Source organism: Magnolia sinica, chromosome 13 (genome assembly GCF_029962835.1).
Source record: "Magnolia sinica isolate HGM2019 chromosome 13, MsV1, whole genome shotgun sequence".
In the NCBI taxonomy this organism is placed as follows: Eukaryota; Viridiplantae; Streptophyta; class Magnoliopsida; order Magnoliales; family Magnoliaceae; genus Magnolia; species Magnolia sinica.
In genome coordinates this window covers 45,631,876-45,703,964 of record NC_080585.1, presented here as the reverse complement: position 1 = coordinate 45,703,964, position 72,089 = coordinate 45,631,876, and the positions used below count along the sequence as shown (strand labels likewise).

At 39.3% G+C, this 72,089-nt stretch overlaps 1 protein-coding gene across 1 annotated transcript; it reads right to left on the bottom strand.

Annotated features, from left to right (window-relative positions):
* Positions 1-25,312: 25,312 nt before the first annotated feature.
* On the bottom strand, positions 25,313-60,086 carry LOC131224262 (uncharacterized). The gene is made up of 6 exons (XM_058219796.1): positions 59,975-60,086; positions 29,008-29,324; positions 28,178-28,290; positions 27,265-27,325; positions 26,087-26,197; positions 25,313-25,820 (listed from the first exon to the last, which is right to left on the bottom strand). The coding sequence occupies exons 1-4, from the start codon at positions 60,084-60,086 to the stop codon at positions 27,322-27,324; spliced, it is 546 nt and encodes a 181-aa protein (XP_058075779.1). The 3' UTR covers positions 25,313-25,820; positions 26,087-26,197; positions 27,265-27,321.
* Positions 60,087-72,089: the final 12,003 nt, after the last annotated feature.

Sequence of the window (72,089 nt, the reverse complement as noted above, 5' to 3'; positions counted from 1 at the left end):
AGAATTTTTCAATGGTAGAGGTTCAATCACACTATTTCTTGTGGTGTGGTCCACTCGAGCTTTGGATATGATTCCTTTTTGTTCTTTAGATCCTAAATCATCTGTTAACATGGATGAACAGAGTGGATAAAATAAATAATTAATGGTAGACCCCACAAAGTTAACTCAGGGTAATTAGTAAATCACCTAAATAGAGTGGAGAGGGGTTTCCTTTCATAATCATATATTGGGTTAACCTAAATGTGATTCAGATATCCAACCCACTCATTATGTGTGTCCCACTTGGATGAGGGGTCAGACCAAGTTTCAGCTGCATCCAAAACTCACATGGGCCCCACCAAGTTCTTTTATATTTTTTAGGATGTCTTCACGTGGTTTTAGATGGCATAGCCCACCTGAGTTTCGTATACGGATGATTTTTTACATATCTCATAACCTGAAGGGGACACATTAAATTCATGGTGTTGATGTTCGACACACATTATGATGGGGCCCACAAAACTTACATCAACACTTAGGTTCTCATGCGGTCAATAAAGTTGGTCACAATTTTGACCAAAATATTTGCCCCATTTTACCTGTCTGGTCTATTCACTCTATTTTTCTGATCAATACTCAATTTCACTAGTTATTCGTCCCGATCAAGTTACATATGAAAAAGATATTGAGCATACAACATTGATTAACAATTTTAATGAAATTTGATTTAAACATTTGAAGTTATTTACTCTTCAATCTAGACTGATTAGATTTTCCAAAAATGGTTGAAGGTACAATTAGTGGATGTGCCTAATAATTTAGTAATTTTTTTTTCACACATAAATTTTAATTTCCATTTAAAAATAACATTCTTTTATAAAATGTATATTTTTGAAAACATTTTAACAAAATAACATTTTTATTATAAATTATTTCAAAAAAAAAATAATACAAATTCTGAATTTTTATTTTCAAATTTTCAAAATATTTTCTCAATAATTTCAAAATGCCAATTTTCTTTTCTTCAAAAGCATCATTTTATTTTCAAAATTTTTCTCAAACATTGTTAAAATTTTTAACTTCTCAATATTCTTTTTCATATGATATTACAAATCATTTAAATATTACTTTTTAATTATAAAAAATAAAAAAATTTCCACTCATATGATATAAAAACTATATATATGAGTAATCCTCACACACAGCTAGTTGGACAAATCAAATTGGTCCAACTAGCTGTGTATTTAATAGCAAAAAATTACTTTCTATCCCAAGTAATATACCACATGTGAGATCTATAATATCAAGTTTTACATAAGTATGATAGAAATTATATGTCAAAGATCCGGCCTGTCCATTAAATAAGGCCTATTCATTATATTTTATCTATTAAAATTTAATAAACGATCATCATCAATGAAGCCACAAATACAAGTTAAATGTGTACGGCTAAAATGAATTTCTAATAGCTCCATTTTTTTGTAAATAGATATCATACCATTAATCATTAAAAATAATAATTTATGTCCTTCACATGTTTAAAAGAACTCCTACCTAATTAATGGACTAGATTTCATATACATTTACTACATGCATAAATATATTACATGTGTGCAGCTTCCTAATTCATCCCATTTTCTCTTGAAATCCATTGCCTATTTTAGATATCAACTAATGTTAATAAATCCACTCCAACCATTAAGATGACACACTAAAAATCTATGCCTAATGTCCAAAAATTAGGGGCATACGTGATTCAGGTGGGCCAAACCAATGAAAATAGTTTGGAGAGTGAGTCTTACTTGTACATTGTTTTCAATCTTGTGGTCCATTTGAACCATAGATGATGCTAATTTTTTAACCCATGGTTCTAACACCGGGGGACTCACCGAATGGTTGGGGTGGATTTCACTTTAACACTAAAGTGGGGCCACCACTGGTGGCTACTTTTCCTCTTAGAAATAACTTTTCTTAGTATTAAATAGCATTAATTGGTCCTTGAATTCATCAACTAGTTGGACAAAAATGCAATGTCCAACTAGTGTGTGTAAGCATTTCTATATATATAATAAAAACAAAGGATTATTACCAATGGCTTCTGTCTGTCAGTAAAAACATTAGTGACGGTTATCTGCCGTCGGGAAAAATTTAAATATTTTTTACCGACGTGGTAACCTTTTCCCGACGGTTTTAGTTCGTTGGAAAAAACTGACACAGTTTGGCGAAACCTTTTCCCGACGGTTTTAGTTCGTCGGCAAAACTGTCATACTTTCGGCCAAGGATTTGGTCCCTAGCGGGAACTTTTTCCCGACGGTTTAAGTTCGTCGGCGCATATATGCCATGGTAGGAACCTTTTTCCGACGGTTTTAGTTCGTCGGCAAAACTGTCATACTTTCGGCCAAGGCGGGAATCAAATTGGTCCTGGCGGGAACCTTTTTCCGACGGTTTGAGTTCGTCGGCAAAACTGTCATATGGTAGGAACCTTTTTCCGACGGTTTTAGTTCGTCGGCAAAACGGTCATGCTTTGAGCTACGAATTTATGCCGACGGTTGATGTACGTCGGAAAACATATTTTTACCGATGCCTATGTTCGTCGGTATTTACATCCTACCAGATTTTTTCTGACGTTTCAAGTCCGTCGGGAAAACACTGTTACCGACGACTAGTGCTTTGCGTCGGTTTTAAAATTGTATAGGATGTTTGCCGACGATTGATGTCCGTCGGTAAAAGCACATTTGCCAACAAAACTATTTCGTCAGTACTAACAATGTACCAAATTTGTGCCGACGTGTCATGTCCGTCGGGAAAAACACTTTTACCAACGAAGATATATTTAGTCGGTAATTAGACCATACCAGATTTTTGCCGACGGTTTATGTCCGTCGGGGAATAACACTTTTACCTACGAAAATAGATTTTGCGTTGGTAAAAGAAAATTTTTCGTATTTCTTTTTTCAAAAAATAAAAATAACCATTACCAATGAAAATTTACGTAGCTAAAAGTTTACTTTTACCTACGAAATTACAAATTTCATTGGTAAAAGTAGACTTTTCCCTACAAAATCCTAATTTCGTAGGGAAAAGTCTACTTTTACCAACGAAAATCATTTTCGTCGGTAAAAATCCTAATTCTTGTAGTGTGTGATGCAAATATCTTGAGTTTCTCTTATTCTCTTACTTCCTCATGTTTCCTCTCATGACTTCCTTTCTTTAGTTCTCCTTTGTCATATTGTGACAAAAAGGGGGAGAATGGTTTGTTCTTAATGTGATTGTGAGGGGAGTAGCAGTAGTTATGTTACCCAGGGGGAGTTAGGGGGAATATCTATTTGATCTTGAATATATGTTTGATCTTGTTAAATGATAATGATTGAATGTTGAAACTGGTTGAATGTTGAAAATTAAATATTTACAGGTGTTAACCAGTTGTTTTACTTTTGTTTATTATGGTTATGTGTTTTGTCACTAATTTGACAAAGGGGGAGATTGTAAGTGCTATAGTTTCTATCCCTGTTTGTTCTCAAATTTGTGGTGCCAAAATCACTATTATACTCTGTTATATATAACTTGCATAAGTGAAGCTCTCTCAAGGATCAACATTCATGAATAAGCTAAGCTTACAACAAGCACTGCTCACAAGACAAGACTCAAGATCTTGAATACAAGTACTGCTCACAAAACAAGACTCAAGCTGAAAAGAAAGTACAAGGCAAGACTCAAGCTGAACTCAAGACTCAAGCTGAAACTCAAGCCACTTTCAAGATTGAGTTACATGAAGAGTTCAACTACATCAAGACTTCAAGACTGATACTTCAAGGTCACTTGTTCCTAATGCTTCAATGTCCATACTTCATGATTGAGGTTTGTTTGACCATAGGTTAACCTTAGAAGTAGGTCATTTCGGATACATAAGTCGAATGTTATTTTTCATGTGATTGGTCTGTTCTTCGACTAGTCCTAGGCCTTCTTCGACTAGTCCTAAACTTGCTTCGACCAGTCGTAAGAAATTCCTCGACCAGTCGTAAGTTTGTTACAAATTCCGGATAAAATCTGTTAGCCTTCGACTAGTCTTGGAATCTGTTCGACCAGTCGTAGGAACAGTGTCGACTGATCTTCGACCAGTCATGCATTCTTCGACTCGAAGTCTAGCGAAGATATTCAGGTCCTACGACCAGTCGAAGGAAACCTACGACCAGTCGTAGGTGACCTTCGACCAGTCGTAGGAGAGCTACGACCAGTCGTAGAACGGTCAAAGCATATTCCGCCGAATTTTTCAAATATCTGTTAGAGCTTCGACTAGTCGAAGAGCACTCTAGACCAGTCGAAGACTCGATCTTCTCACCTATAAATAGTGCCCGAATCTCAGAAGAAATCATCGATTTAATTAAAGTATTCAAGCCAATCTTCGTCGAACTTCTGAGAGATAATTCTGTGCTCCATCTAAGCTAAGTGTGCTTATTTAATATTCTCTTTCCTTAGCTTTATTTTAATTGATTTTGTTTCTTATATTCCAATCTGATTTGATAAGAGGAATTATTATTCCCTTTCTTTGGAATCAAAATCAATTAAGGCAAGCCCTATTTGGTTTAATTTAAAATCTATTAGAATTAGAACCATTGTAATCGAGTACTGGACATTGAACTTGGACATTCAATCATCTACTTTAATTTGGTTCTACCGGGCTGCTACAACGAAGGAGATTTTTAGGTATTTTACATATTGTAAATTCCTTTCTATTATTTTAGTTTCTTTCAAGATTTGCCAGAAAAATCTTGTTATTTTGGTTATTTGAGGAAAGCCAGGAAAACTCAGAAGTGGGGTTTTTTTAATTGTGTAAGCCCACATACAAAGGCACAATTGTAAGGGTTTTGGGTGAACCTAGGAAAACCTATTTTTAGTGAACGCTAATATCCCCTGTGTGAGGATATTAGGAGTGGAGTAGCTTTTTGTGTGGCTGTTGTATAACAGTTGGTGAACACACAGGCGAACCACTATAATCCCTTGAGTTGTGGTTGATTGTTTTATTCTTTTAATTTTTTATTCTTTTTGTGGGATGTATGTATGGTGGTGAATGTTGTAATTATTTCAAGCTTTGTGAGAATGTTGTAATAGCTTAGAATTTACTTTCTGCTATTCCTTTATAAGCTTGATTTTCAATTTCAATTGAAAGTTGTTCCAGCAAGGTTGCCCTGCCATTTTTATGGTGTATGGCTGTCCCTAGAACAATACATTTTTAATTACAAGTCATTTCAATTCAGTTTATATTTATTTTTGTATTCCTCTTCGATTTGAGACTTGATACAAAGACCTTTCTAGAAATAAGGTTGTCCTACCATAAACTCTGGTTTTTGGTGTAAGGTTGTCCTTAGAACAACGTTTGTATCAACCTCTCAAGATCTGAATTTTGAGGTTGTTTTACTTTCCTGCATTGTTATTTAATTTGGCTATCATTTTCTTTATTATTCCGCTGTTATAAGTTTTTATTTGGCATTGTCCTATTCACCCCCCCTCTAGGACATATAGCTAGGCCTTTTCAAGCATGCTCTACAGTCAAACGATTAGGGTTGGACACTACCCCTATGGTTGGGGTGAGAGTCATCGCTGCAATAGAAACCTTCTCAGACGCCACTAAGCATTGTAAGAGTTGCCCGATAGACTAAGGGAGCAGAGTGGTGTGCATTGACCTGATTATAACCAAGACATCATTACGATGTCATCCTCAGCATCGATTGGCTCACTGAAATGAAGTTAGAAATTGACTGTGAAACCAGATTTGTGATAGCCCATGGACTCGAGGGCACGACCTTCACCTTCCCAATTCAGGTTAGTTGTCCCTACCGCATTCGTTGTTACGCTTCCCTATTGGAAAATTGTGATGGTCCGTCACTTGGGGACATGCCAGTAGTCCAAGTTTTCATGGACGTGTTCAGAACGATCCTTGGACTACCTCCTCAATGCGAGATCGACTTTATCATCAACCTTGTGCCAGACGCGACACCTATCTCCCTACCGATGTACTGCATGCTTCCATGTGAAATGGAGGAACTAAGGAAGTAGATTGATGACTTATTGGACTCGGGTTTCATACTGCCGAGCGTATCTCCTTGGGGAGCACCTGTGTTGTTTGTGAAAAGAAGAATGGATTGCTGCAGTTGTGTATAGATTATCGTAGGTTAAATCACGTCATAATGAAGAATAAGTATCCTCTGCCCAGGATAGATGACTTGTTCGACCAACTAAAGGGGGTTCAGTATTTTTCTAAGATAGACTTACAGTCTGGGTATCATCAGTTGCATGTCAGGATTGAAGATGTGTAGAAAACAGATTTCAGGACCAACTTCAGGCACTATGAATTCCTCGTGATGCCGTTTGGACTTACAAATGCATTGGCCGTATCCATGGATCTCATAAACCAGGTGTTTCGATCGTATCTTTACCGATTCATCATCGTATTCATAGACGAAATTTTAATATACTCAAAGAGTCAGAAAGATCACAAAGAACATCTACGAGCAATCCTTGATACTCTTAGGCAGAATCAATTGTTTGCACAGTACCGAAAATGTAACTTCTGGAAGGAAGAAGTTAAGTTCCTAGGACACATAATTTTCAAAGAAGGAATAGTCGTGGACCTGGCCAAGGTGACTATGGTACAGGACTGGGAGTAGCCCCGCTTAGTTATGGAAGTGAGAAGTTTCCTCGAACTTGCCAGCTATTATCGCTGTTTCATTAAAGATTTCTCCAAGATAGCCCAACCATTGTCTCAACTTACTCGGAAAGATCTTAAATTTTCTTGGAATGAGAAAGCAGAGACAGTCTTTGAAGAATTAAAGGACAAGCTGATGTCTGCACCTGTATTAGTGCTGCCAAAACAAGGGATTAAATATACTATTGACATCGATGCCTCTCACGTTGGTTTGGGTTGTGTGCTTATGCAAAAGGATAGGGTGATCGCCTACGCCTCATGACAGTTGAGGAAACACGAAGAAAAGTACCCCACTTATGACCTGGAGTTGGTAGTAGTCATTTTTGCATTAAAGATTTGGAGACATTACCTCTACGGAGATGAGTTCGAGCTCTTTTACGACCACAAGAGCCTCAAGTACATCTTTACATAGAGGGACCTGAATATGAGGCAGGCCATTAGATGGAGACCTTGAAGGACTTCAAGTTCGAAGTCTCCTACCATCCTGGCAAGGACAACCTTGTGGCTGATGCGTTGAGCCACAAGAAAACTATAGAATTTGCAGCCCCACTGATGGTAGAAGAGTGGAATATGGTGGAGTTCATGCGAGATTTCGAACAAAGGCTGACAGTGGAGGACCCATTCGAGAGCATCGCACACTTCCATGTGCAACCACTTATCGATGACCGAATCATTATGGCTCAGAAAGAAGATGAGCTATTGGTGAAAATGAGAGAGCATGCAAGTGACAGTGAAGAATCAGAATGGAGGATTGGCTTAGATGGAGGTTTGGGTTATCGTGGCCGCCTATGCATCCTAAACCTTCACGACTTGAGGAGAGAAGTTTTAGACCACTCACAATTCAAGGTTGGGGATGCATCCGGGAAGTATAAAAATGTATTGGGACATGAAGCATTCGTACTAGTGGGACAACATGAAGGCCCAAATAGTAGACTTCGTCTCCCGATGCCTCATATGCTAGCAAGTTAAGGCCGAGCACTGCCGACCCCCTGGTTTACTTCAGCCCATGCCCATAGTCGAGTGGAAGTGGGATTTCATATCTATGGATTTCATTTCTGGATTACCAAAGATGGGAAAGGGGCATGACTCCACTTAGATGATTGTGGATCGGCTAACAAAGTCGGCCAATTTCCTCCCGATTAGAGTTTCTAATTCGGCAGATGACCTAGTCAAGCTATACATTAAGGTGATAGTACGACTGCATGGAGTTCCTCTAGAGATTGTCTCGAACCAAGACACATGATTCACGTCTATATTCTGGACTTAAATACAAGAGGTGATGGGGGTGGAACTGAAGTTTAGTACTGCGTTCCACCCTCAGACCGATGGGCAGATGGAATGGGTCAATCAAATACTTAAGGACATATTACGAGCGTGCGTACTTGATTTCAAGGATAGCTGGGATGACTGTCTCCCTTATACCAAATTTACCTATAACAACAGTTTTCAAGCAAGCATTGGCATAGCTCCTTACGAAGCCTTGTATGGACACCCATATCGGGCTCCGCATTGTTGAGCGAAAGTTGGTAAGAAGAGCTTAGTTAGCCTAAATTTGGTTCAGGCGACCTTAGAGAAAGTCGATTTTATCAGGCGTCGACTCCTTACGGCCCAGATTAGGTAGAAGAATTACGCTAATACGAGACGGAGATAGTTGGAATTTGAAGTTGGGGATCATGTATTCCTTAAAGTTTCTCCACTGAAGGGAGTACTTTGTTTTGGCAAAAAAGGAAAACTCACGCCAAGGTTCATTGGCCCATTCCATATTTTAGACCAAGTGGGCGTGGTGACATACCACCTCACCTTGCCCACATGACTCACAGGCGCGCACAATGTATTTCATGTATCGATGATGAAGAAATATGTTCCTGACCCTACCCATATTATCAACTGGGAGCAAGTGCAGCTAAGAGAAGACGCTACCTATGTATTTCAGCCAACATGTGTTCTAGATAAAAAGGAACAAGTGTTGCTAGCAAGGTTATCCTACTCATGAAAGTGTTATAGACACACCACACTGAGGAGGAGGCTACTTGGGAAACGAAAGCTGAAGTCCCTAAGAACTACCCACAAATCCTCAAGGAATACGAAAAGGTACAAATTTCGGGGATGGAATTTTTCTTTAAGGAGGGTAGATTGTAACGTCTCGAAAAAATCTGTACAAAGACCGGAGTACCACCTCAGGCAGAACAACTTAAAGACCGCATCTTGTCGTATAATTTAAGCGAGATTTCGTTAAGTACTAAATAATCAGTGGATTAAGCTTGAGCCACCATTTTCATATTTGAGAAGGCCTAAAACTAAGAGTACCACTGACTCAATGCCACCTAAAGACTTAGGAGAAATCCCAAGAGCCTGTCGCTCTCGGGAGTACATTGAAACCCCGTATCAGACCTAGACCGCACGTCGAGGGTTTGATGACAAACTATAGGACTGCGTCCGTCCTGCTGGGCTTAACAACCATCACGGGAATTAAGCTCAGATGGTGTTCAGAAATGTAGAACTTGAGCCATGAGCAAAGTGCATGAGAAATGCAAATAACTTCAGAAAATGAACCAAAATGTAAGTGAATTGGGCCGTTCGCTCTTGCGCAAAGTTGATAATTTCAAACCGTCAATTTCTGACCAACTTCACCCATGAGGAAAGGAAATTTCCTAGCACATATCCATATAAATGTGGCCCCGATTGAGTAAGTATAACCATTGATCTGACGTAGGCTCCCCATGGTCGATCGGCTTATCCGGTCGCATCGAAATCGTGTCCTCACATGAATCCATTGTCAGGAAACGTACCCTATGACGTAGATGAGTTGTGGGCCTTCCTATGAGCCCTATTCGTCAGAAACAGCCGCCCAAAGGGTATAAACCATGTATAAGGTGGCCCTGGGCCCATTTGCATCACTTCTAGGCTTATAAATAGCCCTTATTTCTCATCCTCACTCCCATATACGAATTTCACAAAAACCCTAAGGGAGAGAGAGGAGAAAAGAAGAGAAAAGACGAAAGAGAGGAGAGATTTTGGGAGATTGGTGCAGGAATCCTCTCCCACGAATCCACGCACCAAATCTCCGCCCCGCTGTGCTACCCAACCTTTTTCGGCTACGATTTCGGGTAAGATATCCTAACCCTAATATCGTTGTAGAGATCCAGGATAGTTATTCACCAACCTAGCTAACATGTTTCGTCATTTAGGTGCCCGACGTTCCATTTTCGGAAACATAGAGTTTAGACCGAGTCTGAACCGAGTATTTCGATGAAAGGTTTGGATTTAGGTTGTGGTTTATCAATGCTTTCATGTTAGCTAATGATATATATCTGACTTGATTCTTACGTATTGTCTTAGATACGTCGATTTTTTGTATGATATACACATATGAACTGTGATGAGTAAAAGATGCATCACATGTGTTTGTTGAAATGTTTGAATGAGCATTTGAAAATGATTTGTGCTTGCCATGATTTTTAATCTAGGATTTAGCATTGTTATATGCATATAGATTTCTCAGTATGAATATTTGATAAAAACACATGTTGTAACTAACGTAGTCTAAGTGTTTGATAAATTGTTTCAATGAGAAATTGTTGATGATTTGTATTTATTATAAGTATTAAGATAGGATTCCCTGTTACCTTATGCATATGTATAGTTTCCTTTATGTAATCATATTTTCCTCTATCTAATTAATTGATAAAAGGCAAGTGTTTGGTAACATGATCGATATGTTCGATGAAATGCCCAAATGAGGAATCCATTTGGATTGTTTGTTAAATGCTGAGATGAATGTCACATGTGTTTGTTAGCTGCATATGAGTAGGATTAAGGCTATAATGTGGCCCAGGAAATCGGTAACAGTCCTTATTCGGGTGACCAAAGTAGTCTCGCCACATTGGGTATACTCGATGAATCCGGGCCGCACGACGATTGTCGACAGTGGTTAGGCCACAAGGGGTGCTTATGCACTCCATGTCGATTAAGTCAACCTGTGCCCATACTAATCAAGCTTTCCTAACGAACCGATTGACCTATTGTATGTTTACCATGTATGAACACTACTGCTTGAATCTAAGGTACCCCTCACCAATGTAAAAGCCCACTTTAACCATGATACCACGATCAGCTAGACTCATAAGCCGGGCATGGTGGTATAGGATGCTGTGTTCGAGCTGTCGGCCTACACTGGGGTGACGAGCCTCTCTATAGTGACCAGTGAGCAACTAAGACTCGTGGGTCGGGCATGGTGGTATGAGACACCGTGTTCATGCTATCGGCCTACGCTGAGGTGACAAGCCTCCACGTAGTGACCGCGAGTATAAATTCTAGTAACTTGCCTATCGCATGTGTTTCATTAGGAGTGATGACCCTACAACTTGCCTATCGTATGTGCTTAACTAGGAGTGACGAACCTAGATAGATCCTTCGATTCGAGTCAATGATATAAAGGGAGGTACCCTAGCTTCCCAAACTTGTTATATGAATAAGCTTAATTAATTACTTGGCTAACATGACCATGCATCGCACTACATTAGTTAGGATGTCCTTTAAATGCGATGAAGTCACACCGTTTTAAGGTAGTGTTGTCATATCTGAAATAGGTTATCGGAGTCGCTTGTGAGGGATCTTCGATGCGAGGGCATACATCATTACTTACACTATATTCCTGCATTAAAAAGAGTAGTTAGGAAGTGATTATTATGATTGCTTTATCAATACTGCTTGATTGATTTTATAACATGTTAACTTTTTCCTTATCAAACCACTGAATTAATCACTCACTCCCACTCTGGGACGGTGTTTTAAAACACCAACCAGACTCTGATTTAGATGCAGGTGCAGATGAAGTCTTTGCAATGGAGCAGGACTTCTTTGATGAGGAGGAGGAATTCTCCTATTTTCAGCTCTCGGGCGGGTCGATGAAGACCTCGTGCCGATGCGCGGGGCCACTGGGATATATAGCTTAGTTGGACACTTTACATTTTCATATTTTGTTCATTTTGAAATAATTCATGTATATTAAACTCGGTTACGTACTCATACTCTGGAGGTTTGTGAAACACCCACATGCTTAAATAGATATGTTTCAGACTTCCACTTACTTAGCTTAATTATATCCGGAGTATGATATGTTGTTTAGTATAATCCCACGCATGCTTAACTCATTAACATGGACGAAATCTGAATGTCATCATCCATGCTGCATAAGTGATGTTTTGAATCTCGGGAGTAGAGCTTTGCTCGACCCTCGAAATTCAGGCCGTTACAACTCTGCACAATACAATTTCAAATACGACTTCGATGCCACCGAAATTGAGCAGAGTTGTTGCGCAGGGCTGACACAGATTGCGTAATTTGAGGTAGTTTGCAGAAATTCCAAGTCGGTGCATAAGAGGAGTATTCACAACTATAAGTAGGAGTCACTAGAACATTCCTGGGCATCTTCTAAGGTTTAAGGAGTAGAGCAAAAGCGTGGAGAGGGGCCGCCAAGAGTCTTTCTTCTTCTTCCTTAGTTGTTTTTATGCTTTTCTTAAGAGATTCCAGTTCAATCTGTCAATGGTTAGCTAAACCTTTTAGCTAGGGCTTAGAGATGAAGCTTTTAGTGTGATTGGGATGTTTACTTTGTTTTAATTCATGTTTATGTTTGAACTTTATTGAATTCTAGTTGATTCTAAGGAATATTTTCAGTTTTTAATGTTTCGTTGTGACTCAAATTATAATAGATCTGCAATAGATTTAAATATCTTCTTTCCTATTTGAGATTATGGATTTGGTAAATCTTGTTGTTTGCCATCTCCCCCTGGGCATGGTTGGGTGATGAAATCCCTTCCAATTCACCACAATTCTCCTCGAGTGTTACCATAAATTTTGTCTATTATGTACATGTGTACGGTACCAATCTAGCTAACCTAACCCTACATCCATCCTCTAATGTGAATCTGACCGATTAAGAATAATCGTCATCCATAAATCAAGTCATCCGACCGTTAATCATGTGGTCTGATATATGTACCTTCCCTTGACTAAACCGATGAATAACTCTTTATCCATAATGATTTAGATGTAAGTTCTTTTGTAATAATTGCTTAGAAATGGGCATAGAACTATGTAAAACCATTAGATTTCACAAAACTCTTAGATCAACAGTAATTACAAAAATGTCACTAACATAGACCACTGAATTCTAGATTGCATGTTTCCTACTATCCATTTAATGTGAAATTTTATACTATGGTTAATTATTATAAATTAACCATACATGTCGAATTTCAGGCCTTAGATCACAGTAAACTAGCTACTTGACCTCTACATCCGTCCATACACTTATCAAATCAAAATTCTGATCCAATCATCTTGTTCACCCCATATGAATATGCATAACCCACTATTAGAATTACAATATGAGGAACTTATATATCTGTACAAGTCACTCGAACGTAATAGTATACACGTCCTACCCCTAATCACTCCAGAAACTCACTTTATGTCCATCCGTTTACAAATTTGATTGTATATATACTTGTATGCACTGTTAGAGTACCAACCATCAAGTTTTCACATTTTTAACAAGTCATCTAACCATCTATCATGTTTGGATCCACCAAACAGGCCATACAAACATTGTGGTAAACTGATCATCATGAAGATCTTGGAGTATAAGTGCAAACCACCTAATAACTAGTCGATTAGGCAGGTACAAATGTTAAATTGAAAATTTGAAACGTATTAACTATTAAAAGAGCATCTTAGTCATCCTCGAGAGATAAAGGCTCAAATTGGGTAACAAAAAGAGCGTGGAAAATATAGGTCACCCGCCAAATCTTATCACATTTGGATGGTGGAGTCATGAGTTATGGATGGTGGAAGGTTAGACAAAATAATGGGTAAAGTTGTAAATAATAGTATACCTTGTGCATGGCACTGTACAGATGAGAATTCCAATTAAATTTTCAATGGTGAATGTTTTCGAGACTCAATTGGACCCTGTGGGCCACCTGATTAATGGAATTAATTTAATTTTAACCTTGTGTCCTAAAATGATGTAACAAACCGGACAGGCAGAGTGGATTCTTTGAGAAATCATCGCAAGGGGATCCACGCAATTCGAACAATCTAACATAAGTAAGAGCAAGAGTTTTAAGTGGTAAGCACCACCTACACCCCAACTGATCATGTGGCCCATCCAAAACTCAGCTCCACATCATATTTTGGCCCAGAACCTAACCTGACCTTACAAGACAGATAAACGGGGTTGATCTCCTGAGAGATCACCAAAAGTGAACCCCACATACTCCAGCGACCGAACCAAGTTGGCATATCCCCGCTCGCAGCATCAGAGTCCGAGCGAACCGCTTGAGTTCCGCCACCAAACTCCTGAACCAAAGAAAAAATCAGAGCTGTGCAATCTCCATTGGAGGGAGATCCGACTCCAACCAAGACACCCAAAAAAAAATTGAGAAGGCTTCCACAACGCCAAGATTTCCTATAAGCTGGGAATCCTTCCGTAAACCGTGTTAGAAACGATGGTGGTGCATTGTTGCGGGACCCACCAACTGGGTCGAGTCAAACAGGGCCCATGGAATCTGATGAACGGGCCAGATTCCAAATACCAACATTGTGGACCCCACTTTTGTGTGGTGTGTGTACACGGTTGGTGCACACCCGCCATGCACTGGATTGGAAACCTAGTCAAATCGGGTTTGACCCGATATCTCCCAAAAAGGAGATTTCCCTCCGGACTTTCCCTCCCACGCTGTTCGAAACAGCTGTCACCGTGCGTCCGTCGATGGCCCATAATCAAGACCCAAGGGTTCGATCTGAACTGTCCATCTTGAAGAATAGGGGATTCAGATCGAACCCCTGAAATCTTACAGGTTTCCTCCCACGTGGAACGACACAATCACGAGTGCAACAACGCTGTGTGCAACCATCTTTACAGAAATGGAAACTGCCTTGCTGCTGCTAGACTAGCGATCCACGTGAAGAGAAATCCCCCAATCCTAGCCCTTCATTTAGGACGATCTCAGCCATTCGTTTTCACTCACATGGATTATGTTTTCTGTGGAAAACTGACGCCAAGACCCACTATTTTGCTAGCTGTTTCAAGAAGCCAGACAGCGAAATTAGATCCTAGCCATTTGTTGCTCATCTGACGATGCTGGAAGGTCTAGGGCTTCAAAGGAAGGAGAATAAATAGTAAGGGATTCGCTACTCCATCCCTGGCAGTGACACCTCCAAAACTCAGCCGCTCCTTCAAAAATCTGAACCCACCACCCAATCAGTTCAGAGCTTCAAAACTAATGGTCAGTAAGCATGCTGGGATCGAGTAGAACTGATCCCATGAAGCAGAACGAAGGAAGGTCAATCATATCTCAAGTCGCCATTAACGACCAGCTTGTCTTCTCCACCAAGGTGCGCTGACTCGATCCGAGTTGGGTGCGATCCTCGTCGAGACTGGACTTCCTGAAGGCCTAAGGAGAGGTAGAAGCAGCAAGAAAAGAGAAGAAAGTGAGGAGTGGGCAAGGAGAGAGACTGCTTTCTTGCTGCCAATACGTTGCTGCACTAAACCGCTGACCGAGTCACGACCCACTAACTCGTGGAGCTTGGGTCGCTGGCTGGTTGTGAAGAGATGAAAGGAGAGAGAGAGCAGAAGGGAAGAAAGATAAATGAGAAGGAGAGAGAATCGATTGGTGACTGTTGCACCAGTCCGTCTCAATCGAGTCCAGCACGACTCTGCCCCAGTTTTGGTCCAGGTTGCTAGACGGTAAAAAGAAAAAAAAAGGAGAAGCGGAGGAAGAAGAGAGAGAGAGAGAGAGAGAGAGAGAGAGAGAGAGAGAGAGAGAGAGGAAGAAAAACAAGAGAGAGAGGGAGCTGAGGTCTGGTGGTTGTCGAGTCAACTCGGCCAAAACCGAGTTTGGCTGGAACAAGTCAGTCTTGGACGTGGTTTGGGTCGGAGATCTATTGGAATTCCAGCAATAAAGAATGAAAAAAAAAAAGGGAGAAATAAAGGGAGTAGAGAGAGAAGGAGAGAAAGGGAGAAAGGAAAAGGTAGAAGAGAGAGGTTTGGTCTCTTGTGCTCCTGCTGAGTCAACTCAGTGGAGTCGTTGGGCTGAGTTTGGGTCTAACCCACTCTAGCCTTATAGTTGCTGGGTAATGGGTTTACATCGAGTTGCTGAGTCGAGCTATCAACCGAGGTAAATTGAAACCCATTTCATCAATTCATTGTTGAATTGACTTAGTGAATTTTGATGACTCTATTACCCATAAAATGTAAATTATTAATGGTCTTCCTTAATGTTTTGATTAAGTTGTGGTCAAATGTCTATTGATAAGATTTGACCGTATTGGGTTGTAGTCACATGTCATCTAGCAGGCCACACATAACTAAGATACTTGATTAAGGTGAGGACTCACCCTTTAAGCTTCCCACTTAAATTCATTGATCTAATAATAGATGTTTCCTCAATCCCTTCCATTTAGTATCTTCTAAGTTACTTGATTGAGTTGTTTAACTTATTATGTGAATATGTGAATACGTTGATATGTTGCGCACATGATTTCTGTGTTAGATAATGAATACATCCCTTTAATCATAACAAGTATAAACAATTGATGATAACATGCTATCTTTAGTCGTACTTTGTTAATTAATTATATATTTGCCATTTATGATTGAGTGATATAATGAGTGAAACCTGTCATGAATTCGCCATTTTGTGGTCCATATTTGGCTTATGCGACTTGGATCGCACACTTTGCCTTATATGGCTTGGACCGCATATTTTCCCTGTATGGCTTGGATTGTATGTTTGTCATATGTGGCTTGGATCGTTTATTGGCCCTTTATGCCTTTGATGGAACATTGACGCCATTCTGTGGCTTATTGGTTATAATTGCACCTCTTGTTGATTTTCAGGTCATTATGTAGAGTTCATTATGATTTTCGAGAAGCTAAAGTTCGCTTGTCGATTTTCCAGCCATCTTGCGGAGTTCATATAATTTTCGGATGACACCGAAGTTCCTATGTGATTCTCTCTTCATCTTGTGGTGTTCAGTCGTATGATGATTTTCGGATGGAGCCGAAGTTCATTTATCGATTTTCTAGCAATCTTGTAGTGTTCACATATGATATGATTCCCAGGTGAAGTAGAGGTTTAAAGGTTAATTTTCTATTCACCCTATGTATCTCACTTGTACCATAATTTTCGGGTGGAGTTGAAGTTCGTTTATCGATTTTCTAGCCATCTTGTAGAGTTCACATACAATGTGATTTCGGGTGCAATAAAAAGTCGTATGATTGATTATTTGACTATCTAGACATATTCCCTTATATTGTGATTGCCACTATAGTTTTCTTATGATGAGATTCTATTGATTGGCTTAATTTTTGAGTACATGAGTATGATTATGCAATCTCTTGTTTAATATATCAAATTTCATGACTTGCGATCTATATTGGACTATGAATGATGAGTGCGCAATCTTAGAGAGTGCTCCTCTCTGTGATAGCCATTGACGATATCAAAACATAACAGTTGATGCAGGTGTAGAGTGAGCTGATGCTATTCACTGGGTTGCTAGAGCAAATCGGGTAGCTAAGAAGCTAAATGGGGTCCCTGTGGCCCATATTAAGCTCCATCGTTAGAAGATAGATTCCTGTCTTTTAAATTTATAAACTTTACTATTTGAGAGTTGTATAAGTCCTGTATGGGCGCTACATTTGGAAATTTGGTGATGATCAGAATATTTTTTATTCAATACATGGTTTATTCTAGCTTGTTGCTGTTAACTCAGATTAATGATGAGCGGTTCCAATTTAAACTAAATTTTATAGGCTAACACTCAAGTTTTTAGAGAATGAGTTATATACTCGGGTTCCAAAAATCGAGCCGTTATACTCTTCTTCCAACTAGATAGGATAGGACTCTGATTTTAGTTGAATCTCTTGAATTAAGCAAGGTAGCATCTCAATTGCGACAAGTGGGTCCTTGGTACCCTAGTTCCCACTTTTAATTAATACTTTACTCATTACTCAAAATTACTTATTCAAATTCAGATTTTTGCTTTAGTTCTTCATATAGTTCTAGTTCTAGTTAAATTTAGAAGACATAATGCTAGAAGAAATTGGCCTTTTAGTGACGAAATAAATTTCGTCGGTAAAAAGGACTTTCCCTGGTGAAATTAACGACGAAATTATTTATCGTAGGTAAGTGTTTTTCCCAATGAAAATTTTCAATTCATTAGTAAAAAGTACTTTCCCCGACGAAATTACCGACGAAATTATTTATCGTAGGTAAAAGTGTTTTTCCCGATGAAGTTTTTCATCAGTAATGGGTGTTTTGAATTTTTTGATAAAAAAGAAATTTTGAAAATTTTTATTACCGATGAAAACTACTTTCGTCGGTAAAATTGTTTTTCCCGACAGACATAAATCGTCGGCAAAAATCTGGTACAATGTCATTACCGACGAAAATGTTTTTGTCGATAAAAGCATTTTTACTAATAGACATAAATCGTCAGCAAAAATCTGATACTGTTATTACCAACGAAATTATTTTTGTTGGTAAAAGTGTTTTTCCCAACGAACAAACCATCGGAAAAAATCTGATACAGTTATTACCGACGAAATTATTTTCGTCGGTAAAGGTGTTTTTATACCGACGGACATAAATCATCTGCAAAAATCTGCTACAATGTTATTACCGACGAAATTATTTTCATCGGTAAGTGTTTTTACCGATGGACAAAAATCGTCAGCAAAAATATGATACATTTTTATTACCGACGAAAATTAATTTCGTTGGTAAAGGTGTTTTTTCCCACGGACATAAATCGTTGACAAAAATCTGTTAAAATATAATTACCGATGAACTTATTTTCGTCGGTAGAAGTTTTTACCAATGGACATAAATCGTCGGCAAAAATCGCCATATTGAATTTTTTGATAAAAAATAAAATTTGATAGAATCTTCGGTAAAGGTGTTTTTCCCAATGGACAGAAATCGTCAGCAAAATCTGATAGAATCTTATTACCGATGAAATTAATTTTGCCAGTAAAGGTGTTTTTCCCGATGGACAGAAATCGTCGGCAAAAATCTGATACAATATGGACAGAAATTGCCGGTAAAAATACGATACAATTTTATTACCGACAAAAATTAATTTCGTCGGTAAAGGTTTTTTTTCCGAAGGACAAATCGTCGATAAAAATCATTTAAAATATTATTACGGACGAAATTATTTTCGTCGGTAAGTGTTTTTACCGATGGACATAAATCGTCTACAAAAATCACCATATTGAATTTTTTGATAAAAAATAAAATTTGATAGAATCTTATTACCAATGAAATTAATTTCGTTCGTAAAGGTGTTTTTCCTGACAGATAGAAATCGTCGGCAAAAATCTAATACGATGTTATTACCGCTGAAAACTAATTTCGTCGGTAAGTGTTTTTCCCGACGGACATAAATCGTCGGCAAAAATATGATGCAATGTTATTACTAATGAAAACTAATTTCATCGGTATAAGTGTTTTTCCCGACGGACATAAATCGTCGAAAAAAATCTGGTACAATGTTATTACCGACGAAATAACAATTTCTCGGTAAAGGTGCTTTTCCCGATGAACATAAATCGTCAGGAAAAGTCTGGTATAATGTTATTAACGATGAAATTAAATTTCGTTGGTAAAAGGTATTTTACAGACTTTGAAGTTGCAAAGGTCTTCAGATTTTGGTGTTTTAATCCACAACTACCATCATCGATGAAACCTATGGATACTTGGCACCTGGTAATGGAATTTCGACGTAATTCTATTTCAAATTTAATTTTTGGGTCTGATTTAATTAAAATTGGTTTTTACTCAAAAATCTTAAATATTTTCAGTAATCATGGACAGAATGTTTGTTTGCATTGTCATTTCACAGTTTGCATAGTCTTTGCTTTTGAATTTTTTTTATTAATCCTTTTTAGTTGAATCTTGATTTGGTTGGATTATATTTGAACTTAATGCATATGAAAAGCATGTGTAGTTTTACAACAGGATGTGTTTGGACGTACCCAAATCATAAGTAGACCAGATATTTGGGCAGAATATAACACATGTTGATCCAACAGAACAGTAATTGTCAGGCATGCTATTGTTTCTTGGCATGAAATCGTGATTGCTGGCATTGCAGATTGGACCTTAAACATTGGAAATCCTGATTTGAGTGGAAATGCATCTGGGGACATCCAAACCAAACCTTAATGGGAGGAAGTTCATTCATTCTCTCCCCAGCTATATTAGAATCCTATTGTCATTTCATTTATCTAAATTGATTCAAAACATAAATGATCTTCCTTCACTAGTTAAATAACGATCGATGTCATCCTATTCTTAATAACAGAATACGCATGTTCATTTAAGGCAATGATCAAATGCGACGTATACAGCTTTGGAGTAGTACTGATGGAGCTGATTATTGGGAAAAAACCCATCGAAGAAAAATCTGGCAAGAACATGAACATCGTCTTTTGGGTCTCACAAAAGATCCCAACCAAAGAAGGGGTGTTCAATGTCTTGGACAAGCGATTATCGAGCTCATTCAGGGACGAGATGATCGAAGCACTGAGAATTGTCATTCGTTGCACTTGTTCAGCCCCAGCTCTTCACCCCACCATGAAAGAAGTCATCCAGCTGCTGATTGATGCAGATCCGTGCCAATTCTATAGTTACAAACTGTTGAATAAGCTCAAGGATTCATCAAACACCATCAAGCCTTAAAACCCACTAGAGTTATGAATAGAAGAGGATTTGGTAGGGGTGTAGAAGGAATGTAAGAACATGAGATGCGAAAACTACTAGCACAAACACATGTTGGCATGGCACGTGTGCAAAAGATCCGAGCTGTTCAAAAGTGGGCCTTCATAAATCATGTATTCTGTCCAAAAATAAGAGTGGTCCACTCATCAAGAGTATAACACATGCATAAGAAACAAACATAAAAAATTGACAGACACTCTGGAATGTAAAGTGTGGCTCATCTGATGATCCAACCGGCTCGATTTTTCGGCCAGAGAACATCCATGGAGGCCCGGATCCTACATAAACATGCCAGGCTAGCACACTGTCTCTAAATATGCCAAGTTAGTATTGAGAGACTTGTTTATAAGAGTTTTTCTTTGTTTGTTTATTTATTTATTTATTAATGTGTCCCCTTTAGGTTATGAGATATCTCAAAAATCATTCGTATACGAAACTCAGGTGGACCATACCATCTAAAACTAAGTGCAGACATCCTAAAAAATATAAAACTACTTGGTGGGGCCCACATGAGTTTTGAATGCAGCTGAAACTCATTACCCTTAACATACTAAGTAAATTCTGTGGGCTCCACCGTTATTTATTTATTTTATCCACTCCGATCATCCATGTTAACAGATAATTTGAGGTTTAAAGAACAGAAAGGAAGCATATCCAAAGCTCAAGTAGACCACACCACAGGAAATAGTGTGATTGAACCTCTACCATTGAAAATTTCTTGGAGGCCATAAAAGTTTTGGATTAAGCTTATGTTTGTGTTTTCTCTTCATTCATGTCTTTTTTATATTATGAACAGGTTGAATGGCAAATAAACATTACTACGGGCCCAAGGAAGGTATTAACGGTGGAAATAGTTTTTTATATTTTTTTAAATATTATATATATTATTATATAATAATATAATATATATGGAAAAGGTTCTATACGGTCAAACTCATGGGAACTCCCCATGAGGTCAAGCTGTGTGGGCCCCACCATGACGTGTGTTAAACATCAATACCGTGCATTTGTTGAGACCCCTTTAAATTATGGGATATCCCAAAAATCAGCCGTATACGGAACTCCAGTGGGCCATACCATCTAAAATCATGTGAAGACATGCTTAAAACATATAAAAGCACTTGGTGGGGCCCCACCTGAAATTTGGATGCATCTGAAACTAGGTATGACCCTTCATCCAAGTGGCACACACATAATGGATGGGCTGGATTTGTGAACCACATCTCGGTGGGCCCAAAAAATAATTATGAATGTTTTAATGGAGGGTAACCCCTCTCAAGTTTTGTATGTGGTGTGGCCCACACAAGTCATAGATTGACTTGATTTTTAATCCCTGGGCCCACCATGGAATGGTGCATATGATTAATGGGGTAGATGTTTGACACACATCATGGTGGGGCCCACACAACTCCCCCCATTGTTGAGATTTCAAATGAACATTACGATGGGCATTAGGATAGTTTCAACGATGGGAATCACTCTCCCTGCTGTTTTCTGTGGTGGGGTCCACTACAGATTTTTATCTCCCTCATTCTTTAGCTCATGACTCGAAATGATATCTCAAAATAGATGGACGATGTGGATATAACACATACATCATAGTGGGGCCCACGGAGCACCGACCAACGTCACTGGCCAAACTCGTTCATGTCATGTAAACGATGCAAAACGCACATTGTGTGGATTTTTTCGGCAAAATTCATTTTCAAAGAGGGATTTCTAAAACCCTCTTTCGAATTCCATTTCCCCCTCTCGCTCTCATTTTCGGATTCAAGAAACCCTAAAACCCGATAACCCGATTCTTACTCTCATTTTTTCCCCCTCTTGCTCTCATTTTCGGATTCAAGAACCCCCAAAACCCGATCTCCATTTCGAGTGAGATTCCGTTTCTATTGGCTGCTCCACTCCCAAACATATGGTAACGCCGACGGCTAAAAACCATCAGCAATGACCTTCCCCGACAGATTTTAACCGTCGCAAGGTCCGTCGGAAAGGGTGCATCGGTGTTGCTCGTCGACGGATTAAAACCGTCGGCAATGTCGACGGCTAAAATTGTTGGCGTTTCCGACGGTAAGGGTGACGGTCAAAACCATCGGCGTTTCCGACGGTAAGGGCGACGGCCAAAACCGTCGGTGTTTTCGACGGTTTTTAGCCGTCGACCATTCTTATTAATTTTAAAAATAATGAAAATTAATTGAATTTGGATGATATATTTGATTTTGCTTTCTTCCTTCTTTATTGTGTAGACTTATACCTTCTTGAATAGGTTGGTTTGTTTGAGGCTTTGGAGAAATGGGTATATCTAGTTTTGGAAATGCACATTGATACATCTAAAACTAAATATACCCATTTCTCTAAAGCCCTGAATGAACCAACCTATTTGAGAAGGCAATTAAGTCTATACAATAGAAAAAGAAGAAATCAAAATCAAATATATCTAAATTCCAAATACTTGGATTGGATATATGCTTTAAAAAGAGAAACAAGAGAGAAACTTTGGATATCATATAAAGCCTTATTAAAGTCATACCAAAGTGGCAAGATCAGCCCCGCTTAGATTTTCACATGCCTCGCTCCATCCAATGGCATCCAAATCCACATCAGCATCAAGAGGCTTCTTCCGAGCATGGGCTTTTAGAATCAATCCATGTCCATTGTCATCCGGTATAGGGACATATAGAAGCTTCCCAAATCTGCCAGTCCAATAATCAGTTGGGCTACACAACTATAAAGGAATAAAATATACGAAATGGAAAACAATATGTTGTCCATTTAGTTTGAATGGTATCGATGAATCTAGCAGCAGAGGACCACACCTATGGAGGAATAAAAAAGCGAATGATGTTATGTTCTAGTCATAGTATGGTTATATGGTTGTGTACTGCTCCATTAATAGCTTTATGTGATTGGGATTTGGAGTTTCACTCGTTAGTATGTAAGCTCTAAAGCTAAAGACAGACGTATTAGATGATGCTTGATTGAAGGAGATGGTATTTATTATCTGACACAGAAATTATACAGGTGGGCTCCATTATGGGAAGGTCCGTACTCAAGTATCTTCCCTAATAGATGATCCTAGCCATCCAATGAAAACAGTGGTCCACATTTAATAGGGGCATGCTCAGATGTATAGGATCATCCAAACACATCAGCAATCAATCATAAATAGGGGCTACCATAAGAGTGCCCGTATCACCAAAAAGTGGGCCACGCACGTACAATTGATCAGGTAGAGTTCTACTCTATGAATAGATCCATTTTCCATTGTATTTCTCTAATTTTCAGCATTTGAGGAAAATGGAAGAGTTTACTTATAGTCATCATGCTTCTCAAAGAACATTTTCCACAAGAATGATCGGAAAGGAGCAATTCTAGTTCCTGTAGCAAGCTGCAATGAAGAAAACCATCAGTAACTTATAAAATTCATGCAAATTGCAAAGAGAAGAACATGATAAGACCAACGAATTCTATGCAGCTCTCGACTTCTTAGTTATCTATGGTGAAATGAAAAATACATATATGCTGGAGAATGAAGAAAAAAGATGTTGACATTGACACATTACCATTACGACTAACTAAAAAGGTGTTGCTTTTGTCGATTCTAACATCAGATTTAAGTCTACACACCTGCTAATTTCAACATCCAGTGTTTCGTAAAGGGATTACCTCTTGACTCGATTCACAACACCGACATAACCAAGTTGAAGAGGGATCACTTTTCCACGCAAAAAATTGTGGGCATCAGTACCTCTATCCATGACATCTAAATAAACACAAAACAAGATATCATTTCCATGCCCGAAGATAACTGCAGACGACAACATGCAAACATTACCAAAGTGTCAGAATAAACTAAGAATTGCAGCAGAGAGGTGTCTAACCTTTGTGATTACACCAATTGTTCGAGAAACTATCAAGAAAAGTAGCATAAGAAATTTTAGAATCACATGGGCAAACCCACTCCAACAGCTGCAAAAGAAAATTACTGTGCCCAATTTTTCAGTTATATGCATGTATATCACCATCTCATAAAAGCATAGTTGAAGAATTTACCATCAAGATCAGCCACCCTTGCCATCGAAAGTGCATTGAAAGTGCCTATATCCACACCATTCATTTATTTTGCATAGAAGGGGAAGAATAAGAATTGTTCAATACTTGTTGATTGTCTGTCATTTTCTTTTTATAGATTACTATTTAATCTGATTAACTAAACACTATTAGCTGGTAAACATTCATTCACTGTTGAAAAGGAAAGGAAAGATTAGAAAAAGAAAATAAAAGGGGAAAAAAGTACGTTTGTTAACAACAGTCAAGGCATAGGCCTTGACCCAAAAAAAAAAAAAAAATACAGAAAAAAGAAGAAGAAAGATTTGGAAAATAGACTAATAGAATCCAGCAGGATGTTTGGAAAGGATGCCAAAACCCTAGGCTAGTTAGCCATGAATAATATTCATGCCTCAGCTTGAAAGTTGTTGGGAGGGTCAGATAGAAGAAGTCAATACATTTATTTTAAGATTTCCAAAAGTTCACATCCAGGCCTTTAATATCAATCAAAAAGAAAATATAAACATGGGCATCGTATTTAGAGACATGGCAAAGCTCCATCTCCCATGTGGAGATCAAATGGCTATCTTCTAGACTCATAAAGATAACTCCACAGAACAATGACTATAAGAATAGAATCCCATTAATTACATTATTTGGTGAACAAAAATTAGTTTTCTCATCTGCAATAGCATGATATAGGAATCGGATATACGCCTTACTTGCTTCTAATGAAATTCCACTTTTCAATGTTCTTAAAAGCAGAGACAAAAACCGAAGCCTATTAAAAGCACAAGGCAAAACATGAGATTAATGAGTAGAATGGTTAGTGACTTAATGCATGTTCATGTGGCAAAAAGAGCTTTGCCATGGCAACCTGTGCCTTTACACATGCCACATGCACCAGCCTGGCACATGGGAACACCCCAGGCAGACATCAGGTCAGCCCACCATGTAGATGACCTACCCCAAAAAATCACAAGGTAGGTAAGCCACACATGTACATTGAATATGGATGGCTGGCTTGTTGCCTTTTTTTTCTTCTTCTTACATGTATAGCCTAATTAATTACTCTGCCTGCTGGATTTTTGGGCCACATATCATCCGCAAAGTGTCCTACCTGATGCATGGTCATAAGTGTGTTGGGTAGCACCTGTCTGGTGTAGAGATGTTTGTGGGTTTAAGGGAAATGTAGCAAACAAATTGTAAATAGATGTCAATTTGCTCACGGTGGGGGCAATATCAAAGACAATACGGCTAAACATATTATATTCCTATGCTTTAACAAATTGCATAACCTAAAGAGTATTTCTAGATCAAAAAAGGGTAAAAAGAAACTAAAAATAAATTTTTTTAAAAAATGAAGGAAACAATCATCATAAATTAAACAACCAAAATAATGAAGCAAGAGATAGTATGCATCAAATGCAACACATTCTACTTTTCTTCTTTCCACACTTTCACGTTGTCAGCAATGTCAATCTTCACCAACAAATTTATGCACCACAAATATAAGCAGAAACAAATTTCTTTAACAATTTCACAGAAAATTTTGGAGTTCTACCTACTCAACAAACATACCAAGGCCCACACTGTCCATGAAGTCTTTGACTCCAGTCTCTCCATTTTTCTGACTTGAGCTACGAAACTCTTCCCTAGCCTTCTCAAGATTGATCTGTAAAAGTATGATCATTAACTCATTACTGACACCAAGAATTTTTGTAAGGCAACAAGCATCGGTTTCAACCAGTGGAAGCAGAAACATGAATTCATTGCATGGACATACATAAATGTTCTTATGACATCTAATTCATCCATCGATTTCACTATCCCACATTAGGACATAAGCTTAGAAACAAGGAACTAAAACTCAATCAGGCTACCCTATAAAAAAAAAAAAAAAAAAAGATGAGGATTGAACCCCCGCCATTGAAACCTTAGTGGGGGGCTTCATGAGTTTTGGATCATCTTGATATTTGTGTTTTACTTTCATCCAATAAACATGATCAGATGACATATAAACATCACAATGACCCTTGGAAGGTTTTCGATTGTATGTGTTCCATCCCAAAATTGTGCTGCTTCATTTTAAACTTACCGTAAGAGAGACTTGGGTAGGAATTTTTGGTGGAACAAGATTAGTTGATAATGGTCATAGTGGTTATTCAGCTAAGTGAAACTAAGGTCTCTTCTTGCCTCTTGAAATTTTCTTTGATCAAGAGATCACCATCCTCACAAGCATTCTTTGATTTTGTTGATTCAGATCTATTCATTTATCAAGTTAAATATTGAGAGTGCATAAATGCATAATTTGCCCCTTCAAATGCATTGAGTTAGTGTTATCAGGTTTGATGCAAGTAACGGGTGGAGAAACCAAAGATTGAGAAGAAAAAGCCAAAAAGATAGAATGCCAAACATAACAAGAACAAAGAATTGGATAGAGAATGCCCCTTCCATCCATCAACAGAATCAGTTCATTAACACGGTCTATTAAAATAATATTTTGGGACTCTAAAAGTCATAATCTTGTTCCAATACTATGATAGAATGTGTGTGTGTGTGTGTGTGTGTGGAAACAAAAACTGAAACCTTTCATCATCATGACCTAAGTATCAAATAACTCTCCCCTTTTCATTATGTGATGCACTCAGCAAGCACAAGGAATACAGTTGGAAGGTAGTTGTATGGGATTGCCCATACAACCCATTGCATTGTATCAATGATGAACAATTTAAGGACTACCTGGATAACCGGCCACGATGATTCCAAAATAATCTCCATGCCTAGCTCTAATATGCTTCACCTGTACCAAAACAGCATTCCCTTATAAGATTTAAACCATCAGCAGACTTAAATGAAAATGCCTACACATGGATTGACAACTAGTCTGAGTCAGATGCCCACAAACCATCCATCTGGTAGGCCCCACAACATACACCCATTTGATAGTGAACTTTAATGTGGGTAAACATTGGTTGGATGGTCAAAATCGGCTGATCTATGATGATATCGAGACTACAGTAAATAGAACTACCCTAAATAAAACATAAGAGGTGGATGTTGGTTACAATATTGAATTGTATATGAAATCTAAGAAGTTAGATGCAAAGATAGATTAGTTGGAAGGCATTTATATGGAGAGGCCTAGGCAAGTCTATGAGACCTAGGAAAAACAGTAGACAAGTACCTGTGAAAGCAAGATAGTGGTCCTGCCAAGGGATATCATTCCAGAAGAACAAAAAACAAAATGGAGTGAGAATATCATAAGGTAGAGAATCATCTTTAAAGTAAGTAGTATATCATTTAAAAAAAAAAAAAAAAAAAATTGAACAAACGCCATAATAAAGGAATTTGATCTTCCCAAGGTCTAAAGAACTGTGGGACTGAACATCAGATCAATCACTCACCATCACCAAGACCTTTACTTAAAACCCAAATCCCAAATACATACACCAAATATACAAATTATTGAAGTCTTCTACTACTACTTCTGGTGCTTTTTTTTTGGCCAAGAAATTCACAGTAGCCAAGATTTTATAAAAACAGTCCATGAAATGTTCTCTTAGTAACTTGGAAAAATAGTATGCCATACTAATGGAAATGACTCTAGATAAATATTCATGGAAAGACTACTCCTAGATATATCGTTTTTTACCTAAGAATGCCCATATAAAAATCACATATTCCCATCTCTTTAGAGAACTGCAAAGAACTACCACAGCAATGTCTAATCACTTTGCGACGTGGCAAAACCATAAGCCTCGGCCCCTTGGAAAAATAGGAGATGAGAATGAAAACATGCCAGTAATAAAATAATTTTAAAGATTAACATACTAGCAACTGAGATGAATATATATCACTACATAGTTAACGCTAAAACTGCAACATATAACAATTAAATTGAATTTTCAATTTCTCAATCAGTTCATCTTTAATAGATAAGAAAACATGCAAACTTTCAAAAAGGAAAACCAAAGCTCAATACAGGGAATCATTCTCCAATAAATAGTATGGCAAAGATTAAAATAAAAATAAAAATAAAAAAAATTTGCCAGAGAAGATGCAACAGGTGGATCTACGTCCAGGATAATATGGACGGTTAAAATTTTTGAAAAATGAACTGGATCCATCATAAATGTGACCCACCTAATGATTGTACTGGCATGGCATCACATAAAAGGTTCAAACATCTGATGGATGGCCCGAAAATGAAGCAAAACATGCCTCATGGACCAACCGTATTAGATTAGATACACAAGGGAGCCATATGGTTTATGCAATAGTCATAAGTACCAAACTGATTAGTATATCTTATTTTATATTTTTTTTCACAGACAAAAAAAATATATATATATATTTTGAAAAAGGATGGCATTGAACAAAATTTCCCATTTTACCATTACTCTATCAGATCAAAACACAGTTTTAAAAGGAAAAATAAGAGAAGAAAAATTTGGAATCTACTGGGTTGAATCATTCCAATACGACAGTAGCTCCAAGCTCCTTGAGCTTCTCAAAAATGGGACCCGCCTCCTCCTTGGCAACACCCTTCTTCGAAACGACCGGCGCCTTCTCGACCAGGTCCTTCGCCTCCTTCAGGCCCAGATCAGTGAATGTTCTCACCTCCTTTATGATCTTGATCCTGGCAGCAGTGTCGAACTTCTCGAGCTTGATGTTGAAGGCCGTCTTCTCGGCCTTCGACTCGGCCGCAGCCGACGTAGATCTTGCAGTGAGGAAGCGGCAGACGAATCGATGGAGATAGAAACTAGGCAGAGCTCGGGCGTCGTAATCCCTCTTTCGAACTGAGAGGTTAGTTTCAAATCCACAAATTGTGAGTTTTCCATAATTTATCAATAACCATACATTTAAGGGACTGTTTACTGAATGATTAAGATAGTTTTATATAGGAAAAAATATAAATATTAACCACTAACAGCTAGACCCATTATTCAGATGGTCTGGATAATTTTATAGCATTACCACTATTAATATGAATGAGTCACCACTGTTTTACATCAGACACAAAACTCACATATTGTCTCGGTGAAAAAATAACGTCACTTGCGCTTTGGATCTGGTAGGGCTCTATGGGCCCCACCATGATTTATATGTTATAATCCACGCCATCCATCCATTTCTCCATATCATTTTAGGGTTGATCCCAAAATATGAGATCGATATAAAACTCGAGTGGACCACACTATGGGGAAAGAGTCAAGATTGAACATCCACCATTAAAACTGGACCTATAGCTACGGATTATGGTGCTTCAGCTATGGATTTTAGCCATTACGGCTAAAAGTCGTAGCTAAAACAGCCACACATCCATCGGCGTTGTCCTGTTTTTTGGTAGTGCTCGTTTCAAAGGTTTTTGTTTCTCAGATTTCATATTGGAAGGTATGCAATTTGCACCCTCTCCTCTCTCTCTCTCTGTCTCTCTCTCTCTCTCTGTCTCTTTCTCCCTCCATCACGTTCAGGGAGATCCAAACATCTGCTACTGGAAAATCTGTGGGCCCACCATGATGCATATGTTTTATGTAAGGCCCGTATCTTAGCCCGTACTGTTCCGTTGGCTTTCACGGTCCTCCCGGTCGAATTCCAGTGACTCGTGATCTGTAATCGGTAGTTGCGCGCAACCCTAAGTCGTATCCCATTTTCTAAAGTCAACTCGACCCGATACCTATAACCTTACGACCGCGTCATCGCCGCGGTTTCGACGCTGCGTCTCGCTTGCCAAGGCGATACTCGTGACAGGAAATGTGGGCCTGTGTTCGATTCGAGGAGAACGCCGCGCGTTGCAATCCCAAGAGAATGTCTCATCAATCATATGAAGAGTCAAGTACTCCATCCCATCAAGTCAAGTACAAGCAACCATCCCCCTCTTACATCACCCTTACCTAAAGTCAACTTTTTCATCACCTCACCATCTCTCTCCCATCACTTCCTCTCTCATCTTTTTTTCTCCAAGGAATCCCTCCATGGAGCAACCCACGTCCAGGGCTCCCATGAGAGAGATAGTGTGGTCCTCCTCCCTATCTCCCATATTCACCATCCAATGATCATCTCCACCGTTGAAATTGTCTATTTAGGACTCTATCATGCATTGGCAGAAGAAGAAAGAAGAGATCTCGAAGTGGGTGATTTTTTTTGTGTAGATCTTGACCTTTGGATCATGGTGGGTGCTTCTTTCTCTCACTCCCTCTCTCTTTCATTTTCTTGTATGATGATGTGGCCGTGTGGCCCACCCAAATGAACCCCACCATGGTGTATGTTTTATCCACACCATCCATGCCTATGGTGGCCCACCTGGACAGCATGTCTGAAGGTGGGGCCCACCTTAATATATATGTTGTATCCAAAACTGTCCAGCGTCCAGGGACGCTAGACGTCAGTGAAGGGTGAGCTGACAGTAGGTGTACCCACGACAGAAGAAAAAAAATGGCTTTTTGGGAAGGGCTTTCCATGTAGGCCCCACCTCAATGTATGTTTTTAATCCAAGTTGTCCATTCCTTCCCCCAAACCATTTTAGGCGTTGAGCCGAAAAATGGAGCTAATCCGACTTTCGGGTGGACCATAGCATGGCAAACAGGGTGCTTACCATTGAAATGCCCCCTGTCGTTTCTATACACCAAAAAATATTGGATATTGGGCTTGTTTGGCTTATCCTGAGCTATGGGAACCAGTGGACGGGGTGGATTTTTCCGATGCAGGCCCCATGCCTGAAAAACCACCAAAAAATCCGATTTCAAAAAAAAAAAAAGCAAACAGGCAGCGCCTGCTACTGCTGCGTTGGACGTTGGACAGGCAGGGACCACGTGTCCCAGCCGTGGGCCCCATGTGAGGTGTGTGGGACATTAACACCATACATTTGATGGCCCATTAGGGCAGTGGGCCCCACCCCAAAAATCAACCCTATCCGAAGCTCAGGTGGCCCACATCATAGGAAACAATGGGATTGAACATCTACCATTGAAACCCTTGTCTTTGGGCCACAGAAGTTGTGGATCGATATGAAATTTGTTTTTTTTCTTTATTCAAGTGTTTGTGATTTTATGAGCGGATTAGATGGAAAATTAACATTATGGTGGGCCCCACATGGGACCCACCTACAGTGCACGGAGTGGCTGGTGTGCGCTGACGGCAGCTGCATTGCTGCTGTCAGGATATCATCATGTCGTGTGGAACCCACATGTGATGTATGTTTTGTATCCACACCATCTACATGTGGGACCACCATGATGTGGGTTTTGATCCACACCGTTCACCGTGTGGACCCACCTATATGTACGTGCACATCCAGATCGTCCATACGCTAGACTCAACAAGTTATTATTATAATAATAATAATAATAATAATAATAATAATAATAATAATAATAATATATTATATTATATGGTGGGCCCCACGTGGGACCACTTGATGAAGTAGATTGGCTGGTGTACCTCTCACAAGCAATATAGTTGTTGTGTTAGCATCCCAAGCTTATGGGATCCATACTATGTGTTCTATCCGCACCGTCCAGCTGCCAGGACGGTGGGACCCACGTTCATGTATTTATTCTATGTCCACACCATCCAGCGTTCCTGGACGGTGGATCCACCCTGATATGTATACCCACCCCGTCCATAGCTTGGACGTGGGGCCACAGATGTATGTGTGGGGTCCACATGACCATGGGAACCTACCTTGATATATTTGTTCCATATCCATCCCGTCCATCTATCCTGGGACGTGGACCCCTCTTGATGTATGTGGTATATATCCACACCATCCATCCTAGGTGGAAACCACCATGATATATGGGCTTTTCCTGCACCGTCCGTACAGTGGACCCCACCAAGATATAAGTGTTTCAACCCAACTGTCCATTGGTCTAGTGAGATCGTTTTAAGGCTTGGGAAGAGAAATGAGGCAGACCCATATATCAGGTGGACCACACTGCACAGTGGGGATTGAACGCCTACCATTGAAATCCCCTTTTGGGAGTATAGAAGTTTTGGATAAATATGAAATTTGTTTTCCTCTTAATCTAGGTCTTTGTGACCTTGTGAACAGATTTGGATGGAAAATAAACGTCATGTGGGGTGCACCTTGATGTATGTGTTGTACATCCATGTTGTTCATCTGGTGGGCTCATTTGGATGGTGCATGCCCACCTGCTGGTTGTGAAGGGCCCACCTACTATGAGGCCCTTGTATAAGGCCCAATGCGATAAACCATGAGGCCCACCTCAATGTATTTGTGGGCCATCCATGGGGCCCATTGTCGTGGCTGACTTGATATGTATGTGGTCCATTAGTGTGGACCATTGATGAAGCCCACTTGATGTGTATGTGGCCCATTAGTGTGGCCCATGATGAAGCCCACTTGATGTGTATGTGGCCCATTAGTGTGGCCCATTGATGAAGCCCACTTATGTGTTTGTGCCCCATTAGTCTGGCCCATTGATGAAGCCCACTTGTTGCATGTGCAAGGCATACCTGCGATGTATATTTGAGGCCCACTTGTTAACTATTTAAGGCCCATCTGTTGGATATTTGGGGCCCACCTGTTATGTATTTTCGACCCATGTGAGGTGGCCCATTGTGATATAATTGAGGGTCATGTGCAAGGCCCACTTGTTATGTATTTATGGCCCATTGTGATTGTATAAGGCCCATTGAGATCGTATGTGACCCACCGGGACGCGGTCCATTGTGACGTATATAGGCCCATGTGATGCGGCACATGTGATGCGATTATGGCCCATGTGTCGAGGTCCATTATGATATATATGCAACCCATGAGTGATGCTCATAGTGATGTATATTAGGTCCTTATATGCGGCCATGGGCCCATGACACGTTTGGCTCTATGTGGGCCATCCTTGCGAGCAATGTTGGTTAGATGTCCACATTGATGGGCAATGATGGTTAGATGTTGTCATTATGACCTTCCCTTAGGCCTTCTTAAGCTTATTCTTACCAATTGTAGATTATGATTGTCGTGGCCGATTGGCCGATTATCGATTGAGGCCAATCATCGTGGCCGATTGTGGATTCCGATTGTGATGCATATTCTTCCCATATTTGAGGCCCAATGTGATGAATATGTGGCTCGTATTGGAGGCTTGTTATAATGTGTATTCTGACCGTGTTTAAGGCCTAATGTGATGTATATGAGGCCTATGTGATGACGCCCATTGTGATGCATTTGAGGGCCAGGCGATGGAGCCTATCGTGATGTATGTTAGGCCCATGTGATTGTATATCAAACTCTTGAGTGAGGCCCATGGTGTTATATATTTGGCCCTTGTGTGAGGTCATAGGTCCACTATATGTTAGGATCTATGAGGGTCATTCCTTGGGGGCAATGTTGGTTAAATGTCCACATTGTCGAGTCGATTGTCGATGCCGGTTGTTGATACCGATTATGAGTATGTGACAACATAGCATCATGATATATGCCCATATGCATCATCTACATGTTTGTTATGAGATGTGGCTGATCATTGCATATGTCATTGAGCATGTTGTTATGAGACTCCCTGATAGGTGGAGATTATCTCACATGAGTGCGTGGTATGCATAGGATTGATGCATGACTGGATTATATGACTCATGTATCTCGCATTATGATTACTATACGCCCTAGCGACATCAGGGCCGTAGCCTCCACAGGCATATCGTGAATGGCCAGACAAGACACTAAAAATTTGTTCTAGCATCAGGCTGCTATAAATGGCCCTGGATGAAAATTCCGAAACCCTCTTGGTATCAGAGGACGCCCCAATGTCGAGACCGAGTAGATACATGAGCGTCCGAGTGCCGAATACCAGGAGGCCGCGTCTCCCACTATGTCATGGTCGGTTGGGAGGAGCTGTGGCCTTATCCGCCCGAGAGTAGGGGGCATTGCTAGGCTAAGTTTGACCAGCTCGTGAATGGGTCCACTATCAACGTGCCAATTGGATATTGACAGACTATTGGCCAGGCGGATAGTGAGGTTTCTTACGCTCACTTAGACTGTGCGGCTGGGAGATTGACAGTTTCATTTGAAGTGTACTTGTAATGACCCTGAAAATTTTGTGCTAATCTTTCCTTAGTAGCTTTTTGGGGTAATTAGCGCTTAACTCGATTGCTTATGAAATTTGCATCAATCACTTTAAATTGTATCTGCATGACTCAAAACCTGTAGATTAATTAGCGCTATGTTACTCTAAAATCTGGGATTCATCGCTAAAGCCAGTTGCTCTTGGAATTTTTTTGGAAGTTTTGGATCGGACCTGGACCGCGCGTCGAAAGTCCGATAGCGATGATCTTAGGCTGTTGCGGTCACCATGTTGGACTTGACCATCACCTCAAAAATCAAGTCTAGATGATGTTCTGGGTCGATTTGATTGAGTTCAGAGTGAAGAGTGTGAGAACGGCTGGAAATTTAATAAGATTTTATGAAATCTGAGTCGTGTCGCTTGCGCGATGATTTTAAATAATCTGACCGTTGGATTCTGACCCAATTTCACCTTCGGATCAGGGAAGATGGCCCAGGCATGTCCTTGTGCTTGTGGACCTGATCGAGATTCGGTGACCATTGAATTGAGTGTGGTCCGCCACGGCTGATCTGAAGATCCGGACGGTATGAAAACTCAGCTTGACCTAAATCCATGGTCAGTGAGCTTAAGTCCGACCTTTCGTGGTAATAGGCCCACCGGAAGTGCTTCGTTGGATCGTGAGAGGCCGATTTTGGTTATACCCTAAGTATACCTTGGCCCTAGGGTTATTTTCATCAATGTCAAGCCTATTTATAGACCTTAAAACCCTAGCTCTCTTTTCCATACGAATTTCCTAACCCTAGCTAAGAAAGAGAAAGGAAAAGAGAGAGAAAGTGAGAGAGAAGTTGGTGAATCATCTTAGATTCTTTCCTGTTCTTCTTCTTCCTTGAACCTTCACATTAGAATCGTTATTCCGGCGATTCTAAGTTCATCTTTGGGTAAGTTAACCTAACCCTAATCTGTGTTAGAGCTTAGAATAGTCTTTGTGATGTTGTATCTCATTTCTATTCTTGCTTTAGGTTATCCTGTCGCCATTGATGAAGACTTATCGTCTGAAATCAGTTCGGTGTTCTTTTCTGGATTAAGGTGCAGACTTTAATCGTATAGGTTATGGTTTTCAAGGCTTTCAATACCAGTGAATGGTTTATTCTTGTTTTGGATGAGATTTCACATGCCAAATGTTATGTTTACTTTGCGTTCCTGATATGCATGTGTTATATTGAGATTTTTGTATTCTATGTGTATGTATAAAGTACCGTATGCATATAAAATATGCACATGTGTTTGCCATGATTATTTGTCATGTATGTATGCTAGATGTATGTGTGACAACTCCTTGGTAAAAGGAATTGTCCAAATGTGTGTATTTCAACATACGTCATGCATGTTGTATTATGTATTCTAAGTGTTTGTAGAAATGTCTGAATGATCTAAAGTGTGATATATCAACCTAGTATGGGCATTAAGAAGCGTTCTCAACTCTCCCACTAGTGTGTATGATTTCCTTCATGCAAGTTATATTCCTTGTTGTTTAATTTCAAGTCTTACTTATGTGAAAATCCATGTTAAGTTGATATTCTTCAGAAGCTTACACACATATGATTTAAGTTGTTGTTCCATTACTATTCTAAATTGTTGATATTAATATCTGTTATAGTGGGATGTGTTTGGGACTATGAATTAGTCCAGGAAATCGGTAATCGACCTGAACATCGTGGCTGAGGTTGCTTTCGCCACGAAGGACGTGATTAGACGAACCCGAGTCGTATTAGAGTTGTCGGCAGTGGTTTGGCCACGCGGAGTGTTTGCGCACTCTATGTCGCTCAACCCAACGTGCGCTCGTGCTAGTCGAGTTCGTCAAGTAACCCGATTGTCTGATGTATGTTTACCATATATGGACGCTACTGTTTGAATCTAGGGTACCAAACTTACCAATGAAATCCTATTGACCATGGTACCTTGATCCGCTAAGACTCATGAGCCGGACATGGTGGTATGGGACACCGTGGTCGAGCTGTCGGCCTACGCTGGGGTGACAAGCCTCCCCGTAGTGACCAGTGAGCAACCAAACTCGTGAGCCAATTATGGTGGTATGGGACACTATATTCGCGCTGTCGGCCTACATTGATTGGTGACGAGCCCTTTATAGTAACCTCGAGCATGCCTGGATACCGCATTGAGGTGACGAGCCTTAGTGTAGTAACGAAGGTGTGATAGGCGTGCATTGATTGGTGACGAGCCCTTTGCAACGACCACAAACCATATGATCGTATGAGATGCCTAGGACTGACGACCCTAGAATGGATCACTGTTTGGATGGTGATATGAGGAAGGTATCTTAGCTTCTCAATCCTGCTGTATGAAAAGGGCTAATAACCACTTGGCAATCATGTTCATGCACCGCATTTGCATGTGCTTTGTAGACGTGGTGAACTTTGAGGCGATGTGATGCGTAATGTAAGATGAAGACGCTGAGGGTATACGCGTGAGGGCACGCATCATTCTTCATACATTCTTGCATTAACAAGAGTACTTAGGACATGTTTAATTATTCTGCTTTATCATTACTGCTTGATTGAATTGATAACATGTTAACCTATTCTTTATTGTTCCACTGAGTTGATCACTCACTCCCACATTCTGGGGTGATGTTAAACACCCACCAGACTCTGTCTTAGCTGCTGATGTTGCAGATGTTGATGCAACTTCTGAGGCAGAGCGGGAGATTGATGATGATGAGGCTGCTTTCTCTTTTATACAGTTTTCAGATGGGTTCTAGTGAGTCTCGTTCTGATGCGCGAGATGCTGGGATTTCTTTTGGAAATTAAATGATGTAATTTGATGCTTGTAATTTTGATAGTAACACTTACATTACGACCTGGTATGTATATGTACTTCAGGGATTTACACATGTACACATATGATTCTATAAGTCTTCCGCTTGCTTTCTTCACTTATCCCTGAATTATATCTGTGCTTTGGCTTAATCTATTCCATGTTTTATGCACTAATACAGACAACATATATACATCATTAAATATGTTGCATAAGTGATGTTTTGGAACTCGGGAGCTAAGTTATGCTCGACCCCCGAATTTTAGGGCATTACAGTACTAAACCCCAGTGATGATCCCAGAGATGAACAGTACTGATATGTGGACTTATTGATTAGGAGTTGTATACTCATTTATTCATTCATTCACTATCCACTCGGACTGGTGGTGCACAAGTATTTGTTACGTGTACCTTCACAATGGCTAGGATTTCGGTTGGGGTGTGCAACTAACCTGAGATTAGGAGTTTACCACATTGAGTCTGATTATCCAAATGAGGTATGGGACTAGTTTGGATAGAAATCCATTGTGATAGACCCCATAGTTTGCGATACTACGTACTAGCATCCCGACTTCACACTCCGACATGGTCATTCCATTCGCACCGCATGTTGCATTACATCCGTGGCATATTGCAATTTAGATTATTGTGTTTCTGTATTTATAGTCTAAGTATGGCTGACACTATTTGTGTTACTCATCAGGAATGTATATTGCATTACATCCTCTGCATCTGATATTTGGCTCTCTATGACTCCTCATTTGTATAGTTGACTCGTATTATGTATTCTAATATTGTATGACTCATGGACTTGCTAGTATTTCCATTTACTCTGATAATTCTTGATCTTGTTAGTATTTCTACTTATTCCGAAATTATACGAGAGCAGAGCGCAGATCAGGCTGCCAGAGATGCCCGTATTGTTCGGCTTGAAGAAGGGCAGGATGTTCTACGCCAGGATATTATGGATCTTCGAGGCCTTGTGAAGCATAAGTTTAAGAAGGTGACTCGAACTCTGAAGTCTATCCTGTGTTGCTTGTAGGATAAGGGTGCCCCGCCTCCATCTCCTGATTCCGACGAGTAGTTGTCGTTGTAGTCGTCCTTTGCTTTGTTTGTTATTTTCTTTCTGTGTGTAGCCGTTGTTGGCTTTGTAGTTGGAGTTGTTTGTAGTTGTTTGTGGTTGTTTGAAGTGTTAGATGTTGTAGTTCACATGCTTTCCTAGTCGTGATTCATGTAATGTTGCACTACTTGTATTGCGACAATTTTGTTAATGGAATGCATGTTGTTTATCTTTGAAGTTGTGCTGTGAATGCTGTGTGGATGGATTATGTGGACGTAGAATCTGACAGGTTGGATCCTCTGTTGAATGTAGGGATGCCTCCTAAGGGTTCGAAGACTTCGGCCCGTCTCTCCTTGGTTGAGTCGCTTGCTGGGGTTCCTCTCTTAAGCGATAGCCAGACGGATCCACAGGCGGGCCCGTCTCATGCCGGTGTTGGGCCGACACCTATGGCTCCTCTAGTCATGCCCTCGGTTCCTGAGCCAAGCCGTGCATCTTCGTCTGCTCCGCCAACTGATAGGTTTAAGCAGATGATGCTGTTGATGCAGCAGCAGCAGATTCAGCAGCACCAGCACCAGCACCAGCAGGAGTTCCTATCTTCTATGACTAGCATCTTTGCTCAGTCAGTGGGGGTGACTCCACCTACTTCACCTATGCCTCCATCTAGGAGCGCCAGTGCGAGCGGCACTTTTGAGCGATTTCAACGCTTATGACCTCCTACATTTGCGGATTCTCATAGACCCGAGGAGGCCGAGTATTGGATCGATCGCATCTCTAAGATGCTGAGACCGCTGCATTGTTCAGAGGTTGAGGAGGTTGAGCTTGCCTCCTTCATGTTTAAGAAGGAAGGCAGTCTATGGTGGGACAGTGTTCTTCACACTGTCGAGGAAGGTTTTGAGTGGTCGTGGCAGGCGTTTGAGGCACGCTTCCACGAGAAGTATTTCCCAGTTACGTACCAACATGAGAAGGGGAGTGAGTTCCTTCGCTTCCGCCAGGGAGGGCTGTCGGTGACGGAATATGAAAATCGGTTCACTGAGCTGGGTCGGTATGTGCCTTTGATTCTCGACGATCAGCCGATGAGGATGCAACGCTTTTCTGAGGGATTGAAGCCTGAGATCCGATCGAAGATTTGCTGTGCCAGCATTTCTTCTTATGTGGAGTTGGTAAGCATGTCCTTGCGAGCAGAGCAGGACGGGGACAGGTCGTCCCGTATGCGAGCACCGATGGTTTCTAGGCCATGACCAAATTTTCAGGGTGCACCTTTTCTCGGTAAGAGACCGTGAGCAGATTCTCCTCCTAGGCATTCAGCGCCGCCCACTCAGCAGATGCGAGCTAATCTTCGCTGTTCATATTGTGGGAAGATGGGGTATTTGGACCTTTTTTACTTTTCGCGTATGTGGGCCAGTGGTTTTACTCCACCGGAGAGGATTAGCCGTCTGATGCATCAAGTTATTTCTCCTCCACCTCTTCGTTCAGCGCCAGCTCATCCATCCTTCAAACCTGCAGTGCTTAGCTTCAGGCCACCTTAGCGGCCCATGGTTCCTCCGTCGAATCATCAGCAGCAGGCTCGAGTTTATGCACTCTCAGCTGAAGCGCCTATGTCTGACTTGGTGCCGAGATCCTTCGAGGTGACCATGCACATTGAAGGTATTTCCATTTCTATGTTGGTGGATAAAGGGTCCACTACTTCTCTTATATCTTATGCGGCAGTTAGGCGTTTGGGTTTGAGCATTGTTTCTATGCAATGAGTGACGCTTACTACCGCTATAGAGATTTCCTCTGATATGAACAAGCGTTGTATGGATTGTTTGGTCGATCTAGGAAGTGGATCGATCCGAGTTGATTTCTTTGTCGCACCTCTTTATCATTACGATGTTATTATGGGTATGGATTGGCTCACGAGGATGCGAGCTGAGATTGATTGTGAAGCAAGGTCGGTGACCATCCATGGACCTGAGGGCGAGACAGTTACTTTCCCAATTCAGGTCAGTTACCCTTTTCGTATTGATTATTATACTTCTCTGTTAGAGAGTATGGCTGAATCGACGTTAGTTAGCACACCGGTAGTTCAGGAGTTCGAAGATGTGTTTGAGTCGATTCCTGGATTACCTCCTCAGCATGAAATTAATTTTGCTATCGACCTCATGCCTGGTGTGGCGCCCATGTCTTTACCCACCTATCGTATGCCTCCGAGTGAAATGAAGGAGTTGAGGAAGCAAATAGATGGTTTGCTGAATTTGAATTTTATTCGGCCTAGTGTGTCTCCTTGGAGAGCACATGTTTTGTTTGTGAAGAAGGATGGTTCCCTTCGATTATGTATTGATTATCGCAGGCTGAATTTGGTAACTGTGAAGAATAAGTACCCTTTGCCCAGGATTGATGATCTATTTGATCAATTGAAGGGGGCACGGTACTTTTCGAAGGTTGATCTGCAGTCTAGGTATCATCAGTTGCGCGTCAAGGATGGAGATGTGTAGAAGACCGCTTTCAGGACTAGCTTCGGTCACTATAAGTTCCTTATGATGTCGTTCGGTCTTACGAACGCACCGGTCGTGTTCATGGATTTGATGAACAAGGTATTTCGGCCATTCTTGTTCCAATTCGTCATTACTTTTATCGATGACATCTTGATTTATTCTGCGAGCCGGGAAGAACACGAGGAGCACTTAAGATCGGTTTTGAATACTCTTAGGAAGAATCAGCTCTTTGCGCAGTTTAAGTGTGATTTCTGGAAAGAGGAAGTTAAGTTCCTGGGACATGTGGTGTCCAAGGAAGGGATATCTGTCGATCTTACCAAGGTAGCTGCAGTGCAGGACTGGAAACAGCCTGGTTCAGTTACTGAGGTAAGGAGTTTTTTGGATCTTGCAGGCTATTATCGACGCGTCATTCAAGACTTCTCGAAGATTGTCAGACCGTTATCGCAGTTGACACGGAAGGATTTGAAGTTTGCTTGAAATGAGAAGGCGGAGTTAGCTTTTCAGGAGCTGAAGGACAAGTTGACATCCGCCCTTGTGCTTGTATTGCCAGAGCAAGGGGTTAAGTATATTATATATACTGACGCCTCTCGCGTTGGCCTGGGTTGTGTCCTTATGCAGAAGGACAGGGTGATTGCTTATGCTTCGCGTCAGTTGAGGAAACACGAAGAGAATTACCCTACACACGACCTGGAGTTAGCAGCTGTCATTTTCACATTAAAGCTCTGGAGACATTACCTCTATGGTGAGGAGTTTGAGCTCTTTTGTGACCACAAGAGGCTTAAGTATATTTTCACGCAGCGTGATTTAAATATGAGGCAGCACCGATGGATGGAAACATTGAAGGACTTGAAGTTCGATGTTTCTTACCATCCGGGCAAGGCGAACCTTGTGGCAGATGCGTTGAGTCGCAAGAAGGGTATTGAGTTTGCGGCTCCACTGATGATAGCAGAGTGGGATATATTAGAGTTCGTGCGAGATTTTGAGCAGAAGCTTATGGTGGTTGAGCCGTATGAGGTTATCGCACACATTCGTGTACAGCCCCTTATCGACGAGAAGATCATTGCAGCTCAGGCAGATGATGAGCTTTTGGTGAAGATGAGGAAGCGGGTTGGTACAGATGAGAACTCCGACTGGAGTATTAGTTCTGATGGGGGCCTACGATTTCGTGGCCGGTTATGTGTTCCTGACATCCCTGACTTGAGACGGGAGGTTCTCGAGTTAGCCCATAGTTCTAAGCTTACGATGCATCCAGGTAGCACGAAGATATATCAAGATATGAGGAGATCATATTGGTGAGACAATATGAAGGTCCAGATTGCTGAGTTTGTTTCTCGTTGTCTCACGTGCCAGCTGGTCAAGGCAGAGCATTGCCGACCTCCTAGGTTGCTGCAGCCCATGCCCATAGCAAAATGGAAGTGGGACTTCATCTCTATGGATTTTATTTCTGGGTTGCCGAGAACGAGGAAGGGATATGACTCTATTTGGGTGATCGTCAACCGATTGACGAAGTCGGCACATTTCTTACCGATCAGAGTCACAAACTCTGCAGACGAGTTGGCTAGGCTGTATATCAAGGAGATAGTACGTCTGCATGGAGTTCCCCTGGAGATTGTGTCTGATTGAGACACGCGTTTCATATCTATCTTTTGGACTCGTATTCAGGAAACGATGGGTGTGAAATTGAAGTTCAGCACCGCGTTTCATCCACAAACAGATGGGCAGACGGAATGCGTGAATCAGGTCCTGGAAGACATGTTGCGAGCTTGTGTTTTGGATTCCAAGGACAGTTGGGATGATTGTTTTCAGTATGCAGAGTTCGCATATAATAACAGTTTTCATGCGAGCAGCCCTATGAGGCGTTGTATGGTCGCCCGTGCAGAGCACTGCATTGCTGGGCAGAAGTTGGCGAGCGTAGTTTGCTTGGCCCGGAATTGGTGCAGGTGACTTTAGAGAAAGTTGACATCATTCGACGTCGATCCTGACAGCCCAGAATAGGCAGAAGAGTTATGCTGATACAAGGCGTCAACCGCTTGAGTTTGAGGTTGGAGACCATGTATTTCTGAAGGTCTCTCCTATGAAGGGAGTTCTGCGGTTCGGTAAGAAGGGGAAGCTGACGCTGAGATTTATTGGTCCATTTCAAGTTCTGGATCGAGTGGGAGCGATAACACACCACCTTGCTTTTCCCACACCTCTTGCGGGCGTGCATAATGTATTTCATGTTTCTATGCTGAAGAAGTACGTTCCTGATCCTTCGCATATTATCAGTTGGGAGCAGGTGCAGTTGGGTGAGGATGCCACTTATGTACTGCAACCGACATGTATTCTCAACAGGAAGGAGCAGGTATTGCGTAGCAAGGTTATCCCTCTTGTGAAGGTGCTATGGACGCATCATAGTGAAGAAGAGGCTACTTAGGAATCTGAAGCTGAGGTCAGGAAGAGCTACCCTCAGATCCTTGATGAATATGAGAAGGTATGAATTTCGACGACGAAATTTTCTTTAAGGGGGGTAAATTGTAATGACCTTGAAAATTTTGTGCTAATCTTTCCTTAGTAGCTTTTTGGGGTAATTAGCGCTTAACTCGATTGCTTGTGAAATTTGCATCAATCACTTTAAATTGTATCTGCATGACTCAAAACCTGTAGATTAATTAGCGCTATGTTACTCTAAAATCTGGGATTCATCGCTAAAGTCAGTTACTCTTGGAATTTTTTTGGAAGTTCTGGATCGGACCTGGACCGCGCATCGAAAGTCCGATAGCGATGATCTTATGCTGTTGCGGTCACCATGTTGGACTTGACCATCACCTCAAAAATCAAGTCCAGATGATGTTCTGGGTCGATTTGATTGAGTTCGGAGTGAAGAGTGTGAGAAAGGCTGGAAATTTAATAAGATTTTATGAAATCAGAGTCGTGTCGCTTGCGCGACGATTTTAAGCAATCTGATCGTTGGATTCTGACCCAATTTCACCCTCGGATCAGGGAAGATGGCCCAGGCATGTCCTTGTGCTTGTGGACCTGATCGAGATTCGGTGACCGTTGAATTGAGTGTGGTCCGCCACGGCTGATCTGAAGATTCGGTCGGTTCAAAAACTCAGCTTGACCTAGATCCATGGTCAGTGAGCTTAAGTCCGACCTTTCGTGGTAATAGGCCCACCAGAAGTGCTTCGTTGGATCGTGAGAGGCCAGTTTTGGTTATACCCTAAGTATACCTAGGCCCTGGGGTTATTTTCATCAATGTCAGGCCTATTTATAGACCTTAAAACCCTAGCTCTCTTTTCCATACGAATTTCCTAACCCTAGCTAAGAAAGAGAAAGGAAAAGAGAGAGAAAGTGAGAGAGAAGTTGGTGAATCATCTTAGATTCTTTCCTGTTCTTCTTCTTCCTTGAACCTTCACTTTAGAATCGTTATTCCGGCGATTCTGAGTTCATCTTTGGGTAAGTTAACCTAATCATAATCTGTGTTAGAGCTTAGAATAGTCTTTGTGATGTTGTATCTCATTTCTATTCTTGCTTTAGGTTATCCTGTCGCCGTTGACGAAGACTTATCGTCTGAAATCAGTTCGGTGTTCTTTTCTGGATTAAGGTGCAGACTTTAATCGTATAGGTTATGGTTTTCAAGGCTTTCAATACCAGTGAATGGTTTATTCTTGTTTTGGATGAGATTTCACATGCCAAATGTTATGTTTACTTTGCGTTCCTGATATGCATGTGTTATATTGAGATTTTTATATTCTATGTGTATGTATAAAGTACCGTATGCGTATAAAATATCCACATGTGTTTGCCATGATTATTTGTCATGTATGTATGCTAGATGTATGTGTGACAACTCCTTGGTAAAAGGAATTGTCCAAATGTGTGTATTTCAACATATGTCATGCATGTTGTATTATGTATTCTAAGTGTTTGTAGAAATGTCTGAATGATCTAAAGTGTGATATATCAACCTAGTATGGGCATTGAGAAGCGATTCTCAACTCTCCCACTAGTGTGTATGATTTCCTTCATGCAAGTTATATTCCTTGTTGTTTAATTTCAAGTCTTACTTATGTGAAAATCCATGTTAAGTTGATATTCTTCAGAAGCTTACACACATATGATTTAAGTTGTTGTTCCATTACTATTCTAAATTGTTGATATTAATATCTGTTATAGTGGGATGTGTTTGGGACTATGAATTAGTCCAGGAAATCGGTAATCGACCTGAACATCGTGGCTGAGGTTGCTTTCGCCACGAAGGACGTGATTAGACGAACCCGAGTCGTATTAGAGTTGTCGGCAGTGGTTTGGCCACACGGAGTGTTTGCGCACTCTATGTCGCTCAACCCAACGTGCGCTCGTGCTAGTCGAGTTCGTCAAGTAACCCGATTGTCCGATGTATGTTCACCATGTATGGACGCTACTGTTTGAATATAGGGTACCAAAATTACCAATGAAATCCTATTAACCATGGTACCTTGATCCGCTAAGACTCATGAGCCGGACATGGTGGTATGGGACACCGTGGTCGAGTTGTCGGCCTACGCTGGGGTGACAAGCCTCTTCGTAGTGACCAGTGAGTAACCAAACTCGTGAGCCGATTATGGTGGTATGGGACACTATATTCACGTTGTCGGCCAACATTGATTGGTGATGAGCCCTTTGTAGTGACCTCGAGCATGCCTGGATACCGCATTGAGGTGATGAGCCTTAGTGTAGTAACGAAGGTGTGATAGGCGTGCATTGATTGGTGACGAGCCCTTTGCAACGACCACAAACCATATGATCGTATGAGATGCCTAGGACTGACGACCCTAGAATGGATCACTGTTTGGATGGTGATATGAGGAAGGTATCTTAGCTTCCCAATCTTGCTGTATGAAAAGGGCTAATAACCACTTGGCAATCATGTTCATGCACCGCATTTGCATGTGCTTTGTAGACATGGCGCACTTTGAGGCGATGTGATGCGTAACGTAAGATGAAGACGCTGAGGGTATATGCGTGAGGGCACGCATCATTCTTCATATATTCTTGCATTAAGAAGAGTACTTAAGACATGTTTAATTGTTCTGCTTTATCATTACTGCTTGATTGAACTGATAACATGTTAACCTGTGCTTTATTGTTCCACTAAGTTGATCACTCACTCCCACGTTCTGGGGCGGTGTTAAACACCCACCAAACTCTGTCTTAGCTGCTGATGTTGCAGATGTTGATGCAACTTCTGAGGCAGAGCGGGAGGTTGATGATGATGAGGCTGCTTTCTCTTTTATGCAGTTTTCAGACGGGTTCTAGTGAGCCTCGTTCTGATGCGCGGGATGCTGGGATTTCTTTTGGAAATTAAATGATGTAATTTGATGCTTGTAATTTTGATAGTAACACTTACATTACGACCTGGTATGTATATGTACTTCAGGGATTTACACATGTACACATATGATTCTATAAGTCTTCCGCTTGCTTTCTTCACTTATCCCTGAATTATATCTGTGCTTTGGCTTAATCTATTCCATGTTTTATGCACTAATACAGACAACATACATCCATCATTAAATATGTTGCATAAGTGATGTTTTGGAATTCGGGAGCTGAGTTATGCTCGACCCCCGAATTTCAGGGCGTTACAGTACTAAACCCCAGTGATGATCCCAGAGATGAACAGTACTGATATGTGCACTTATTGATTAGGAGTTGCATACTCATTTATTCATTCATTCACTATCCACTCGGACTGGTGGTATGCAAGTGTTTGTTACGTGTACCTTCACAATGGCTAGGATTTCAGTTGGGGCATGCAACTAACCTGAGATCAGGAGTTTACCACATTGGATCTGACTATCCAAATTAGGTATGGGAGTAGTTTGGATAGAAATCCATTGTGATAGACCCCATAGTCTGCGATACTACGTACTAGCATCCCGACTTCACACTCCAGCATGGTCATTCCATTCGCACCGCATGTTGCATTACATCCACAGCATATGGCAATTTAGGTTATTGTGTTTCTGCATTTATATGGTCTAAGTATGGCTGACACTATTTGTGTTACTCATCAGGAATGTATATTGATTGCATCCTCTGCATCTGATATTTGGCTCTCTATGACTCCTCATTTGTATAGTTGACTCGTATTGCGTATTCTAATATTGTATGACTCATGGACTTGCTAGTATTTCCATTTACTCTGATAATTCTTGATCTTGTTAGTATTTCTACTTATTCCGATATTATACGATTTATGGATTACCAGTATTTCCGGTATTGTATGATTATGGCATTGTATTGAATACTTGGCACTTACCTTGTGCACACACATACACCACCCTCTAAGATTTTTATAAGCTTATGCACGATAGATGCGTGCAGGTGATGTTAGATTGCAGCAGTGTTGAGCTTGGAGCGTACAACGGTCTTCTGGAGCTTGATTTTATATATATATATATATATATTTCCTTCTAGCATTGTACTCAACTGATTATATTAGTGGATATGTGATGATGATGTTGCCTTTGTGAATTGGGTAATCTTGTGGTTGTGCTTATTGCGAGTTAAATGTACAAAAAAAATTCTCCTTGTAGAATCCCAAGATCGGAATCTGGCATATGAACACTAGGAGCCGAGAATGGGGTACTACGGAGGATGTCGACACCGAATTCGGTGATCGGGATTCCTGTGAATCCGATTTCCAGGTTTGGGGCGTGACATTTTATCCATGCCATGCATCCATTTTGCTAGTTCACCTTAGGGCATGCACCCTAAAAATAGTAATATACAAATCTCAGGTAGACCACACCACAGGAGACAGTAGTGATTAAACACTAACCATTAAAAACTTCCTAAGGTCCACTATAATGTTCATTTTCCATCCAACTTGTTGATTAGTCACGTAGACCTGGATGAAGGGAAAACACAAATATCAATTTGATCCAAAACTCCTGTAGCCTCGAGAAGTTTTTAATGGTGGGCATTCAATTAGCACTGTTTCCTATGGTGTGGTCTACCTCAGTTTTGGGCTTGGATGGCCTGTGTGGATAAAACACATACATCAAGATGGGCCCACAGCTTTTCTAATAGCACACACCATTTTGATATTCTTTCCTCTTGCAATAAAAGTAGATTTTTTAAATTGGGTTTTTTGTTGAAAGCTCTGAACTTTGCAGCATTTCTTAAGTTTTTACTACATGGGTTTTTTATTTTATGTTCCTGCTACAAGAAATATAAATTCTTTAAAATGGATTCTTGCTAAAACTTTGATAAATATCTATATCATTTTTACTAGTATCGACTCATTAAAATTATGGGTCAGCTACTTTTGATTTCGACCGACCTAAACTAGCCCCAAATTTTAATAAGTCAGGTTTAAAGGTTTCTTCTACTTCTCATTCTTAAACCAAAGATATTGAAAGTTTTGGGAGTTTTGTATGAACAACTCACAGCAGGTTAGGTTTAAAGGTTTCTTCTACCTCTCATTCTTAAACTAAAGACACGATGACCCAAGCACGCATCGACAAAATGAAGGTGGGCCCTAATCTCATTTTGAATTTGGGAATTTTGGTACCCTAATCCCAAATCGAATTTGGTGGTTTTGAAATTGGGGATTTGGGTACCCAATCCCACTTTGAATTTAGGGATTATGGTACCCTAATCACATTTCGAATTTCGGGGTTTTGAAATTGGGGATTTTGGTACACCCGACCTGGTGGATATCCAATCACTATTGTTTTCCTATGGTATGGTCCACCTGAGATTTATATTCCTCTCATTTTTGGATCCCACTATATGTTTATATTCCTTCATACTGGCACCATATTTTAAATATTTAATGATAAATTTACTTTTCAATAAAACGATTTTTATAGTAAATTTTTTAATTGTGGAAATTATAATAATTTTTTCTAAAAATTCTAAAATTAACTATTTTTATATTAAATTTATAAAACTGTGTAAGTGTTTCTAGCCATCCTGCAAAGTTAGAGTCTTTTGATAGCAAATGTAAGCATATGTTTCCGAATCACTTTTAGTCTCCATTGTGCATGTTTTATTAAGGGCTATCTTTTAGAAAGGCTATCTTTAGAGGGTAGTCAGGAAGCAAGCCAAGTATACTGTGTAGGCCCTAGCATCAATTATATATGAAAGATGGTAGTCTTAAATCACTTCTGCTATATATACAAGCAAAGTATACTGTTTTATATGATTTTCTACAATCCAGTTACCATGTAATGTTTGCTTTCACTGCTAATATCCCCAGTTTGTTACTCTTCATTGTTTTTTTCTCTGGTTTTGCATAGTAGATATTTGGCATAAAACCCATTGGTGAAAAGCTTTTTACCTCTTAACACGCTCATCTACAGCCAGGGATAGAAAACCTTTAGGAAATCCTTAAAAAAACATACTTTCTTTAACTTTCAAGGTATTCGTAGGCCTACTAACATGACGAACTTTTTCATCTCTTGGCAATGGGCATCCTTGTCTTCATTTTACATTTATCATTCGCATATAAATTAAATCTCTTGTTTTAAGTATCTGACAATATCATTGTACATAACGACTTTCTCATCTTCCAGTAATATGGACAAGGCCTGTGTAAGGCTTGCTTCAGCAAAAGTTGTCCTGTGCCCATCAAAGTACTGGGATAAAAAAAAAAATCAATTGAAGTCTTTTCTTTGACTTTAAGATATTATATTCTAGAACTTTTCTTTCACATAAAAGTTTGTCAGAAATGTTTGTTTACTTAGCATTGTATTTCTATTCTTAGTATGAAGATAAAATGCGTATATTGTTCCATTGCTTCTGTTGCCTAAAATTGTCCTTGCAAACCTTAATGAGCTTTTATATTACATTTTTTTGTCTTAAATTATTATTGTGATTAGTTAGTTTATAGTTGTGACTTGTAATTGTGATTTGTAAGTTAGATAATTAGTTATCCATTTGAGGATTTTAATGGGGCCATACATAGATATGGTGTGTTTTTAGTGGCATAGAAATCGCTCAAATTGTCCCATTTTGGACAGTTCAAGGTTAGATGGATAATATGCTTTCATATAATCTATTTAAATGTTTATGCCTGATCTGCGGTCCATCTCCTCGTTTCTCTCTGGATATGTTTCTTCCGTTCCGTATCCAATGCCAAATATATTTACATTGCCTTAGATATTTGGCATCAGAATGTAACGTAAAATCAACTTATTTAGAGAAGCATGGGGAGATGCTGCCAGATTTTCTAAATGAAAATATGAAAGTATTACAATCTATCCAACCTTGGATGGATAACTAATTCAGGATTTAATTGTATTAGCTCAAAATTGATGGAGGAGACCCGAATGTACGTTGGAGCTATCCAGATGTTGAGTGGGGGTCTCTAGAAGGTAGGAACCGTTGTTATGACCATGATGAAGCTATTCATTTCCTATGAACACAAATATTAGCTTAATCGAAAACTTTTGTGGTCCCAATTAGTTTCGAGGTCCACTTGAGCTTTGGATCTACCTCATTCTTCAGCTCATGCCCTAAAATGATCTCTCCAAATGGAATGGCATGATGATCCAAGGATATGTTTATCCAGGTTGGATGCATCTTATGAATGGATTAGATGGCATATAAAAAGCTTCGATGTATTTCTATTATATCCATGCTGTCCAACTATTTCATCATATCATTTTAGGGCGTATTACCAAAAATGATGCAGATCCGAGACTCAAGTATACCACATCAAACATAAACCTTTAACCTATAACCAAAACCTAAACCTAAACCTAAACCTATAACCTATAACCTAAACCTTAACCTAAACCTATAACCTATAACCTTAACCTAAACTTAAACCTATAACCTATAACATTAACCTATTCTCAAATCCTTTAACCTAAACCTATAACCTTAACCTAAAACTATAACCTTAACCTAAACCTATAACCTATAACCTAACTTAAACCTAAACCTAAACCTAAACATATAACCCGAACCCGAACCTGAATTCCTAAACCTAAACCTAAATCTATTCTCAAGTCTTTAAACCTATAACCTAAACTTAAACTTATAACTTATAACTTAAACCTATAACCTATAACCTATAACCTTAACCTAAACCTAAACCTTAACCTAAACCTAAACCTAAACCTATAACTTAAATCTAAACCTAAACCTATAACCTTAACCTAAATCTATAACCTATAACCTATAACCTAAACCATAACCTATAACCTAAACTTACAACCTAAACCTTAACCTATATCCTAAACCTAAACCTATAACCTAAACTTAATTCACTTAACTTAAACCTATACCTAAACCCAAATATATAACCCGAACCCGAACCCAAATCCAAATTTCTAAACCTAAACCTAAACCTATTCTCAATTCCCTAAACCTATAACCTAAACCTAAACCTATTCTCAATTCCCTAAACCTATAACCTAAACCTAAACCTATAACTTATAACCTAAACCTCTAACCTATAACCTATAACCTTAACCTAAACCTAAACCTAAACCTGTAACCTATAACTTAAACCTAAACCTAAACCTAAACCGATAACCTTAACCTAAACCTATAACCTATAACCTTAACCTATAACCTATAACCTAAACCTTAACCTATAACCTAAACCTATAACCTAAACTTATAACCTAAACCTAAACCTTAACCTAAGCATATAACCTATAATCTTAACCTAAACCTAAACCTATAACCTGTAACATTAACCTTAACCTAAACCTATAACCTTAACCTAAACCTATAACCTAAAACCTTAACCTATAACCTATAACCTTAACCTATAACCTATAACCTATAACCTAAACCTTGACTTATAACTTATGACTTATAACCTAAACCTAAACCTTAACCTAAACATATAACTTATAACCTTAACCTAAGCTTAAACCTCTAACCTATAACATTAACCTAAACCTAAACGTATTCTCAAGTCCCTAAACCTATAACCTAAACCTAAACTTATAACCTAAAACCTAAAACCTAAACCTATAACCTGAACCTAAACCTATTCTCAAATCCCTAAACCTATAACCTAAACCTAAACCTATAACCTATAACTTCAAACCTAAACCTAAACCTAAAACCTAAATGTATTCTCAAATACCTAAACCTAAACCTACACCTAATCCTAAACCTATAACCCTAGCCTAATCTTAAACCTATTTCCGTAAACTGACTCTAGTCTTTTAATTGGATAAGAGTTGGATGCAATCTAAGAACAGGTTTGGCCAAGAGTATAAATAAGGGTTTTAAGAGTTCATGAAATTTGCCCGAAATTGGACAAATTCAGGCAATAGGATTAGGTGTCCATGTTGAAAATGCAAGAACATGGTTTATAAGACTTTAGACAAAGTAGAAGATGATTTGTTCATAGTTGGGATTGACCAGGGTTACACTTGGTGGATCCATCATGATGAAGATATCCACCAAAGAGTTGAGGCCACTGAAGTCCTTGGTGACCCAATTGTGCCCGATGATGAGGATGAAGATGTCGATGAAATGCAAGATATCATAGGGGATGTGTTTAGGGGAACAATTGCGGATACTGATTTTACTGCGATAAGTAGATCCAAGATATTCCTCCTATGGGTGATGCCCAATCAGAAAAGTTTAGTAGGTTGTTGAGGGATGCACAATGTCCACTTTATCCGGGGTGTAAGAACTTCTCCAAGTTAGATTTTCTTACAAGGTTACTTCATTTGAAGACAATAAATCATTGGAGTAACAAATCATTCGACATGTTACTTGACTTGTTGAAAGAAGCATTACCGGATGGTGAGACATTGCCTAAGTCTCATTACAAGGCAAAATCCTTGATGCGAGACTTGGGCCTTGGTTACATCCCCATACATACATGTATAAATGATTGTGTATTGTATTGGAAAGAGCATGAAAAGTTTGAACAGTGTCTAGAATGTGGAGAGTCTAGGTGGAAGTATGACGAAGCCAAGCTTAAGAAAATCCCACAAAAGGTGTTAAAGTACTTCCCATTGAAACCCAGATTACAAAGATTGTTTATGTCTTGCAAGACGGCTGAAGATATGAGGTGCTATAAGGAGAAATGCGTTCAAGATGATAGTATACTAAGGTACCCCGAGGACTCTGAAGCCTGGCAAAATTTTGGCAAGTAATATGACTGGTTTGGAGAGGATTCTTGCAATGTTCGACTAGGTCTTGCAAGTGATGGTTTTGTTCCATTTGGTAATATAAGTAGCTCATACAGTATGTGCCCAGTGGTACTTATGCCCTACAATTTACCTCATTGGTTGTGTATAAAGGAGTCATTTTTCATGATGTCATTGCTTATTCTTAGACCCAAGTCACTTGGGAATAACATTGATGTGTATTTGCAACCGTTAGTAGATGAATTAAATGAATTGTGGAGTCAAGGTGTACAGACGTATTACACATTTGCACGAGTCATTTCGATTGCATTCAGCGGTCTTATGAATAATAAATGACTTCCCCGCATATGAGAATTTGTCTGGGTGGATCACGAAGAAAAAGTTGACTTGTCCTACATGTAGTATTAAGACTTGTTCATTGTCATTAAAGCATGGTAAAAAAATGTGTTATATAGGTCATCATCGCTTCCTTCCGAGTGATCATAATTAGTGTAGGAAGACGATGATCTTTGATAGCAAATAAGATCATAGGCCACCCCCAAAAGAGCTATCTGGAGAAGATGTGATACAACAACTGAGTACCATTGAAAAAGTTAGATTTGGTAAGGCATCGCACTTGAAGAAGAGAAAACGTACAATATTGGACTATAACTAGAGGAAGAAGAGCATTTTTTTAGTTGCCCTATTGGAGTGATCTGAAATTGTGACACAACTTAGATGTCATGCATATTGAGAAGAATATATGTGACAATATCTTCGGAACATTAATGAACATAGAGAAGAAAATAAAAGACAGTTTCAAGGCTTGATTGGATTTACAAGTAATGGATTTAAGGAAAGAGTTGCACTTGTAACCACATGAAAATTCATATACTATACCAGCAGCCTGCTACACATTAATAAAACTAGAGAAAAAGCATTTATGTTAATGGTTGAGATTGGTAGAGTTTTCTGATGTGTATGCGTCAAATATATCTCAGCGTGTAAATATTACGAACTGTAAGGCAACAGGAATGCAAAGTCATGAGAAAAAGTGTTTATGTGAATGGTTGAGATCGGTGAAGTTTTTTGATGGGTATACATCAAATATATCCCGGCGCATAAATATTACGGACTGTAAGGTAATAGGAATGAAAAGTCATGATTGTCACGTCCTTATGCTACGTCTACTACCGATTGCACTTCATAGATTCCTTAAAAAGGATATCAACGTGGCGCTGATTGAGTTGGAAATATTCTTTAAGGATTTGTGTCTGAAATTGTTGAATGTACAGGTTATTAAATGACTGGAGAGGGACATTGTCGTAATCTTTTGTAAACTTAAAAGAATATTTCTACCCGCATTTTTCGATATCATAGTACACCTAGCGATTCACTTACCACACGAGGTGAAGCTTGCAAGCCCAGTACAATATCGTTGGATGTATCCGATCGAAAGGTGGTAGAACCTATTAAAATTTTTATTCATTTCATAAACTACATATATCCATGTTTTCATACGTATAACATAGTGGTTTTGTATACAGATACCTTCACATACTAAAATGATTTGTGATGAACAAGGCACGTCCGGAGGGATCCATTGCTAAGACATACATTGATAATAAGTGCCTGACATTTTGCTCCATGTATCTTCATGGCATAGAGACTAGATTCAACCGAGAAGGTCGGAATGCCGATGAAAGGCAAGAGCATGAACAAGGACGTATATCTGTATTTGCACATAACGTCTTTCCTTTAGGATCCCCGATGTTTCAGGATATAGGCCTTAGGGATCAGCAAAGGCACGGTGGTGTGTGTTACATAATTGTGAAGAAATAGAGTCGTACTTAGAGTAAGTCTTCACTTGATAATTGTATCTCTACATAAGATGATCTTAATGTTTCTTGCTGATGACGTGCTAATTATGTTTAGCGAACACATCAACGAGGTGAAGTCCCAATACCCGATAAATTATGATCGAATGCATCAGGATCAGTTTTAATGGTTCACAAAATGTGTAAGATTTCACATTGTATCTCACCACATTTAGAATTTTGTTGTATTGCATAATATTTAAACCTAAGAAAACCCTTAAACAATTATATTCTGTATGTGATAATAGATGAAGATGTTGCACGCTAGCAACTCTGTGGATGCGTCTGATGCACTCTACTCACTGCCGTGTTACCCTGATAGACGTGTATCTAGATATCCAGGTTATAAATGGGATTCGGTTTCACACTGAAGAACGTGAGAAGTATAGGACAACACAAAATAGTGGGGTGGTTGTAAAGAGAACGCATGAGGAGGTAGAAATTGACTTTTATGGCGTTTTGATGGATATTATTGAGTTGAGTTATTGTATGAGAAAGAGAGTGTACTTATTTAAATGTGATTTGTGGGACATTGGAAATAAGAAGTTGGGAATACAGACTGACAACTACTTTATGAGCATAATTTATCTCAGAAGTGGTTTAAGGACGACCCATTTGTCCTCACCAGCCGAACCGAATAAGTATTTTACCTCGCTGACAACAAGGCAGGTGGCTCTTGGCACGTGGTGCAGAAAATAAAGCCCAGGAACATATTTGACGTACCCGTACCAGAAGTCGAAGTAGCGAGGATGGGGGAAATGAAACATCTAGGGTTGAACAAGCATATCAAGAAGACATGCCAACTAGGGATATAGGGACTGATCCAAATATTGATATTGATGTGGTGCAATTGAACAGAGATGATGTGCCACTTGATCATGTTGATATCTCAATAATACATGACATTGTTAGAGATGATGGCGGTTTTAATGATGACGATGTTGCAGACGATGAAGAGGAAATACTGATCAGCGATAGTGATGATAAGGAAGAAATAGTCGTAAACGATAGTGATACAGATGACGATTATTAAATGCACACATGATTTACATGTCTTTTTTCAATTCGAATAATTTATGTATTACATGCATACGTAAAAATTACTAGTCATAATTTATTTCTTTAATTGACTTGTTTATAATCCACATTTACAGTTGAGTCAATTTCTGATCATGTCCTCCTCAAATCGGAGGGTAGCAGAAGCACGCAGCATACTTATCAGCTGTTGTGGATGGACTTTCCGGCCTTATCTTCTTCTGGTAGGGCCAAAGAGATGCCCAGTCTGATCGATGAGTGTAGGGAAGAATATATCGACGATGACTCATATAAAAGATTATACAATCTCAAAGAAATTTCAGAGTTAGTGGAGGAATTATAACAGGGGGAAACTTCATATGGAAAATGCAGTTTTGTCACTTACACATTTGAATAGAGTCCTAACAGACCAGATTTCTTTTATTACGACTGGCATGTTGGCTGTAACAATGTCGAGTGCTTTACACAGATTGACATATACTTCTGCAACATACGATAACTTGCGTAGGGAGTGCTTCGGAAAGTTCACCTCAAAGTTGTTTCATATTACAACGAAATACGTATATTTAACATAGAATGACAATGTGTAATGTGAAATTGTGGAAATAACCGCTATAGTTGAAGTGGGAATATGCTAATATGTCCTAGAGGGGGGTGAATAGGACTTTTTTAAATTTTTATGGTAATTTAAAATCCTATCAACCTTATCCTGAATAAATATGTAAGTATCAAGATTTCTTCAAAATAACTCTAATGGCTTCCAAGCCAAATAGAGGATCCAATCACAATACTATTCAAAAAATAAACAGGATACTTAACAGAGTTCATGATGGATGTGACTATGTGTGAGGTGTGATTCTACTTAGTTCCAGGAGGACATATGCATATTTAATATGAAAACAATCAGTGAAATCACACAAATAGTAGAAGAAAATAGTAATCTCTAACACAGTCATTTTTATAGTGGTTCGACTAAGTATCTACTCTACTTCCAGCGGATGCACTCAACCCTTGAGTGTATCGGATCTCACTAACGGAGGTTTCACAACAGGTTTACCTCAAACTGGAGGTTTCAAATCAGGTTCACCTCAAACCAGTACAACCTACACTAGACTGACTCTAACGTGTCTACACGACACAGTTTATGTCCCACACAGGAGCAAGGGTCAACATATAGCACCCGAATTTTAGGCCACACAGGCCAAGTATCCACATAAGGAAGCTCACCAGTTTATGCTCCCATGAGCAAGGGTTAACACAGCACCTGACTTTTAGACCACACAAGTCAAAGACTTACACAAGGACCTAAGAGTTTATGCTCTCCACAGAGCAAGGATCAACACAAAGCACTCACCATGTACACTCCCGTCGAAGGCCTCCTATGAGGGCTTGAAAGGGGTGAGAAACATCTTAAACCCAATCCTATAGAAGGAATGATCATAAGGGTCCTCTGGACTCTAATGACTTACAGATAAGTAGATGAGCCCCATTCAACATGTTGATGAAGATCTCCTCCTTTGATGATGAAGAATCTTTAGCTCCCTTGAACCGCAACTCAGATGATTTACCATTGTAAGGCGGCAGGTTAGGTCAAGATTATAATGGAATCCTACTCTATTAATTTTTTTCTATAAAGGAGATAGAGCGATTCCAATCATCTATGCATTCAAGGCATCCTAGCTTAATGATTTTTCATTAAGGTGGTAGGTGAAGGATCCTTGAATGCGAAAGTTCATTCCCCAATCCACTCTATTGAATATCAATGATGAGGGTGGATTGGAAGATGAACTCCCATGAGAGAAAAGGCTTCGGGTATATGATCTAGAGTTAAACACTCAAAAGCACTCACTTTTTTCTCTACCAACAACCAAGGGAAAGCTCTTATTAAATAGGCAAAAGGTTCCAACGGATATAAAACGGTCACATTTATGACAGAGTTCGATATCATTGAGCAGGGTCGATATCATCAAGAGTATACTCTCGATAGCATCGACTGGCTACTCGATGATACAAACTCAACTGCCAAAAGCTTTTAAAACTTTTTGCCAACTAGTCGAGGGAATCGAACATGCGTCGATGTCATCGAATTTCAAACCCTGATTTCATTGGCACGAGGTTCGATTCCTCGATAATTGAAAATGTGAGAGCACTTGCCTTTAAAACATTTCAGGTATAAAATATGATCGAGCATCACTTTATATCATTGGAATTTAAATGTCAATGATATCGATGACAGTGTCAATTCATCGATAATTCTAAGGGATTTTCCTATAAGTTTGCTGGACAGTTTATGCCCACTTTTGATGACATTGACCTTACCTCGATATGATTGATATTTGAAAATCAATTTTATCGAGTGACCCTTGATCCAAGAAAAATAACCTGAAAACTTGCTGGATAGATTTGTGTCCCAATCCGATATCATCGAAGGTCTATCGATATCATCGAGATTTGAATTCCAAGGACATCAAGGAGCCCTTCGATATATCAAGAATCACAAAATTTGCCTTAGTGATATTTTGGACATAACAGACCACATGTCAATATTATCGAGTCGACTTCAATGGACTCGAGATTCAAATTTCGATGATATCGAACAGTCCATCAATTCATCAATAATTCAATCCAGAGTTCTTTGTTGTTGTTGGACATCTGAAGTCCTTATTTCGATAATATCAAGTGATCTTCAAGGACATCGATAACGGGGTTCGATTTCATCGAGCCATGTATAGATAAATCGACAAAGGTAGAAAACATAAAGATTTTACTGAGTTTTAAAAAAAAGTTTTCTAACTAAAAACCCTAGGATATTCTATGCAATTTTAGGGGCTTTTAATTACCTAGTGTTTTGGGACATAGGATGTAAAGCTAAGATTTACCTTTGGTGAGTTTGGGTACACATCCTGTTGAGGCAGACGCTTGATCAATCTTCCTATGAAGCTCCTTTATCTAGCCGACTCAACACTCATGCTAATTGACAAACTAGGACCCTTTCAATCTCCCCCTTTGTTAATTACGTGACAAAATACCAAAACACCCTAGAACAACCTCTAGACTAACACCCTAAATTGTGTGTACATGAACTTTACACAATTTTACAAGGTTATCTAGTTCATACACATCAGTAGTAGCTGCTCCCCCTAACACCGATCTCCCCCTGTCTTCTTGCAGCTACTCCCCCTAACACCTGCACCACCATCCACAAACAGATACACACAATTTTCCTTCGGGGTGTGGATTTGTTCTCCCCCTTTTTGTCAGTCATTGGCAAAGGATAATATAACAATGGATATTGACTGCAGTTGAAGCATATGGGAGAACCAAGACCCAAATAAAATACATTAGAGGTAAGACAGATAAACATAGGTATGCATATTAGGTCAAGGGAGAGTATGGATATAAGGATCAAACATCATAAACCAATCAAGAAATATGCAGGAGGAGGAATTCACAGTCGATATCATCATTCAAGGGAAACCAGTAATTATACCAGATAAACAGGGCAATGAATATGAATTAGAATCAGCCATGAAACAAAATATCTAAAATATGTACTGCCCAAGGTTGGCAGTTTTGTAACAACCATCCCAAAATAATAACACAAGTATTTAGCCCATCTATGGGCATAAAAGAAAGTATGTTCCTCACTCAGAGGATATCCCAACCAAAACCAAAAAAAAAAAACCTGTCAAACTTTGTAAGTTAGTAATTTATCACATACACTCATACAATCGTAGGGCATTCAAAAAGATACCTATGCCCATATGCAGAGATGAGAATAGGGTGTATGTGACAACTCCCAGATGACAGCACTATGGTGAAGGGGTGGAGGAAGATGGTGTTGTATCGTCGCGTCGGCATGTGATCAAATCCACTAATTGTTGCACCGACTGCTGCACCCCGTGCACCAAACGCTCCAAGATAGTGAACCTGGCATTCATTAACTCCTTCAGCTGAGTGACTTCTCACAGTGTCGCTCCAATCTGATCCTGATGTAGCTTGAACCTTTTTACATGCCCGAGGTCGGATGGAGACGGAGCTTGTTGGGATGCGAGAGGGTCACCTTTGGCCATTCCAGCACCTTCGGCTTGAGTAGCCCCTTCACCACGTTCTCCTTCTTCGTGAATCCCTTCCTCGGGTAAGTCTTTAGGAAATCGGTGGAACTTTAAATCCATCCTTCTAATGTTGTTCTTGTTGAAGTGTTAAAGAGGAAGTTCCTGATCGTTTGTTGTCGGAAGACCGATCGCATTGCACATAGTGTGAATAATCCAAGGATAGGGTAAATGGACATCTCGAGAAGTGTGAATCGCATACACTAACTGATGAACAATTAGAGTAGGAAGACAGATTTTGATCCCAGTTGCTACAGAATATACTACCATGGCCATGAATCCTGTAAGGTCGACACAATTGGTACTCCAAGGACATACGCGAAGATGCCATGTAGAATAGATACCTTGGTTCCATGAATTTTGCTTTCAGCACATTGCCTTGATGCCAGGGAATATCACGACCATGGTAGAGAAAGTTTGTGACCATGAATTGAGTTTCAACATTCTCAAGGTCCATGTCAGGGAGACCGACGGGGGACAAAGTGAGGCCAAAGATGTTTACAATGGATGCAGGAGTAATTTCTACATCGTCACCATCAACAGAAACAGTGATAGACGGAGGTTCAACTGCTAGAGAGTGACTAGAAGCAAAAAAGTTGCAGGTTCATTTATAGTGACACGGCCCGCCAAAGTCGAGGAGAGGCAACCAGTCAATTGCAGCTAAAAGGGGTTCCAGATTGTATGGTTTTAGACACTCCCTGTCTATCTTCCTTTCATGAGCTAGCTTTCTTCCAGTGTATTTGGCCAAAGCCGGATTCACCCTAGCAGGAGGAGGGGCCGGTGCTTCAAGTTGGGACCTGCCACGCGATGTTTGTCTTGTTCGCTAGCGAGTAGGAGTCCCATGTTCAGGTGCCCTCACCCTTTCCTTCTGAGCAAGGACCTTTTGCCTGGAGGATCTCGAAGATTCTCCAGGACTAGACATTTTGCCCTTGTCTTTTCCCATTTACCAGTACTCACAAAGAGAGATTTGGGGTTTTATGGACAGAAATTCTCTCGAAAGTCTAGAAATACCTAAAAAGCACAAGATGTAATCTTGAGGAAAGGAGGAAATAGAGGGGGTATTGCCAGAGTTAAATGACTTTAGCAGACTCTCAGATGAAGCTTCATGAAGAACGGCTGAGAGAGATGAGCAGAGGAGAGAAAAACAGCCTTTAAGAGGTGAAAAGAAATTTTTCTCGCTCGTCCGCCATTTATCGGGCGGAAAACTTCAATATCATCGAACATGGTTTCGATGATATTGATAGACCCCATTCGATGTTATCAAAGAAGTTCTCGATAACATTCTGAATTATGTGACTCTTCTGATTTCAAAGGGGTGTTGATGATATCGATTCACGTCGATTTAATCAAGAATCCTCACGATTCATCAACAAACATATCGAAGATGTATATCTTTCATATTTTTTCAACATTTCGGCAATCTTTCATGTTTGTATAACATAATATATCTTCATATTAAACAATATACACATCAAAATTTGTGCAAGCATTGTACAATCTAAAATTATGAACATCAGAATGTTTACATATAAAAAGATTGAGGTGAGGGACCATGGATATATCATTAAAAATTCATCAAAATTGCATCTTTTCAACAACTAACCAGATCTAGATGCATGACCTGGACATTTTCATGCTTAAATGTTTCTAAGCATATGGATCAGCCCTTCCTTTGCCTTTAATGACATAACATTGGTTATTTGTGTGACAACCCTTCAGCACTAGTTTACCTGACAGGTCTAGGATCTCGCATTCCTCCTTGTTGAATGTAACCACATGCTCATTATCACATATTTGAGAAATGCTCAAAAGATTATGCGTCAATCCTTTAATACAAAAGGCATTCTCATTTTTTAGCATATTTATTCCTTTGATAATTCCCTATCCAATTACCATAGCAGTACTTCCATCTCCATAGGTGACTATCCCATCATTAAGATTAGAATAATTTGAGAGAAGGGATTTGTCACCCGTGACATGTCTTGAGCATCTGCTATACAGGCACCATTTAGCATCATTGCCTGTTATGTGATTTGAGTGAGTAACAAGGTAATTTTTCTTTTCTTTCATGACCCATTTTATGACAGGATTTCTTAATGCGATAGTTTTAATCAAGTTTGGTAACTGAATCGTGTTTCCTTGTCTCACAAATTCATTAGTTTTCTTGTTTAATTCAGCCACTTGATTCAATAACTCCTTCATTTTGTTAGTCATTCTAGGTGGTGATGGATGTGTATTTCCTCTATTCATATTCCTAGGTGGACACCTGACCTCATGTATTGTCTTTCTGGTTGGTCCAAATTTACCAGCATGCTTTTGACCAGTGTTGGGTTATGTCCTCCTAGGAAATATGCATTCAAACTTATAATGACCAAAATCACCACACAAATGACACACAGGAGTAATTTCTATTTTGCTTCTTGAAGCAGCAGATTTTTCAACTGTTGATGCTACATTTGCAAATTTTGTTTTAAACTTATCATATCCTAAGCCACTCTTATCTTTTTCGGGTCTTCCCATCCCTAAAAGTTTTTCTAATTTTTCACCACTTTGGGAAAATTTATAGTTTAGTTCAGCAGATTTTCTAGATTTTTCTAAATCAAATAGGAGTGTGTGATTTTCATTTTGAAGGTGCATGTTTTTATCTTTTAATAGCTCAATCTGTTTGTTTAGTTTTTCAGACTTAGATTTAAGAAAGGTGTTGATTCTTTCAAGTCTATCATTATGAGATTGGTATTGCTATAGATCATTAATTAGGTGTGTATTGATTTCCAATATTTTATCTAGATCTTTTTGCAGCAATTTATTTTTGTTTTTAATGACTCCAAGTCTTTTAAGGATATTGATGCTATGAATATAGAGTTGATTATAGGCATCGTATAGTTTATCCTTTTCTTCTTCTTCTTCTTTCTTAGTTTCCTCATTATTTGATGGAAATTATTCAGTGGCCTGAGGTTCTTCAATGTTCTCAATTTCGATGGGAATGTTTGAGGCAGTAGAGACCATAAGAATTTTCAGAGATTTTCAGTCATCATCGCTCTCAGAGTCACTACATTCAGAATTTGACTCTTCAGTATTATCCCATGTGGCAGCCATTACCTTTCCTTTGGTTTTCCTATTTAGGCATTCAGTGGACAGGTGTCCAAACTTTCAACAAGTATAGCATTGTGGTTCCTTGCTCTTTTCATCACTTTTACCTGTAGAATGTTTGTTGTGAACCTGTTTTCCTTTAAATGGTCGACCAAGATTTCTATGAAAGAATTTTCTGAACCGTTGAGCCAGCAAGGCTACTTCCTCATCTTCATTTTTGCTTTCACTTTCATCTTCCTCATTTATAGTGTTCTTTGAAGTTTTAAGGACTGTATTTTTGGGTTTAGGAGTTTGTTTGAAATGTAGTTCAAATTTTTGTAGGAACCTACAAGCTATTCTACTTTCATTTCATTCATGTTTCTACATTCTTCAATGGTTGTTACTTTTGAATTGAATCATTTTGGTAGTGATCTTAGTATTTTCCTACAGATTTTTGGAACCAGAACTTTTTCTCCTAATCTACCCATGGAGTTGCAAATGATGTTCAGTTTTGTGAAAAACTCCATGAAGGTCTCATGCACTTCCATTCTGAGACTTTCAAACTGTGATGTTATGAGTTACAGTTTGGATCTCTTTACTGTGCTCGTTCCCTCATGGGTTGTTTCTAACAAGTCCATGCTTCTTTAGCTGTCCCACACATACTGATTTGATTGAACACCTCTTCGGACACAGCACAGTAGATAGCATTCATAGCTTTAGCTTCAGAGGTTTGTTTTTCTTTATCGAATGCTATCCATATGTCTTTGGATTTTGGCTTAGTGATAGTTGTGTCATTTTCAAGTACTATTTTATCAGTTGGTGGCACATATCCTCTTTCAATAATATCCCACACATCATGATCCAAAGATCTCAAAAAGTAGTGCATTCTAGCCTTCCAATATGCATAATTTCATCCATCAAATACTGGAGGTCTAGTGACTGATGAGCCCTCTCCTTTGGCCAAATTATCAACTTCAATCAAGATCACTCTCTAGGCGGTGAAGCCCTTAAGAGAGACCCGCTCTGATACCAATTGAAATTGTGGTAATGACCATTGTAGTTGAAGTGGGAATATGCCAATATGTCCTAGACGGGGGTGAATAGGACTTTTTTAAATTTTTATGGTAATTTAAAATTCTATCAACCAAATCCTGAATAAATATGTAAGTATTAGGATTTCTTCAAAATAACTCTAATGGCTTCCAAGCCAAATAGAGGATCTAATCACAACACTATTCAAAAAATAAACAGGATGCTTAACAGAGTTCATGATGGATGTAACTGTGTGTGAGGTGTGATTCTACTTAGTTCTAGAAGGACATGCATATGTAATATGAAAATAATCAGTGAAATCACACCAAACATAGTCATTTTTATAGTGGTTCGACTAAGTGTCTACTCCACTTCCGGCGGACTCACTCAACCCTTGAGTGTACTGGATCTCACTGATAGAGGTTTCACAACAGGTTCACCTCAAACCGGAGGTTTCAAATCAGGTTCACCTCAAACCAGTATAGCCTACACTAGGCTGATTCTAATGTGTCTACATGACACAGTTTATGCCTCATATAGGAGAAAGGGTTAACACACAAAACATGAATTTTAGGCCACACAGGCCAAGGATCCATACAAGGAACCCACCAGTTTATGCTCCCACAAGCAAGGGTCAACACACAGCACCCAACTTTTAGACCACACAGGTCAAGGACCTAAGAGTTTATGCTCTCCACAGAGCAAGGGTCAACACAAAGCACCCACCATGTACACTCCCGTCGGAGGCCTCCTACGAGGGCTTGAAAGGGGTGAGAAACACCTTAGAATTAATCTTATAGAAGGAATTATCACAAGGGTCCTCTAGACTCTAATGACTTACAGATAAGTAGATAAGCCTTATTCAGCACATTGATGAAGCTTCCTCCTTTGATGACGAAGAATCTTCAGCTCCCTTGAACCACAACTCAGATGATTTACCAATATAAGGTAACGGGTTTGGTCAAGGTTATGATGGAATCCTACTCTATTAAATGTTTTCCTATAAAGGAGATAGAGATATTCCAATCATCTATGCATTCAAGGCATCCTAGCTTAATGATTTTCCATTAAGGTGGTAGCTGTAGGATCCTTAAATGCAGAAGTTCATTCCCCAATCCACTCTATTGAATATCAATGATGAGGGTGGATTGGAGGATGAACTCCCATGAGAGAAAAGGCTTAGGGTATATGATCTGGGGTTAAACACTCAAAAGCACTCTCTTTTTTCTCTACCAACAACCAAGGGCAAGCTCATATTAAATAGGCAAAAGGTTCCAATGGATATAAAATGGTCACATTTATGACAGAGTTCGATATCATCGAGCAGGGTCGATATCATCGAGAGTATACTCTCGATAGCATCGACTGGCCACTCGATGATACAAACTCAACTGTCAAACGCTTTTGAAACTTTTTACCAACTGGTCGAGGGAATCAAACATGCATTGATGTCATCAAATTTCGAACTACAATTTCATCGACACGAGGTTTGATTCCTCAATAATTGAAAATGTGAGAGCACTTGCCTTTGAAACATTTCAGGTATAAGATATGATCGAGCATCACTCGATATCATTGGAATTTAAATGTCGATGATATCGATGACAATGTCGATTCATCGATAATTCCAAGGGATTTTCCTATAACCTTGCTGAACAGTTTATGCCCACTTTTGATGACATCAACCTTGCCTCGATAAGATCGATATTTGAATGTCAATTTTATTGAGTGACCCTCGATCCAAGAAAAATAACTTAAAAACTTGCTGGATAGATATGTGTCCCAATCCGATATCATCGAGATTTGAATTCCAAGTATATCGAGGACCCCTTCGATATATCAAGAATCACAGAATTTTCCTTAGTGGTATTTTGGGCACAACAGACCAAATGTTGATTTTATCGAGTTGACTTTGATGGACTCGAGATTCAAATTTCGATGATATCGAACAGTTCATCGATTCATCGATAATTCAGTCCAGAGTTCTTTGTGGTTGCTGGACATCTGAAGTTCTCATTTCAATAATATCGAGTGATCTTTGAGGACATTGATAACAGGGTTCGATTTCATCGAGCCATGTATCGATAAATCGACAAAGGTAGAAAACTTAAAGATTTTCCTGAGTTTTTAAAAAAGTTTTGTAACAAAAAACCCTATGATGTTCTATGCAATTTTAAGGGCTTTTAATTACCTGGTGTTTTAGAACATGGGATGTGAGGCTAAGATTTACCTTTGGTGAGTTCAGGCACACATCCTGTTGAGGTAGACGCTTGATCAATCTTCCTATAGGGATCTTTTGTCTAGCTGACTCAATACTCACACTAATTGACAAACCAGGGCACTTTCATAATAAAATTTTTAAAGGGTATATATTAAAGGTTACAGTTTTATTATATTTTACTTGCATTATAGTGTAATGGTGTAATCATATTTTAATCATCTCTTTAAGTATAAGCACAAGTGCATTCTACCATCAACACTACTTGTATAATGTTTTAGTATATTTCACTTGAACTGACATTGTTTAAATTTATAAGTTCGTAGCTCGCACATATTCCATGATGGCACCAGGTGGGAGATCACGTCGTTCGCGCACTGGATCTACCCCTTCCACCCATGATGCGACGGAGATAGCATCGCTATCACATGTTACATTGCAGGCGTCTGATCCCTTAGTCGCGCATACACTGGGCACTGCATATAAGTCTAAACATATATTTTTTTTAATGACTTTTGTTTATGTTTAGACTTACATATTTTTTTTACGACGACAACGTCGACTAGCCAATGAGGACGTGGACCCACATATGGGTTAGTTTTAGAGCAACTTACGCGTGAGGGTAGGGTGATGGTAGAGTTCCATAAGACTGCCTTAGACCTGTTGGGGACAATGTCAGGTTGTTTACGTCGGATGTCGATGTCTTATACCAATCTTTGATCCCCACCATCACCTCCCGTTGGGCAAACGTGACAGATGATTGTGTTGCAGCTCATCCATCTGCACCCTACGATAAAATTTAGTAAATTAAATTTTATTTTATAAAAGTTTATTTACGGTTAAGTTATTTTCTTAATAAGTTTATTGTCTTAATTTATTATTTACGAAACTGCAAGATAAATTTGTCTTGGATTTGAGTGTTTTGTATATTTCCTATACTATCGACGACATGGTCAAGGAGCGGTTCAAGGAGTACCTCGGTGACTTACACTAGTGGTACAAGCGATGCAGGAGCCATAAGGAGGCCGTACTGTCCGGACCACCGCACGTGACCCTTGACGACTGGCGGATACTCTGCGAGAGATTTTCGTCTGAGTCTTTTCAGGTAATATTTACATATTTACGATATCTTAAGATAACAATTAAATTTGTAATTAATAACAATGTGTTATGAATAATGTATTCATAAGAGGAGCAGAATAAATTCTATGAACAGAAAAAAGTTAGAAGTGAACCACACAGCTAGTTTAAAGTCATTTGTACGACTTCATCACGACCTCGTAAGAAATTACTGGTGATTATTAAGTTGATATATTCTTTCCATGCATTTACATTAACTCTATTGTCTTTTCGATTGCGTAATGAGATTCTGTCACTGGCCAAGAGCCTGGACCAGTAGACCTCTACAGAAAGACTCACTATCAATAGGCGATGGGATCTTGGGTACATCCTAGAGCCAACGAGAATTAGGTAAAAATCCTTACATTGTAAAATTTAATTACATTGAATTATAATAATGTCATTCGTTATGACAATTCATATGTTTTTATTACAGGCAGCGATGGACACCATACGCAGTCAGCCCACTCCCGATGGTACTCAGCAGAGTGAGCCAGAGATCTTGAGCGAGGTGTTGGGCACCCGTTCTAGATATGTGCATGGGTTTGGAAATGGTCTCAAGCTCATAACACCCGCCTGCCTCTAGCCGATCCGTCGCTGGCTAGAGCTCCCTACGTCGAGCTGATATCACAGAGAGAGAGGTTCAGCAGCTACGGGTCATTGTCGACGAGATTAGAGACTAGCTGGAGAGGCAGAGGGAAGAGCAGGAGAGGAGGATCGAGGAGATGTGGGTGGAGCATGAGCAACAGATGGAGGAGATGTTTTAGGCTATCATTGCACCCTTACCCACTGATACCCCACCACCTCCGCCTTCATCTTTGTGATTTTTTATATTTTATTTATAATTTATTTTATATACAAATGTTAAACTTATATGTATTTGTGCATGGATGAATGTGATATTGATAAGATTGTGTATGTATGGATGTAGTTTGTGTTTGGATGGATGTAGTTGATGTTTGGATAGATGTGAATGTGAATATGATGAAATATATTGTAACAGGTGTATATTAGGAATTTTTGCCTGAATTTTGAAAAAAAAAAATAGTCTTTTACCGTTGAAATATTTCGTAGGTAAAAGTTCCAACCACATTTTTACCTACAAAATATATCGTAGGTAAAAGGTTCATCCACATTTTTACCTACGAAATATTTCGTAGGTAAAAATTTGATCCACATTTTTTACCTACAAAAGTTATTGTAGGTACAAGTTTTTTACCTACGAAAAATTTCATAGGTAAAAGTCTTACCATTGCCGACGAAGAATCGCCACATTTTTTACCTACGAAAAATTTCTTACGTAAAAGTTTCGTCCACTTTTTTACCTACGAAAAAATTCATCGATAAAAGTCTTACCATTGCAGATGAACAAGCTTCCTATTTTTCACCTATGAAAACATTCGTCGGAAAAAGTTTTGGCCACGTTTTTTACCTACAAAAACATTTGCCGATAAAAATCTTTTTACCTACAAAAAATTTCGTAGGTAAAAGTTTCGGCCACTTTTTTACCTATGAAAAAATTCGTCGGTAAAAGTCTTTTTAGCTACGAAAAATTTCGTAGTTAAAAAGTTTCATCAACATTTTTTACCTACGAAAATATTCGTCGGTAAAAGTCTTCCCATTGCCGACGAATTGATGTTTTCGTAAAGCCTTTACCCACGGCCTTCTACTGATGATTTTTTCGACGACAAAATTTCGTTGGTAATACTAATTACCGACGAAAAATCATGTTTTACCGATAAATTTTTTCGTCAGTAAAAGAGCAATTTCCCGTAGTGCAAGTTCAGTCCCTATGGATTCGACCTTGGTCTCACAGAGATTATTACTACATCGCAACCCTACAGTTGGGGTTGTGAACATTATATAGTATATTAGAGCTTTAGTAGACACTTATTTCATACAGGACAATTGGGCTCTTGCTAGGGAGTTTGTTAGGTTATTGTCATCAAAGTTGGCTTCTGAGTAAATCAACTATCCCCATCTTAGGGTGCCCAACAATGATAGTGTCATGGAAATGTTCTTATATTTTAACAGAATCTTCTACATAGCTTTTGTCCCTTGTGTTAGTGGGGAAGATAATGAGATTGCTGATGTTTTTTTCTTTATATGTTTCTCATATGCTTTTTTCTTCTACGTTTTTATTCATTTGAAGATGAGGTTTGTAAACTTATTTTAGACTATTTAAGCTTATTTTAGGACTCAAAACACTTTCGAGAAATGGGTATATCTAGTTTTGGATGTGTGCATTGATTAGGCAATTAATTTTCATTATTATTATTTTTTTAAATTAACTAGAAATGCCGACGTTTTAGCCATCAGCAAATGGCTGTTAGACTTGACTATGGGAAACACCGACGACTAAAACCGTTAAACTTAGCCGACGGCTTTCGCTGTCGAAAATGACAACGGTTTTGGCTGTCGCCCTTAGCGTCGGAAGCGCCGACGGTTTTAGCCATCGAAAATGCCGATAGCTAAAACCGTCGCCCTCATCCGTCGGAAACATCAACGGTTTTAGCTGTCGAATATGCCAACGGTTTAAAACCGTTGGTGAGCAATGCCCACGCCCCCTTCCCCAACAGATCGTTTGACGACTTGTAGAAGTCGAGGAAGGTCATTGCCGATGATTTTTAGCTATTGGCGTTGCTTTGTTTTTTGGTAGTGGTTTTACACCATTAAAGTCTAATTCAAATGGCTGGATGTCACTACACCAAAATCGTCATTTAGGAACGGTTTAAAACTGTTCCTAAATGCTTTAGGAGTGCTTTCAAACTATTCCTAAATGAGGCGTCGTAGAAAAACAAGAACAGTTCAGAACCATTTTGGGTACCGTTTGAATTGTTAGAAACGGAATTTTAGGAATGATTTTAAACTATTCTGGTGCCAACGATCACATTTTAAGCACAATTTTAGAAACGGTTTTGAATGCTTATAAATATTGCCAATGGTTCTGGTGCTAACAGTCACATTTTAGGCACAATTTTAGGGCGAAATTTTAAGAACAATTTTAAACCCCTTTGTTCATTGTATGAGAGGGGGTGGGGTATGTAATCTACTTGTATTATATGCCAGATAATTACACAAATAGAAGAAAGAGACTAGAATGATTCACACACATAATAATCTTTTCCTTCTTTTCTAGTGCACATTTCAATTTCAATTCCAATTTCCAATTTCAATACAACATTTCATTTCTAGGCTTCTATAATCCAACAATTCCTTGCTCTTTTCTAGAATGATCAATGCCTTCAGATATGACATCCACTGCAAATCCTCCTCTTCAATGTCTTCTCGTCCATTCCCCACAAATCAGTCCACTCAAATGTGGCATGTCCCATTGTTGTTGTCTTGCAAGCTGTTGCAGTACAAAAAAGGATTAAATTTACAATGAAATAAAACAGATTCCCAAACATACCAAATACACTAAGTCGATAAATCCACATGAGAATGCCCCATGTGAAACTAATGGAACTGCATACATGATTAAGGGTGTGTTTGGATGCACTATTGAACTGAACTGCAATTATCAGTCTAACAAAATCAAAAAGAACCAATTATGATTTCCTTCCATCATATTCACATCAAGGGTTTGGACTCCAAATCCAAGTTGGGTTACCATCATGTTAGACCCGAAAGGAACACCAGGGGCTACTTTGACATTATGAATACTAGCAAACATAATTAAAATTTGTGGATGCACAATTCAACTCGTGCATCCCAACACAACGAAAACACCCTTTACAGCAGTACAGTAGCCTATAGAATAGTCTTCTCGAACAAAATGTTTAGATTTCATAATACTGTTGAAGAAAGGATGCCTATTCTATTGAATTCTTTCCAATGACCCACCAAGTATAAGACATGGCCGAAAAACTAGGCATATCTACTGAACAGTGGGCCATGTGTTGATCAATTCTTTTAAACTGTAAATTTTCTCCATACTTCCAATCAACGGGCTCTCTAATTGAGCATATGATCCCAGATTCACAGCTTTCAACTTTCTTTTTTCAAATCTAGACCATCAATGCTTTCATCAAAACAACTTTCTTAATCAAGAAAGAGAAATTTGAACAAACAATGCTCTAGACAAGATCACCACTAATTGAATAGAATCCAAATACGACCAAAAAAGGCAAGTCCAGATTGCATCAACACTCATTTCCAAAAATAAATAAATAATAACGGAAAAAAAATAGATTCTTGAAGCATAAAGACTAACAAGATAACCGATGTAATCCTTGAAACCTTTTAAAGAAAAAAATCTTTAAAACAAGGGAATAGGGCGAACCGGCAACAAGAAGAAAAGGGTTTGAGATTCAAGACGAAGAAGGAAAAAAAAAAAACCGTTTGAACAGATTCAAAAAAATAAAGCTATTCAGATGGTGAATCTGACCTGTGTGAGAAGGCACCTCCAAGCCATCTCTCTCTATGCAGAAGAGGAAGCGGAGAATGGGAAGAAGGAGAGGGTAGAATTCGCTAAAAAGATAGTGAGAAATTCCAGCATGCAAATGGTTCCTTGGCAGCCAAACTTTTAACCAGCACAGCCCCATGTGAAACATTGATGAAAAGCTACTTATAAACATAATTATGATATCCAAAATCCTTTTTAAAAAAATCAAAAGAAGTAGAAT

Bases quoted from the DNA above. Each gene is read 5' to 3' on its own strand.
- LOC131224262 (XM_058219796.1), bottom strand. From the start codon at position 60,086: ATGGATTTAAAGTTCCACCGATTTCCTAAAGACTTACCCGAGGAAGGG. The intron at 29,325-59,974 runs GTGACCCTCTCG...CTAACCTCTCAG, and splicing joins AGGTGCTGGAATGGCCAAAG to TTCGAAAGAGGGATTACGAC. The intron at 28,291-29,007 runs GTATTGGAATGA...TATTTTTCCAAG, and splicing joins AGGAGCTTGGAGCTACTGTC to GGGCCGAGGCTTATGGTTTT.